At 38.0% G+C, this 60,948-nt stretch overlaps 1 protein-coding gene across 1 annotated transcript; it reads left to right on the top strand.

Moving 5' to 3' along the window:
* Window positions 1-1,493: 1,493 nt before the first annotated feature.
* On the top strand, window positions 1,494-26,691 carry LOC145632944 (uncharacterized). Its single transcript, XM_081685265.1, has 2 exons — window positions 1,494-2,871; window positions 26,573-26,691. The coding sequence occupies exons 1-2, from the start codon at window positions 1,494-1,496 to the stop codon at window positions 26,689-26,691; spliced, it is 1,497 nt and encodes a 498-aa protein (XP_081541391.1).
* The last annotated feature ends 34,257 nt before the right edge of the window (window positions 26,692-60,948 follow it).

The raw sequence follows: 60,948 nt of genomic DNA, 5'->3' as shown, positions 1-60,948 counted from the left end.
CTCTTACAGATATTGGTTACAAATACTTCATAGCTCGATTTAACAATCAAGAGGATTACAACTTTGTTCTTACACAAGGACCTTGGTTGATAGATGATAAATACTTGACCATTCGAAAATGGAATCCAAATTTCATTCCTGAGGAAGCCTCTCTGAAAGTTCTAACAGTCTGGGTTCGTATTCCAAACTTGTCTGTTGAATATTTTGATAAAGAATTCCTTAAAAAAATAGGAGCAAAAATTGGGAAAGTAATTAGAATAGATAAATCTACTGCTTATGCCGAGCGAGGACAATTCACAAGATTGAGTGTTGAAATTGATTTGTCTAAACCTTTACTCTCGAAATTTTGGCTCAAAGGTAAAATTTGGAGGGTACAATACGAAGGGATCAAACTCATTTTCTAAAAGTGTGGTATGTTAGGGCACGTTGAAGATCAGTGTGCTTCGACACATTTAAATGAAGACATGGTTATAGATCAAGTCAATAGAGATATTGATAAACACCATGCTCAAGTCAAGGAAATTGAGAAACATCCAAGGCCGGAGGAGGAGACTGATTTCGGCTCATGGATGTTGGTAAAAAAACCGGCCAGAAAGCGCAACCCCAGGGTTGATAATAAACCACCACCGGAAACAACTAAAGATGGTGTAAAAGTGGCTGAAAAAAGTCAATTGGCTAAAGGAGCGCCAATTCAAAATTCAAAACAAAATCAAAAACAGAATATGTCAAAATCTTTTGGGTCGAGATTTGATGCGCTTAATGAGGAAACTAAGGCACATGATTAGCAACTAGATGATTTGGCTCTTGAGATATACACACAAAAGATATGGAAATATTTTCCTCACAAAATTTAAGTAAGGATAATATTTTTGATACCTCTGTTAATCTTGGGGATAACTCCCAAAATATTCCAAAAGATAATAATTTCCATCTAGGAAATAATAAAGCTGGAAATTCTAATTCCTCAAGAAATAAGAAAAATAATCAGCCTACCAAAACTAAGTCTCAAAAAGATCCTTCACAAAAGCAAACTCCTTTGAAGCCAATTGAAAACGAACTACCAAAAATATTTCCTACTGTAAACAAAAGCCATATCAACCATCCAGGCAAAGAAAATTTAAGCTTTGAAGCTGAAAGCTCATTAGAAGCTACTTTCGCAAAGTCATATCAAGAAGGTACTATAGTGATTGAAACAGAGGAAGCAGAGGACGAAGTTGTGTTAGGTAGCCATGCAATATTACAATCACGAGGTGATTTCCTTATCAATCCCACCAGAGAAAACCATATTTGTGGGGCAAACAATGGACACTCCATACCTGATCATAGCCGACCCTTTGACCCATGTGATGGAAGTTCGGGAGGAGACGTGGATAGAACTGATTCCGGAGCCACCAGAATTAGTGGTGTACCTCCAAATTCCAGTTGAAATTAATCGACTTATTCGATTGATTGAAGAAGCTTATTTAAGTAATCCCAATTATAATATTAATACCATGAGTGCAAACCTAGCCTCGAATTCCTTGCCTATTTCCTGTATGATTTGGAATGTACAGGGGGCCGGAAGTAGAGAATTTATTTTTGCTCTTAAGGAAATAATTAGAGTGCATAAACCGAATGTAATTGCTTTAGTGGAAACCCATATGGGAGGAGCTCAAGCTGACAAAATAGCTACTATTATTGGGTATAATGGCCATTCGAGGGTTGATGCCCAAGGATTTAGTGGAGGTATATGGGTCTTTTGGAGAAGGGAACTAGTCACGGTGGAACCTATCCGAAAGAACAATCAATTTATTACTATGGAGATTAAAAGAGTTGATGGTATTCCATGGTATTTTACAGCCGTGTATGGTAGTCCCGATCCTTCAAAGAGACAAGCTCTTTGGAAAGAGTTAAAAGAGTTTGCTGCCACAAATAATGTTCCGTGGATGCTAGCAGGAGATTTTAATGATACGAGATTTCGTTGGGAAAGAAGTTCTAGTTGTACTGAGACATCTAGAAGATCTACTCGATTTAATGAATGGGTGGAGGATGTAGGCTTACTTGAAATTGTATTTAATGGTGCCTCCCACACGTGGACGAGAGGCAATTCTGTTGAAACTTGGCAAAGCGCTAGACTTGATCGAGCGTTATGTAACGGAGTTTGGAGTTTAAGATTTCCTAATGCCTCGGTGAAACACTTACCTGCGATTCAATCTGATCACTGCCCCATTATTATAGCCCCGAATGGTTTTGCTCCAATTTTAGAAATAAATAGACCATTTCGGTTTAAGGCTGCATGGATGACACATGAGAATTTTCGTGAATTTAATGAGAAAAAATGGAAGCAGGATGTTCCCCTTATGCCAAACCTTCACCAACTTGCAAAGGATTTACAGGAATGGAATAAATCGACATTCCATAATATTTTCAAGAAAAAACGAAACCTTATGGCTCGCATAGCAGGTGTTCAACACGCCCTTGCTCTTCAAAAAGCAAGAGACTTAATTAAGCTTGAATCTAAACTCAGAGTGGAGTTAGATGAGGTTCTTGCCCAAGAAGAATTGCTTTGGTACCAAAAGTCTAGAGTGGAATGGATAAAAGGTGGGGATCGGAACACAACATTCTTCCATCTTAGCAGTATAGCTCGTAGATGGCGTAACAAAGTTACTGCCATAAAGGAGGATTCGAATGGGCAGTGGCTAACTGAGAGAGAAGAGGTCCAAAATAATATTGTTAATTATTTCAAAACCTTGTTCGATAGTGAAGAAAGTCAGCAGCATGAAGACCTCCCTCGTGACATCTTCCCTGAATTCACCACTCAGGATTGGAATTCATTAATAAGGCCGTTTCTCAATTGTGAAATTGACATGGTCATAAAAGAAATGGGTGCCTGTAGGCGTCGTTCGAAGTGCGCCTACGTAAAAGCATGTTGTGAATATGCTTGCCACTCATAGGAAGTGGGATTTGACATAATACGATTAGGGACAAATAAAGTAGGGAGCCGCCAACAAGTTTTTTAAGTAACTTGAAAACCGTTCACGGATCATAAAAAGGCAACCACGATAAGGGACAACGAAAGGCAACAACGATTGACCCGTGAAGGTTACACCCCATTCATAATCCATGAGATTACTAACTCCATATGGTTCGGAACCACAAAAGCAGGATCGGGGATGATGGTACGAAGTGAGTCATGGTGTCACATTCGCCCGTATTGGCCTCTACTCGATTCTTATAGTGAAAAGTGATTCCTGCGATCTCAAAGGAATACAAACAAAAATTCAATTTGCTCCAATCTATTATTAAGCTAAATTGGTTTAATATTAATGCAACACATAATTCTAAAATATCGTGATCACTTGATTTAATAACAAGATTAAAAAGGATCCTAAACCGGTTGTCCAAATTATCTTATTAGGCGTGATTTTCAATTACATATTCCCTTTAAACATGCAATATGGTGATCATACCAATAATAGAATAAACATTAATATTGGAAGCAATTTTACCATAATTCCAACAATATAAAATCGTTAGAAAAATAATAGAAATAAAAGGAACATAATTCTTACTTTGATTCTGTTTGTTTGCAACTACAAAATAATAAACGAGTTAGTAACTTCAAGGAAATAATAAGAAAACAATAATTAAATATTAAATAAAGTAGAGTTAATTTGGGGCCAAACCCTCAAACAGTTCTACCTTTCACGCCTTGGCTTAAGGACAGAACCACAAGTAAAGTATGGACTCCTTGGAGTACTTGAAGAAGGAATTTTGAAATAAGAAGGGTAGGCTAGTGTTTAGGCTAAAGCATAGAAGAGAGAAAAAAACTAGAGAATTAATTGATGCCCTGTACATCAGCAATGAGGGGGTATTTATAGAGAAAATGTGCTGAGGGAACACACGGAACCCTAAAATGATAAAAACCCTAAAAAAGTATCCCGCGACACGGCAAACCGTACCGTGACACGGGAAGTCCCACCGCCAGACGGGAAACATTCCCGTGACACGATGCAATTTTAGTGTGACGCGGGAAATATTTAGCAAACGGGGAAGAAAACGCGTTAAGGGTTTACGCGGAAAGGACACAGAAATTCCCGTGTCACAGCAGGTTTCCCGTGTCACGGGAAATCCCACCGTCAGACGGGAATGATTCCCGTGACACGGTGGATTTCTGCCGTGGCGCGGGAACTTTCAGCCCGCTTTTCCGTCTAAATACATTTTCAACCCTAATTTCGTTCAGCATTTTAAGTGCCGATTGATAATTTCGGGCTTTTTTTTTTCTGATTTATTATTATTTGGGCTAAAATAAGAAAATAAGTAAATAAAATAAATAGAAGGTTTGGGCCAAAAATAAATAATAAAACAATAAAATAAAAAAGGTTTGGGATGAAATTAAATAATAAATTTGGGCTGAAATTAAAACTATGCTTTTACCAAACATCGAGACTAATTCATGGACTGTTCAAAAATACGAATACGATTTTTTAAGCACTCTCGGGATTAAATACTGAACCCGACCAATAGTAGCGGTGAAAGGTTGTTCATCACCGGGTTTGGTTTTGGGGAGACATTTTTAGGTGTCTACAGAAGCCCCCACTTTAACTGAGTTTGTAGAAACGTCAGTTTCGAAAACGATAGTCAAAGTAGTCGATAGGGACGGAGAATGATTTAAGACGTTCTGCAATCCTAAATCACTCTGTATACGTCGATACCTGCAGAAAAATGTTAATTCCACAGATAAAAGAGTAAAAGGATAGAATACGTATCTGACACCAGTTTATCGGTGACAAATGAGTTTGGCAGCTTTTTATGCTTGAAGGAATCCACCGGATAACGTTCGTTGAAACGCTTTCCATGCCTGAGGAAAGTCGACTGAGGAGTTTGGGAGTTTTCTAAGCCTGAAGAAACCTACCGGATGATACTTTCCATGCCTGAGGAAAGTCGACATATGAATTTGGTGTCATTCTATGCTTGAAGAAATCTACCAATGATGCTTTCCATGCTTGTGGAAAGCCGACAAAGGAATTTGGCGGTTTTCTATGCTTTGAAGAAAAATCCACCGATAACGCTTTCCAAGCTTGAGGAAAGCCGACTTGGCGGTTCTCTATACTTGAAGAAAAATCCACCGATAACGTTTTCCATGCTTGAGGAAAGCCGACTTGGTGGTTCTCTATACTTGAAGAAAAATCCACCGATAACGCTTTCCATGCTTGAGGAAAGCCGACTTGGCGGTTTTCTATGCTTGAAGAAAAATCCACCGATAACGCTTTCCAACCTTGAGGAAAGACGACGACTACTGTAATGCTGAAATTTGCAAGTGTATGATGGTTCAATTATCCCCGAATGTGGGCCACAGATGATTCACACCTTCAAGTCGATTATCCGACCATATTAGGCGCTTAAAATATCGACAAAAATTGACTTTAATGCTTCTAGGGGCAAAATAGTAATTTTGGTACCCTCCAACCGTCAGTTAGAATTTTCCGCGTAATTTTACCGAAAAATTAACTGTCTAATTTGCGCGGAAAATCGTGCAGCTTTGGTAAAAAATGCCAGGAATATTCGCTGCCAGCTTCGAAAAATGTGCAAAATAACAGCCTGAACCCCGTGCCACGTGGACCCATCCCGCGACACGGTGGTGTTTTGCCGTCGGACGAGAGTAATTCCCGTGTCGCGGGAATTTTTGGCACAAAAAATTCCACGCGCTTCTTTTCACGCGCCTGAACACCGTTGCTTAATAACGGAAAATGTGGAACGGTAACGGGGTCGTGCAACGGTTATTTGTGACTTTAAATATCAGCCATTTCTCCCATTTGCTCACTCACCATTTCTCTTTCTTGTCTTGTTTTCACTCCATTTTTTTTAACTGCTCGGATTCCCGTGTCTCGGCGGCGACTCACCGGCGCTCGGTTTTTTCTTCCGTCGACCGGGTTTCTCCTCCGTGGCGCGGCAGTGCTGCTGGTTCGTATTTCCATTTCTTTTTTTTTTCTTTTCTTCGCTGAGATTTTGCTGCTGCTCGTTTCTGCGCTTGCTGTCGCCGTTGCCTGAGGTTGCCGCTGCTACTGCCGGAGTTCCGCTACAACCCAGACTCACCGTGACACGGGCTGTTTGTAATCCCTTATATTTTTGAATATATTATAAATGAAATTATATATTATTTATAATATTTATTTGTATTTTTTAGGAATTTAATTTCAAAAGTTTCAATTTTTAATTTGGGTCGAAAATTATTTTGGTACAAATTTTTATACATACCTTCATTTTATAATTCATGTCCAAATAAACAAAGCCAAACTCATCTTACTTACTTAATTGGCCCATTAATTTTATGAGGCCCAATCTTACTATTTACCCTACACCACTCTCTCTCCTATAAATACCCCATACATCCCCAATTTTTTCCCACACTAAAGGTTAGTCTTATTTTCTCTCCTCTTTATTTTATTTTCTTATTTTCCTTTTATTTTTAATTTTCTTTTTCCTTTAATTTTCTTTTCTTTTCCCTTTTTCTTTTCTTTTTCTTTCTTTCTTTTTTTCCTCCTCTTTACGTGAGTTTTGACTCACCACCAACTGCCACCTGCTGCCGCCTGCTGCCCGCCACCACCGCCGGCGACCCACTAGCGGCCCAGCCGTGGCCTACCATGGCTGCCCCTCTCTCTCTCCTTTGTTTTATTTCATTTATGCTTAATGTTTGATTCATTAGTTTTGGGTTTTGATTTTATAGTATTAAGTTTATATTTTTAGTATCAAAATCATGTTTTTGATGTTTTAAACTAATAATTTCAGATTATAATTGTTGTTATAATTTTCAGATTTTATAATTTTAAAACCTAGGGTTTCAATTCATTTAAATTGGGATTTTAGGGTTCTTATGACTAATTAAATTGGGGCTTTTGTTCCTATTGGATTTCTATTGATTAATTAAGCATAAAACATGTTTTTAAGGAAGTTTTAAGAACTTTTAATCAAATTTATATTGCTGGAAATTTGTTTAAGTGTTAATTTGTGATTATTGGTTGTTTTCTAGGAAGTGATTATTTCTAAGGAGACTTTTAATTGATTAAAAGTGGCACAAAGGATTTTTTATACGAGGTACGTACATGTCTACTTCGTTGTAAGTAGTATCATGTTTAGGTACCAAAGAAAATAACTTAGTTTCATGATTAGAGAACACTTGGATGAAAATTGTTTGGTTATACATTTAATTAATTCATGTGCTTATGTTTATGAGACATGTTTTGGTGAAATGATTATGTTTGTATGGAATTATGGATGCAAACATGTTGAATTATATTGGATTAATTGTTTGTATGGAATGTTGATACAAGCATAATTTTATTGGATTGGTTTGTTAACCACATTTGGATTATTAAAGGATTGGAATTGAATGGTTTAAGTGGAATGAATTTATTAATTATTCCACAAGGTTGTTATTTATTTTATTTATTAATCAAGCATGACTTGTTAGTATGTTGAGTAAAAGTGGATTAAGCCGAAATGGCTAGGTGGGTTGACTATGTTCAACAATTTGGATAATTTGGAAGTTTAATGAAATTAAAGGTCAATTTGTGATGTGATCACCATTGTCCTAAATAAGATTAAAAATAAATTGATGTATGATTTTTATGTATGGTCTATTGGATTGAGTCGACTATTAATTAAAATTGTAATCACGTAAAGTGAAACATGGATGAGCAATAAAACTCTGGAAAGCGTGCACTTCTAGAGTATTGACAATTATGGGTTGGGGTACACGGTGGTAGCCCGTGGCTTTCTGAGGCTTGTTTGATCAACATGTCCTCTTCTCTTTTGGTATTTACATTTTTATTTTATAATGAAAGTTAGATGGGATCCTAGACTAACTTTGTGAGAATGGAGTCGCGCCCATTCTTGCATCGCGCTAAACTTTTATTTTAAATGGTCATTTAGGGCCAAAATGATTTGGTGGATTGGACAACCTCGTCTATTGCTTACTCCAAATTAAATTAATTAAATTAAATATAAAGAGTCAAGTGTTTGGAATTGATTAGCAAGTATGTTGAGTCGATTGAATTGTTTAAGTGTGGAGTCTTGATTAATGAATTCGAGTTGTATATTTATTTACTTTAACTAGTTGAGCATGCTAGATTTTGTGCATTGTAGCTTGTATGTACTCAGCTTTGCTGATTGCGTGCTTTTGTGTGTTTTCTTTTGGTCATGGACTTCGCCTTTCAATGACCCTGTGATGATCCAATTATTACACTTGTATTATTGGGGAGCAGTATTGCACAGGTTAGCTTGATGATGTGAAGTTCGGTGATTTGACATACGCATTGTCAAGGGATTGGTGTGATTGAGAGTATTCGTCCTTTGTGTTGAACCTATTTATGTTTCACTACTTTAATTATGTTTTGGAACTTTGATTATTGGTTTGGTTTTAATAAGGGCCTTTATGGTTCCAATTTGTAAGCTTTGACTTATTGGGTTTCTAAATTATATTATTTTAATATTTAAGTTGGATTTCCGCTGCAATACTTTGATAAAGCCATAACGTTTTAACACGTGGCGGTAACATGCCAATGGTTCTCCTCTATTTTTATTTAAAGTAAGTGGTTTGGAAAAGGGAGAATTATTGGGGTGTTACACTGTTCTTACCGAGTCACGACAGTTGCTGACCGTGTCACGGCGGTCGCGCTGCAGTCTTCACGACTGCTCGAGCTTTTGGAGCTCAAATCTTCATCAATTCTGCTATAATTTTGCTACTTTCCTCATTTCCGATTCTCTACAAGGATATATGTAAGTTTCCCTTGATTTTGCCTCGAATTTGCTTCAAATGAGTAATTTCATGAAAAACCCTTAAAAATCAATTTAGGGATTTTTTGATTTTGAGGTTTATGTTGAAATTCTTGCTATGAATTTACTTGCACATGTATGTATGCGTGTTTGTGAGCGATTTGAGACAAAAATTGCATGATTTGGTGAAGAATTGAGCAAATCACCATTTTTGGTACTACTTGTGGTAAATGGTATTCCTTGCTGTTCATGTTGTTCTTTTGCACTTGAAATGATGACATGTTGGTTGTAGATCTTGTAAAATATGCTATGACGCGTCGATCTATTGTTTTTGTGCAATTTTGAGACATGTTTTGTATTGTGTATGTACTACATTGTCATGGAGAACATAGTATCATGCAATTAGGAGAACATAGTATTAGTTCGTCATGGAGAAACTAAATACTATAAATAATTCCATTATTTTGCCAATTTTTAGCCTTGAGGTAAAAATTTAGCGTATAATGCAATAAATAACTAAATAACTTAGGAAGTGATGCTAAGCATTTAGATTTTTTATTAAAATGCAACTCGATATAAATAACTAAATGTCTTAGGAAATGATATTAAGCATTTAGCTTTTTATTTTTATAATAGCATGCCTAGGCGACGGGATCGCGATCTTTCTACCCATGGCCGACGTCAGGCTTTTCGGGAGGACACTCCCACGATTCCCGAGGGTATGGATGACGACGTCTTAGAGTCTGAGCCTCGGGCCTCTACGGGTAGAGGTAGGTGGGTTCCACCTCTGTGGACTTTGGTTTTCTGTCGTGAGAACCACGTTTCTTATCGCCCACTTGCCGGCATAGTTGACGGCACGCTTCGCCACCACGGTTCTTGAGCCGGAGATTTGATTCCTCGACTTCACCAGATTATCACGAGGGATCCTGCTACGAACGCCTTATGGGAATCAGCTGGTTTAGTGGACTTTTATTCGGCGGTCGTAGGGTTCCGCAGCCCCCGAGGTTGCGGTGCGACAGTCGTTCGCGCATTGTTAGAGTATTTTTGGGATACTACCAACACCTTTCACTTTGCTTGGGGGGAGATGACAGTGACCCCTCTGGACTTTAGCATGATTAGCGGTCTACGCTTCACTGACCGGGCTGTAGCACAGATGTCTGATCTTTCTTGGGGAGCGGCTGAGGCAGCCGATTTGTTAGGTCCGATCATTCAGCATATCAAGACCCAGCCGGTGTCTCGAGGTGGTCCTAGGAGCGGGTGATCGGAGCTGGCTTCGGTTCTAGCTCGTGGTTTTGACATGGAGGAGACATCGGCTGAGCAGCGAGTGCGGATCTTCATTCTGATTCTTATTTCCATGACTCTTTCTCCTGATAGGAGTTCACGTGCACTTCTTTGCTACCTCCCTTCTTTAGTCAGGATCAGTGAGATAGGATCCTTTAGCTGGCCAGCCTCGGATATGCGGACCCTCTCTTGTCGTTACGTCATGGTTGTAGGTAGCTGAACGACGAGTCTCTCGTCACTGTCTACGGTCTATGGAGAGTCGTAGAGGTGACGATCGTTTCCTCTTCTTGTTTTATTTTAATTTGTTCGACTCATGTGCTCAAAGATTACTATTTATTGCAGCTATGGTTCTACGAGTACTTCCCAGGATTGGCTCCTCGACGGCGTCGTGGAGCGGTTCATGACTTCCCTGTCGGGGCCAGCTGGCGTGACCGAGGAGAGTCACGGGTGGAGTCTATCTCTGCGCTGCGCGGGCTGCTACGCCGAGGCACCTCTTCTGTTGGCGTAAGAATTAGTTTTGTAGCCTGTTATTTTCTCTCTGACGTTATTTCCGGTGTTTCATGCCAACTTTTTATGGTTTTCAGGTTGCCATTGATGTCTAGTATCGTCCTTGGGCTGGGATGACTAATCTTCCCGAGGCCTTGCATCTTTTAGCGCACCGCACTGTTTTGGTTGGTACCGGACGCTGTGTCTGGTATTTGGGGGAGCGTGTCGTTCGTCAGCACAGTGGTGATCGCTTTGTGGTGCCCTTATCTCCACTGGAGTCGATGCTGGACTCGCGCTTGCTTAGGGAGTTGATAAACAGGGGAGAGCGCTACACTTTTCCTTGGCAGGAGCTTGTGCACATGGAGGGTGATTACGCGTAGGACTTGCTTCCCTCTCTAGCTCCTTCACCCCGCCTTCCTGAGGTATGATTTCTTTTGAGGATTTTTGTCACTAGTCTTTGTTTAAATAGTCGAATAACTTGATTATTCGATCGTATTTTCAGACGACTGTTCGCCCCATGGGGAGGATTGAGATTCCGCCTCAATCCGTCTGCTATCCAGGGCCGATTGGTTTTACCGAGGACAATATTGCTGACGCGCCAGAGGGTTTCAGACAGGCGCAGGAGTCTCTGCCCGAGGTTTTTGAGCCGGTAAGTTTTTGATGCATTATTCATCTTTTTAACACCGCTTGTTACTGATTTTTCTTTGTTTTGTTCTCAGCCTAACTGCCCGGAGATGATGGGACTCATGAAGCTGGTTGACACTCTGAAGTACTGCATCATCAAGCTTCGGCGTGGTGCGAGTTGTCGGAGCAGTTCTGGCGATGTTCTTGAGGTATGCTCATTTTTTTTTCACTTCTACCATTTGTTTTATTTTGCATTGTTGACGCCTTTTGATTTTGTATCTTTCAGGAGCAACGGAGGTCCCGCTCGCGCTCAAGGCATAGAGGCTCGGACGAGGGGGAGCTTAGTCGTGGTAGACGATCTCCTGAGGTTCATCGGCATTCTCAATCTCAACGGGAGCCTCATATTACTCAGCCGTTTCAGGAGGCTCAGTGGCAACAGCCTCAGTCTTCCCAGCGCTTTCAGGGTCAGGGTCAGAGGCAGCGACAATCGTTTTTACAGCCTTCACAGCCTGAGTTTAGGCCTGTTTTGACTCCCGTGGATCCTGGTTTATTTTCAGCTCCATCGTCTGGGATTCCTCCACCGGTGTCGGGCTTGTTTTCAGTTCCAGTGTATGGGACGATGCCTCCACCGACGATTCCCATGTCTTTGAGTCAGTCGACACCGTTTGCCAGTTGGACGGGTCCTGCTTTGAGTTTGACTGCTGCTGGAGTCACAGGGACTAGTAGGGACACTACTCTCCGTACTCGGATGATGGCGGGACTCTTTGGCTCACCGTTCCCGTATTCACAGGCTGGAGATGATACTGATCCTAACTCTTTTAGTTCTGCAGATTTTTGACCGAGGGTCTTTATTTGTACATACTGTGACGACACTTGACGCTGCTTATTTATTATGACTCATTTTGTACATTATTCACAGTTTATGTACTTATTAGTGTGTGTTAGTGTGTGCTTGAGACTCATTGTGTGTGATTGTGTATTTATTAATGACGCGACAAAAAAACGTAAGTGGAGTAAGTGGAGGGTACCGACCTTCCCCAAAAGAAAAAGAAATAAAGAGACAAGAAAAAAAATAAATAGAATAAATAAATAAATATATAAATAATAAAGAAAAAAAAGAAATAAAATGAATAAAATACTAAAAAATAATAAATAAATAAATAAATAAATAAAAATTAAATGATAAAAATAAAATAATAAAAATAATAAAAAGAATAATAAAAAAAAGTTGAGAATTTTATTAGGAATGAAACTCTCAGAAAACTGAAAAATAAATGGTGAAGATAAAATACTAAAAAAAATCCGGATAGATACAGGAAAAGATAAAAAAAGAAAACGCGTGGGCGCCGTGACACGACACTGTACACCGTGTCACGGCAAATATTGCTGTGTCGCGGCACAAATTCTCGTGACACGGTGGAACTCCCCGTGTCACGGTGCGCGTATTCTACAGCGGTGTGTGTAGACACCCATTTGTGTCTCCCCAAAACCAAACCCATTGATGAGTACCTTTCACGTCGAATCATAATCGAATGAAGTGAAAGTGTGGAAAGTTTAGTGTTGCGAATAGTTTTAATTTTCTTTTCTCTTCTCTCTGTTTTTGAAAACTTATTTTAAGAAAACAGCCAATCCAGTTTGGTTGGTCCATGATATGGGTCCAATAGTAGTGTAGTTGGATGGGGCTTGACAAGAGCCTTCCAACGATATATTATAAGCCCAATTCCGATGAATATTGAGGAAGTTATGGCCAATTTATTAAACTGGGCCCGGTTTGAGCCTTATATGCGGCCCAATGATCTTGGGGAGGGCCTAATATGATTTATCATTGCTAATGCAATTAGGAATGGTTTTAGTCTTCTAGATTTTTCTAGAAGGTTCTTTTTCATTCCTAATTCAATTAGCATTGATAAATTGACTTTTGTTGACTTTTCAAAGTTTTAATTAAAAGCAAATAGCATTTTTGAGGAAAATATACGATCTTATCCTCCTGTATGGCAAAACTTATCTGATTTGAGAAAAGCGCGTCAAAAACAAGCTTGGCGCCTGGAGCTAGGCCTGACGCTAGTTAGCCAGGGTTGGCGCCAGCTCTGTTTCAGTTGCGCCAATGCTCTGTTTTGTTAATTTTATCTTTTTGGGCTGATTTTCTCTATAAATAACGACGTAAAAACTCCGTTTTCATTCACCTACAATCAGTTTTCATTCGCAATCATTAATTCTCTCATTCTCTTTTAATTATTCACCAATTCTCATCAAGTTTTCTTGATCATTCATTCATCCATCTCTCTTCTTTTTCTAAAAACTAGTCTTTTACATACAAAATTCCGCATTCGTAAGATCTAGAAACACCTAGCCATATTCGAAGTTGCCTTCGCCCTAGACGTGAAAGGTTTAATTTCTGAGGGTTTGGTCCCAAATCTCTCTTTCAATTATTTAATTTAATTGTTTGTTTATTATTTTCCTTGAAGTTACTAACGTGTGTATTTTGTTATTAGAAAGAGGTACGAGGCATCAAAGTAAGTACTTTAATTGATTTATTGATGTTATGATGTAGAAATCATGTTTAAGTTGCTATTATGATATTCCTAGTACCATGTTTAGGGAAAAGGTTATAATATGAAATATGCTTAATATGATTCCTGCGATGCTTCCTATGTTCTTTCTAATATTTATGATTGTTAGTATCATGTTAGGGTTAAAGATTTGATTTTTATTGCTTAGTGACATGCTAGGGTTTGTTATTAATCTTGTTAGTATCATGCCTAGGATCTTGCTATTATTATGCTTTAATATTAACATGAACACGATTATGATTATAATTGTTTTAATTTATGATAATTATTTTATTTATTATTAATATTATAATTATTATTTATTATGATTATGATTATGATTATTATTACTGTTATGATTATTATCATGTTGCTTGATATTTATTGTATTGCTTGATCACACCTTTTGTGCATGTTTAAAGGGAATTAGTACTTGTAATCACGCTTAATAAGATAATTGTTAATCTTGTTAGGGTTAATTTGATTATAATTTCAAGTGATCGCCAATAATAGATTTGTTTGTGCATTTATATTCAACCAACATAGATAAACAGGTTTAGGTTAATCCTATTGATTGTATGTTGATTAGAAAGCGCACATGAATACGATCAGAATAAAGTAGAGGCCTATTATTAGGGCAGGTTTAATCTCTTTTAGGTTGGATTTGTACCATCATCCTCGAACCCTTATTTGGTTCTAAACCTTATGGAGTTGACGATCTCTTGGATCGTTAAGGGGTGTAACCTTCACCTCGAGAACGGTTTACAAGTTCCTAAAACTTGTTGGCGACTCTTTTACTCTATCTTCTTCCCTTTTGGACGCCACCGTACTTTAGTGTATGATCACATTGGGGTTCAAGCTAGGGTTTAACACTTGAAATTTATTCCCCACAGTGTGGTTTAATCGTATGGAAAGATAATTTCTGAGAAGTTCCGAGCGTTTTTGCTATAAAATAGGACCAGTATATTCGTGATATGCATAATTACGAAACACAAAATAATTAGAATTTCATATTTCAATAATAATGTCTCAGAATTTTGATAATACATTGCGCGACTGGTCTTATTCTTTAACCAATGCTGACAAAAGAGAGTTAGAATTGTTTCATGTCAGGGGTTTACTAGCCCTAAGGCATGTAGCGATTGAACATGATTTTCATAGGGAAGCATTAGACTATTGGAGTCCAGAAACACATTGTTTTAAATTTGATTACGATGAAATATGTCCCTTGCCGGAGGAATTCGGTGCCATCTTTGGATTTCCTGCTAGAAATCTTATTTCCATGCCTACCCTACGTGAATATTATTACCAAGATTTTGAATGCCATCTGAATCTAACAGCTCCAGATTTAAATAGAATTGTGTGTGGTAATGAGGTAGACTTAGAAAAACTTGCAAATTTATATTTTAATCTCCCTATCTCCAAGTCTTATCATGTATATCGTAGAAGGGCATATCTTTTTTTGCATGTTTAGCAAGCTTTTATTTGCAAACGGTAGGGTAGGACATGCTTGTCTAGCGTCTGTGCTTGAACATGTTGAATCTGGGAGATCTCCTATGCCTACGTGCCTTGGAGAAACATTTCGTGGCCTTGACGAAGCAAAAGCTGACCAGAAAGCCATCAGGAATGGCTCTCTGGTACTGCTGCAGGTAAAAATACGCTCCGGATAGCCCCCGTGACACAAAACAGGCACCGTGTCACACGGTGGCTCTTTGCCGTGACACGGTGAAGTCTGCCGTATCACGGGAAATCTGCATTTTTTTTCGCAGATTTGGTTGATGGAGCGTTTAGAACTATTTGAAGCCCCTAATGATATTGAAAAATATGACCCTAACGATCTAGTCCGCAGGAAGAAGAATTACTCTGTGAACATGTCGTATGAAGACTGGAAAAATTTCTTTGCAAAGAGAGAATTTTCCATTTGTTGGGTGGTGCCTTGGTGGAGGCTTACTAGGATGGTTGGTACAAATGATACTCCGTATTGCCGTGTTCCTAGTATCTCAAGACTGACTTTTTATTGTCCTTCTCGACTGATGCGGCAGTATGGACTTGAACAAGTAGTTCCACGCTATAACGATAGTCCTCGTGAAGTATTGTTTCATGAAAGAAACATTCACAAATACGAGACTTATTGGATTGGAAGACCTTTGTGGACCGTTTCTGCAAGAAACCAAGCTCCTCCTCCTTTATCTAGTGCATACAAGGCATGGTTGAATCCTAGAAGTAGGAGGGAACGAGTCGGATCACGCAAATCTGATGTGAAGAGTCGTCTTGGAAATAAGAAAGCACCTCCTAAAGATCGTCTAGGTCCAAGAACACAAGGGATTGAGTTTAAGACTCCTATAATGCCGAAAAGGAAGAATTATGTGAAAGGGAAGGGTAAAGAGAAGATGGTCTATAGAGAGAAACAACCGAAGAATTTTAAGAAAGGTGAAAGGGGTGAAAGTTCGACTAGGGGTGTGACGGTTCGGGCTACAAAAGACACATTAATGTTGAAGGCCGACCTAGTTGAAAAAGAGAATGAGGTTCCTAAAGTGAAGAGGGATTAGATCAGTATTGCTTTGCTTTTATGATTTATATATTTTTTTTAAAATAAGGCGTATGATGCCAATAATTGTAGTCACATTTATCTCAATAATAATAGCATATTTATTTTAGCCTTAAATAAAAAATTACAATGATTTTTTTTTTATTTTTAATATCCGAGTCAAGGAGTCGGATGCAATGGAAGAATGCAAATAAAAAAAACCTCGAGCAAATAATGAATTCGCAAAGACCGTGTCACAAAAATCCGAAATTCTGAAATTCCACCGTGTCACGGTGAAAAATTCCGTGACATGGTTGAAATTCCCGCGTCACGACAAATTTTTATTTTATTTTTTTTTCTCAGGTCCACCGTGCCACGGTGGACTGTGTCGTGACACGGTGGACATTCCCGTGTCGCGGCAAAACTCCTCCTTTTTTTTTGCTCAGGTCCACCGTGCCATGGTGGACTGTGCCGTAACACGGTGGACATTCCCGTGTCGCGGCAAAACCTCCTTTTTTTTTTTTTTTTTTTTTTTTTTGCAGTGACGAATGCTGAACTGACGCGTATACTTGATCGACAGAGGGAGGATTTTATTTTTTTTAAAGTGGCCGGGCCCCCTTGAGGGGTTGCCTACGTATCCTTAAAAAGGAATCAGGCCAAACGTAGCTCTATTAGGTCATGAACCCATGCGACTAGGCATAGAATTTCTTGAGTTGATCCAAGTTGGTTAAATTGTGGAAACCGTTACCGTCCATGTCTACCAATTGTGCCGCTCCGCCAGACAAGATGACTTTAACAATGTACGGGCCTGACCAATTTGGTATGAATTTTCCTCTTGGATCCAACACATTTTTACGAAGTGCCTTAAGCACCAGGTCACCCTCTTTGATGTTCCTAGTCTTGACTTTTTTATTAAAATGTCGCGCCATACGCTGTTGGTAGGTTTGGACATGATGCAAAGCTGCCAAGCGTTTTTCATCGAGTAAGACTAGTTCATCATATCTTGCTCTAATCCAGTCGACTTCATCTAGTTGACTTTCCAACGCGATTCGGAGAGAAGGGATTTTGAGCACTATTGGTTGTAGAACTTCAACTCCATAGACCAAAGAGAAAGGGGTAGCCCCCGTTGATGTACGAACAGAGGTTCGATAACCCCAAAGGGCGAAATGTAGCTTACTTGGACAATCCTTGTAATTTTCTGTCATCTTTTCGATGATAGTTTTCACATTTTAGTTTGCCGATTCGACCGCACCATTTGTTTGTGGCCTGTAAGGTGATGATCTGTTTGATACGATACTTCTGTAATAATTCCGCGCAATTGGCTTGGAAATGTGTTCCATTATCACTAATCATCTCATGAGGTACCCCATAGCGGCATATGATATTTTTCTAAATGAATTGAGCTACGTGTTTCAACGTTAGCTTAGCATATGAGGCAGCTTCGACCCATTTGGTGAAATAGTCGATCGCTACGAGGATGAATTCGTGCCCCCCTTGTCCAGGTGGTGTTATTTTTCCAATGATGTCGATGCCCCAAGTAGAGAAAGGCCATGAAGAAGTATATGTGTAGAGAAGCGAAGGTGGAACATGCTGTAAATTTGCGTAGACTTGACACTTCATACATTTCTTGACATGTTCGTGACAATCTCTCTCCATAGTAGTCCAATAATAACCTTGTCGTTGAATCTTTTGAACTAACATCTTCGCATTCATGTGCGTTCCACATATACCGACATGAAGATTTTCCATGGTTCTGTGTGCTTCTTTCTTGGCTATGCATAAGAGATTTCTCCCCATTGCAGTTCTCTTGTGGAGTTCTCCCCTGATGAGCACATACTGTGAGGTCAGGAGCCTCAAAGCACGGCTTGCCCTTTTATCAGTATTAGGAGGGTATTCTCCTCTTGTCACATAATTAAGGATATCTGTATACCATGGCTCTTCATCTTCTAATTGTGATTCTTGTTCATCGTCGAGTGCGTGAACGTAAGCCGGTTCATATCTTCTTTCTATGGTCAACGACATTCTGATTGTATCCGTTGGAATTTGCACCATTGATGCTAATTTAGCTAGTGCGTCGGCGAATTGGTTTTCTTCTCTTGGCAAATACGTATATTCCACTTCATCTAGTTGCTCCGTGAGAGTTTCTAAATGAGCTTGATACGTAGCGAGACTTTCACTTCTCACCTTCCATCTCTTGGAGATTTGGTTAATGATTAGTGAAGAATCACCGTAGATTCTGAGCTTCTTAATTCCCAAGGCGACAACTGTTTCTAACCCCAAAATACATGCTTCATATTCTGCTGCATTGTTGGTGACATCAAAGTCCAGCTTCATGGAAATTGGGATGTGCTCTTCATTGGGTGATACAAGCAAGACTCCTACACCACATCCTTTTTGGTTTGAAGCTCCATCGAAATAGAGCGTCCAGCTATCATCTTCGGTCATGAGTAAATCTTCGTCAGGGAAATCGTACTCATCTTCTTCTTTCTCAACTTCTTCTAGCGGAAAGTCTGTTAAGAAGTCAGAAACCGCAGAACCTTTGATGGCTTTTTGTGGTACAAATTTCAAGTCAAACTGAGCAAGATTGACTATCCACCTTGATAATATGCCATTGAGTGTTGCTTTTTCGAACAAGTATTTGAGAGGATCCATCTTGGACACGACATGCACTGTATGAGTGAGCATGTAATGTCTTAGTTTCTGTGCGGCCCACACAAATGCGAGACACAACTTTTCAAGTGGTGTGTATCGTGTCTCATATCCTTGAAGCTTCTTACTCAAGTAGTAGATTGCATTCTCCTTGCTTTCAATCTCTTGTGCTAGCATTACCCCCATTGTTTCTCTTGTGACCGTAAGGTAGAGTCAAAGAGGAAAGTCAGGTATTGCTGGCGCTAGCACGGGTGGATTTGCCAGGTACTCTTTGATTTTGTCGAAAGCTTTTTGGCAATCGTCATCCCATGTGACTGGGACATTTTTCTTAAGCTTCTTGAATATAGGTTCACATATTGTTGTGAGTTTTGATATGAACCTACTTATATATTGCAACCTTCCAATGAAACCTCGAATCTCCTTCTCATTCTTGGGCGGTGGCATGACAATGATCGCTTTTACTTTTGTGGGATCTATTTCAATCCCTCGAGAACTGATCACATATCAAAGTAATTTGCTTGACGTGACTTCGAATGCACACTTTGCTGGATTTAATCTCATATTGTACTTGCGGAGTCTTTCAAAGAACTTGCGAAGTGCAATGATGTGGCCCGGGCGATCTTTAGACTAAAGATCATATCATCGACATAGACCTCCACCTCTTTGTGCATCATGTCATGTAACAATGCTGTAGCTGCTCTTTGGTAGGTGGCACCCGCGTTTTTCAACCCGAATGGCATTACCGTATAGCAATATGTACCCCATTGTGTGATGAATGTGGTTTTCTCCATATCTTCTTCAGCCATCAATACTTGATTATATCCGGCGTAGCCGTCCATGAATGATAGGAGTGCATGGTTTGCTGTGTTATCGACCAGAATGTCAATGTGAGGTAGAGGGAACCCATCTTTCGGGCTTGCTTTATTGAGGTCCCTATAATCAACACACATTCTGACCCTTCCATCCTTCTTTGGAACTGGAACCACATTTGCTATCCATTCTAGATACTTGGATACTGTGATGAAACCTATGGCCAACTGCTTTCTGATTTCCTCTTTGATTTTGAGAACCACATCCGGTTTCACACGGCGCAACTTTTGTTTGACAGGCTTCATACCTGGAATGAGTGGTATCGTATGCTGAGCTATATCCCTGTCAATTCCTGGCATATCTTGGTATGACCAAGCAAATACATCAACTAATTCACTAAGCAAGTTAATTAGCTCTTTGCGTTCATCTTGACTTAGTGTTAATCTAATTTTTACTTCTTTAACAGTCGTATCATTGGAAATGTTAACTGTTTCTGTATCTTCGATAACTGCTGTTTTATTTTCATGTTCTTCCATTGCTTTTATTATTTCTTTGTCATTTTTATCATTAGCAAAGCAATATTGATCAGGGCTAGGGGAATGACACGCATCGTAAGCAAAGGTACTCATTTTATTGAATTCATCGGCTAATACATCAAGAGGGGCAAGGTCAGCTGCGACCTCACCGGAAAGAGAAAATTCAACAAGAGACTCAGGATTGGACTCTATAGCAGAAAGAGGGTTGACCTCAGAATCTAAGGACTCGTCTAAAGACTTATACTTAGACTCGGACTCGGACCCAGACGACTCAAACTCATTAAACATAGGACCCTCGCCAGCGGTTATTTCCAACTTCTCTCCGCTTGGTGTAGTGATCCTCAATGTCTTGCGCCACCCCTTTGAAATATTATCAGCTTGGACAATTAACTCGGAGGGGTCAAAATCCTTGTTTGCTATAACAGCTTGAACGAGCTCGGAATTATCATTGCTGACGGGCTTAGACTCATTCTTCTCCATTCCAAAAAGCAGGTTGATGCCTAGATCATCAGAGTTTGGGATAGCTGGTTTCTCAGTTGTGAAGAGCTCTTCGTCTTCATCAACAAAGTCACAATCGAGGAACATCTCGAATCCTAGTTCACGGTTCCCGTCGTGGACGAATGGCTCAGGGAATTCATAGCATGGGAAGTCTTCCCCTTCTTTGATGTACTGGCCATTGAGGGTGAATGGATATGGATCCATGGCCATTTCCGTCTTCGTGATTCGAGCGTTATTGCGAGCCTTCATCTTCAAAAGGGCTTGTCTCACATCTTCTTTTGTCGGCTTGAATCCTAAGCCAAAAGTATCCTTCTTGAGTGCACCAGGATGGTCCCAAAGTTCAGCCATTTTATTTTTGAGTCCGAGGGTCATTCCAGGAAAATGCCCTTGCTTCTTCGGAATGGCATTAATATTGGTGTTTGAATAGGGATTGAAGTCGAGATGGCACTTTTCCTCTTCTTCAATCACGAGTACATCATCGAGTGAAAACCCCCAAAGATCTTCGTCTTCTTCGTCATGTTCGACATGAACGATAGGAGTGTCGATAACTTGAATGCGCATAGGAGAGGCATCAATGGTAATTGGAACCCCTCCAACTATGGCTTTCACTTTCTGGTGCAGCGATGATGGAATCGCCTTTAGCTCATGAAGCCAAGGGCGTCCTAACAACAGATTAAAAGAGGCCTTAATATCTACCACCTGAAACTTGGTGCGACGTTCAATGGCCCCAGTAGTTATATTTAGTGTGATAGTACCCACGGCTTGACGGCGAGTATTATCATAAGCACGAATCCCTTGGGTCGAGGGAGTTAGTTCTTCATTCTTTATGCCCAACTTCTTTGCAGTGCGGAGTGGGAATACATTGATTGCAGAGCCGTTATCAACCAGGCTCATAGAACATTCATCTGCCTACACACCACAGTGAGGTGTAAGGCCTTATTATGTTGATCCCCTTCCGGGGGCAGATCCTTGTCAGAAAACGAAATCAGATTGCTAGTACTTGGCAATTCAGTAGTGAGAAAGTTGACCAGTCCTTGAGGAGTCATGTTATCATCAACTCCTATTTTCACCGGAGCATTCATCACAGCCTTTCGATACTCATGGGAGGTGGCCAAAAGCTTCCATACATTAATCTCCACCTTGGTCTTTTGCAATTGTTTGACCACATCGTTGTTCACAGGGTCAATGGGATAAACTATCGGATGTGATTGTGGTAGAGGTGGAGGTGGACTAGGTTGTTGCAACCGTCCACTTCTGGTGAGAACCTTGACCTCAAGGTCTCCCCAAACATCTTCACCTGTGCCAAGAGATGAACAGGCTTTATCCTTGAGATAGACGTCTTCATCATCACTATCCCAAATTCCATTCACTTCTTCAGAACTCGAGACAAATACAACTCCCGGCAGAGGTTCATTCACAGGTTGAATGAGTATTGACGGATCAAAGGAGACTTCATCTCCCATGATAGCCAAAGCATCGGAAAGAGGACCTGTTTGAATGTTAGGTTTCTTGCCCCCTGGAGGGACAGGAAGTTGATTAGCATTAATTAGGTCTTGGATTGCATCCTTCAACCTCCAACACTTCTTAGTATTATGACCCTTGCCTTAATGAAACTTGCAATAAGCATTGGGGTCATAGCTAGCGGTCCTATTCTCTGGTTGAGGTTTTTGAAATGGTCCAATTGGCATAATCAGTCCTTGACCATGCAAACGGTCAAAAGCAGCATCATAAGTCATTCCCAAAGGCGTGTAAACCCTCCTTTGCCTTTGGAATCTTTGAGGAGGAGCATTAAGGGCCAGCACATCATTGATATTGATATTGATATTGTTGGTAGCGTTATTGGGCTTGGAAGACGAAGAAGGAGTGTCGTTCTTTTTGTTTTTCCAAGTGTTGTTATCATTGTTGCTACCAGAAGTCTTCATTAGTTCGTCCTCGATATTGATTCCAATATCGTATACAGCTTCAAAGGTACTCAGAGGCAGAAACTTCAAGTGTTGCTTGTACTTATGAGTCAGATTGGCAATGAACAAGCGAACCATCTCTTTTTCCTTGGGGGGATCCACCAAGAGCGCGGCTGTTTCCCTCCACCTGCTTAAGTAAGTGGTGAAGCCTTCATTCTCTTTCTGTTTGAGAATGGAGAGTTCACGTTCAGAAGTCTTGACCTGAATGTTACACTTGTAATGATTCATAAAGCTTTCAGCAACATCCTCCCAGGTTGCGACATGTTTGGATTCCAAAGAGTAGAACCCCTGTTGACAGGCATGCTCCAAGGAAAGAGGGAACACTGTAGGGAAGAGTGTCACATCTACTCCCTTAAGAGCCATGGTTGCAGAAAAATCCTTCAAATGGAAAAGCGGATTATCAATAGGCTTGAATTTGGGAATGTCAGCAGTGGAAAACTTCTCAGGAAGCTTGTCTCTTATGGACGAAGAGGTGACAGGCTGTTCCACATAAGTGAATTCTTCAGAATTCTTACTCATCTGTTCCTTAACCTTGTCCATTGCAGCGGTAGTGACATTGTTTTGATTGTCTTGCTCTACCGTGTTGACTCTAGTGGTGAGTGTCTGCATCATGTTAGACAACATTTCAATTGTCTTGTTGATGTTCTCGATGTCTTCCTTAGTAGCCATTGGTTGAAAGTAGACTGGAGATGGATTTTGTGGAGATGATTGTGGTGGTTTCCTTGTAAGCCTCTTTGGTATAAGAGGTTGTTGAGGTATTGACTCGAACCGTAACAATCTACCCCTGCTTCTTGACCAAGTGCTGTGACACCGAAACAAACACACCTTTAATGACCAAACTTAACCTTAACCCATCCGGATAAAAAAAATTGAATTTAAAAAAAATCTATAATTTTGAATTCTATTTGTTTATTTTTTTTGTTTTTTAAAAAATATGAGAGGATACTATCCGACTTACTCCGAAAAAAAAAACGACACAAAAACAAGACTATCCTAAAATACGGTCAAAAAGTGGTGCACAACTAAGGAAAAAAGTGTGTGAACACGATATGTGAGTGATTAAGTGAGGTTATAGACGTGTGTTTTGACCGTACAACTAGACATGACACCAAACTGGACACATAAACCACATACGTACGCACAAAAACCGAAAAAAGACTGACGGGACACTTTTCCTGGGCAACGTGTCATGGTGCCGACTGTCGTGACACGGTGCAGTCTACCGTCAGACGGTAGAAAGCCCCGTGTCACGACACTGTTCACCGTGGCGCGGCAGAACATGCCGTGACACGGTGCACAGTTCCAGGTATGTTTTGTGATTTTTCCAGATTTTAATTGATTTTAGGTCCGTACTAATTATTATGTGAAAATAAAAACCCTCGGTCATGGGTTAAACAAAATAATAAACACATGAAGGTTAGCACCAAACAATCATGTAACATTTAAGCACGATGATGTAAAAAAGTTCGCAACCTAGAGTAAAGATCTATGTTCAACTATTGGTCAAGCTTTGGGTGTCAAAAGGGTACCATGGTTAAGAGTTTGGACGCGTTAGCAAGGCAGCCTCCCTTGAGGGTGTATGCCAACGGGCGGCTCTGCGAGTTCGTGATGAAATCGAACTCGACTCCATGGTTTTGGTGGATTTAATAACTCGGATGAACCCTTATTGCCATGAGCGTTTTTGGGTTGATAGAGCTTAAATCCCTCGGGGCTAAGACGCATGTAGAACACATACGTTTTTTCAGAAAAATCGAAGGAAGTTGACTGTGAGAAGAGAAAATAAGCCACCAGACTGATTTTAGGACTGCCGTGACACGGCAAAAATTCCCGTGCCACGATACTGCACACCGTTAGACGGTGCACTGTACCGTGAAACGGCAGATTTTGCCGTGGCACGGCAGTCAGAAAATCTGACTGGTGCCCTGTTTTCCTTCGTACGCAATCAAGTTATTCAATTTTTCCTACGGGACAGACCTAAATGCGACGTTAAAACGTCTATGCATATGCAAAAATGCCAAATTAATCACAATATTTTTTCAAGAATCTTTCAAGTCTCATCCACTCATCTTAATTAAATACCGATCACTCAAATCGATAAATAACCAAGAATCCTCCCTAGTGGAGTCGCCAAATTGTAGGCGTCGTTCGAAGTGTGCCTACGTAAAAGCATGTTGTGAATATGCTTGGCACTCATAGGAAGTGGGATTTGACATAATTCGATTAGGGACAAATAAAGTAGGGAGCCGCCAACAAGTTTTTTAAGGAACTTGTAAACTGTTCACGGATCATAAAAAGGAAACCACGATAAGGGACAACGAAAGGCAACAACGATTGACCCGTGAAGGTTACACCCCATTCATAATCCATGAGATTACTAACTCCATATGGTTCGGAACCACGAAAGGAGGATCGGGGATGATGGTACGAAGTGAGTCATGGAGTCACATTCGCCCGTATTGGCCTCTACTCGATTCTTATAGTGAAAAGTGATTCATGCGATCTCAAAGGCATACAAACAAAAATTCAATTTGCTCCAATCTATTATTAAGCTAAATTGGTTTAATATTAATGCAACACAGAATTCTAAAATATCGTGATCACTTGATTTAATAACAAGATTAAAAAGGATCCTAAACCGGTTGTCCAAATTATCTTATTAGGCGTGATTTTCAATTACATATTCCCTTTAAACGTGCAATATGGTGATCATAACTATAATAGAATAAACATTAATATTGGAAGCAATTTAACCATAATTCCAACAATATAAAATTATTAGAAAAATAATAGAAATAAAAGGAACATAATTCTTACTTTGATTCTGTTTGTTTGCACCTACAAAATAATAAACGAGTTAGTAACTTCAAGGAAATAATAATAAAACAATAATTAAATATTAAATAAAGTAGAGTTGATTTGGGGCCAAACCCTCAAACAGTTCTACCTTTCACGCCTTGGCTTAAGGACAGAACCACAAGTAAAGTATGGACTCCTTGGAGTACTTGAAGAAGGAATTTTGAAATAAGAAGGGTAGGCTAGTGTTTAGGCTAAAGCATAGAAGAGAGAAAAAAACTAGAGAATTAATTGATGCCCCGTACATCAGAAATGAGGGGGTATTTATAGAGAAAATGTGCTAAGGGAACACACGGAACCCTAAAATGATAAAAACCCTAAAAAAGTATCCCGCGACACGGCAAACCGTACCGTGACACGGGAAGTCCCACCGTCAGACGGGAAACATTTTCGTGACACGGTGCAATTTTAGTGTGACGCGAGAAATATTTAGGAAACGGGGAAGAAAACGCATTAAGGGTTTACGCGGAAAGGACACGGAAATTCCCGTGTCACAGCAGGTTTGCCGTGTCACGGGAAATCCCACCGTCAGACGGGAATGATTCCCGTGACACGGTGGATTCCTGCCGTGGCGCGGGAACTTTCAGCCCGCTTTTCCGTTTAAATACATTTTCAACCCTAATTTCGTTCAGCATTTTAAGTGCCGATTGATAATTTCGGGCTTATTTATTTATTTATTATTATTTAGGCTAAAATAAGAAAATAATTAAATAAAATAAATAGAAGGTTTGGGCCAAAAATAAATAATAAAACAATAAAATATAAAAGGTTTGGGCTGAAATTAAATAATAAATTTGGGCTGAAATTAAAGCTATGCTTTTACCAAACATCGAGACTAATCCCTGGACTGTTCAAAAATACGAATACGATTTTTTAAGCACTCTCGAGATTAAATACTGAACCCGACCAATAGTAGCGGTGAAAGGTTGTTCATCATCGGGTTTGGTTTTGGGGAGACATTTTTAGGTGTCTACAGTGCCCTTAAAGCTCCAGGACCAGATGGCTTTCAAGTTCTGTTTTTTTAGAAAAATTGGGACCTCGTAGCAAAGAATGTGTATGCTTTGGTTTTTGATGTACTTAATGGGAAAGGAATGCCGCCTAATTTGAATGACAACTTCCTAGTCCTCATTCCAAAAGTCGACAACCCTGAGATAGCTTCTTAATTTCGTCCTATTAGCTTATGTAATGTTGCGTATAAAATCATTATGAAAGCTGTAGTTAACAAAATGAAACCCATGATGCCACATCTCACCTTAAGTAAACAAACTAGTTTTGTGCTGGGTCGTCAAATAACAGATAATATAGTCATAGTACAGGAAGTAATTCACACTATGAAAAATAAGAAAGGTGCAACTAGGTTTATGACCATCAAAATCAATTTTGAAAAAGCATTATGGGATTTCATACGAGATACCTTAATGGAAATCCAATTCCCTATTTTATTAGTGGATGTGATTATGGAGTGTATAACTACTTCCTCCATGCGAGTTTTATGGAATGGAAAGCCAACTCAAGCTTTCTCCCCTAAACGTGGTGTTAGACAAGGGGATCCTTTGTCACCCTATATTTTTGTGCTCTGTATGGAAAGGTTAAATCAGATAATTGAAGAATCAATAATCCTCAATCGGTGGAAACCAATAAGGGCTAGTAAAAATGGTCCCCAACTCTCTAATTTAGCATTTGCGGACGACATTATTCTATTTGCTGAGGCTACTTTGGAGCAAGCAGGGTGGATTAAATTATGCCTAGACCGGTTCTTTGCAGCCTCGGGGCAGAAGGACATCCGTCCTAAATCAAGAATTTTCTTCTCAAGTAATACTATGGCAGAACATCGTCAAAGTATAACTGAGTACTTGGGGATTGCACAAACAGAGGATTTGGGTACTTACTTGGGAATGCCTATATTAACAAGCCGAGTAACTAGAGATACCTTTGGCTATCTTTGTGAAAAAATTGATAGAAGATTATCCGGGTGGAAAGCAAAATATATTTCTCTGGCAGGAAGAATCACATTAGCTAAATCAACCATTTCAACTATGGCTTCCTATGCAATGCAAACTGCAAGAATTCCTAGAACTATATGTGATGATATCTACAAGCGCACAAGGAGATTTATATGGGGTGGTGATGAAGAAAGACACAAGATACATCTTATTTCTTGGGATAATATTCAGAAACCAAGAAATATGGGAGGATTGGGTATTCGAAACTCAAGGGAAGCAAATTCAGCTGTTTTGACAAAGCTTGGTTGGAGAGTCCTCACTGAACCTAATGCTCTATGGGCATGTGTTCTTAGAAGTAAATATTGTAAAGGAAGGTGTGACGTAGATATGTTTGAACCAACGACAAACATGTTGAATGTATGGAAGGGGATTACTGAGAATGCAAGCTTTATTTCACAAGGTACTCGAGTGGCTGTTAGTGATGGAATGAGAACTTTGTTTTGAGATCATAGGTGGGCCTGCTAAAAACCTTTGAGAGAGCTAGTAATAGGAAGCATCCCACTTGATATCGAAGGAGCTACGGTGGCTGAGATGTGGGACGATCAATTAGGCTGGAAGTGGGCTGCTTTCGCAGACTTGTTACCACCTGAAATCTTATGTGAGATTGAATCTCATAAGTTGATAAAAAACCCAAAGAAGGTTGATCTTGTCTACTGGAAGAATGGCCCTAAGGGAAGGTTCTCTATCAAATCGGCTTTGCAAATGATAAGAAGTGATAACAATGAGAAAGATGATGGCTCGTGGGAACTTGTGTGGCGCCTTCGAGTTCAACAAAGAATACGAATTTTTCTTTGGCTGGTCCTGCATGATAGAGTGATGACCAATGCCAATAGGTTTAAGAGAACTTTGACAGAGGACCCCTGCTGTAATTTGTGTGAAAATATCGAAGAAAGTACTCTCCATGTACTAAGGGATTGCAAAGCAGCTAGGGAGGTTTGGCGTCAAGTTGGAGGTCCTGCTAATGCCTCTGATTTTCGTAGTGGATCTTTGAAGCAATGGCTAATTTGAAATATAAAGATACAACATCGAAATCATATGTCCCCTGAAATTTGGCCAACTTATTTTGCCATTGTTATTTGGTGGATTTGGAGATGGAGATGTGCTGTTGCTTTTGGAAAAAATAATGAAATTCCAATTGATAAGCAGTTTCTGTTGGATCGTTTCAAAAAGGTATGGAGGGTTATGGGAGATAGCTCGACTGATAACTCCTAGGTGATGGCCAGAAGGGAAGAGTACATTAAATGGGCTGCTCCATCAATAGGATGGCTTGCACTAAATTCAGATGGAGCTGCAAAAAGCACTCTGGGTCCTGCTGGAGGAGGGGGAATTCTTAGAGACTGTACAGGACGTATTACTTATGCCTATTCACTAAGCTAGGTAATTGTAATGCCTTCAAAGCAGAAGTTCTTATTGCAGAATATGGCCTGGAGTTAGCTCGAAAAATGGGAACTAAGAAGCTACAAATGCAAATAGACAATATGGCACTCGTGCAAAATCTTAAACAATGAGCATGATATCTATAGTGGGGAGTGCATTCATGATGTTAACCATTGTAAAAATCTAATCAAGAAGCAAGATTGGGAAGTTCAAGTGAAGCACATCTATAGAGAAGCAAACCAAGCGGCATATTGGCTAGCCAACCAAGGAGTAAATCAGAACAACAAATTCCAGTTGATTCAAGTTCCCCCCTTAGCTTTAGGGCGTATTTTACATAATGATGTAGTAGGTGTGGTTGTGCCACGGTTTATCCCTCCCTAGTTTTCGTTTATTTTTATTTTCTCGAGGCCTTGCCTCTCGTATGCACCAAAATAAAAAAAAATTAAAACACAATAAAAATAATTCTAGTTCTATAAAATTAATTTTAGTTCTAGAAAAATAATACAAGTTTAGCAAAAATAATCTCAATTTATCTTATCAAAAAAAAAAAAAAAAATCTCAATTTAGTAAAAGTAATCTCAATTCAGCAAAAGTAAGATGAGTGAACAAGGTCTAATACTAAATGGTATTTATAATAACTAAATTTCAAAATCTAACTTTTAATATTTGGATTCTAACTCTGTTTTTGTATAAATGTTACACTTTTCTTTTGCATGTTTTTTTTTTCCTTATTACACCTTTTCTTATCTTTATGCATCTACCAACTTTTTACACATGTAACTAACATTATCCTACCACTCATATCATTAAATATGGAGTATTTTCTTAGGAAATAAGTCTTGTATTAGGCAAGCTTATGTTACTTTTATTGTAAGATAGTCTCAACATTGCCGCATTCGTCCAAAATAATACCAATTTTGGATTTTTTTTAATAATCAGATCTTTGATGTGAATTTGCTTCCAAAAGTCTCAACCGGTTGTTATCACAAGTTACTGACACGTGTCAGATGTGACTAGTTCAAAAAATAAAAATAAATTAAACAAATTTACAGAATTGAATATTTAATTAGTTAGTTAACTAAATAAACCCACCACCCATCCCATCACCAGCCAAACCACCATCTGATCCCTATCTCTACCCCTACTGGCGACTGACCACGCCGGCGCCTAGCCTCCCAATCTCCAACACCGGTTGACTTACTCCCTCCCATTCCTTTTTTGCCCTTACCCCGACCCTCCTCCTTCCCCCGCCACTCGACCACCCAGCCAAACTATAAATTAATATTTGTTCTTGTTTGTTGAATTATCAATTATTTGATCCCTTATATATTCTTCTTGAATTATCAATTATTTGCTCCCTTATTTGTTCTTGTTATATCAATTAGCCCCCTTATTTGTCCTTGCTTATTGAATGATCAATTATTTGCTCAACAACTCGTTGGACAATAATGCGGCATTTGCTGTGTCTTTTAGTAGTCCAACTAGTATAAATGAATTTATTTTGGAAATCTTAGGGCTTGTTCTATTCAGCTTAATTTCAATTCAGCTCAGTATAGCTCCAATCAGTTGAGTTCAGTTCTTAATTACCTTCTCTCATAAACAATTCATTTAAACTCTATATTCAGTTTAGTTCAGCCATAATCAGTTTAGTTTGATTCAGTTCAGTAAATTAGAATAGGCCCTTAGTAGTTATAATGGTCTCAATTACTGGGATTTGGTTTGGCTAGGTGGTCGGGCGACGAGGAGAGGGAGGGTCGGGGTGAGGGGGAAAGAGAGGGAGTGGGTTGGCTGACGATGGATCTAGGGAAGCTGGGCGCCCATGTGGCCGATTGTCGGTAGGGGGACTGGAAGTGGGGTGAGAGGCGAGAGCGAGGGGCGGGGGACGGCTGGGGCTTGTGGTGGTGGAGGTACGGTGGAAGTGGTTTTTTTATTTTTTATTTTATAATTTTTTTTAGTTATGTTTAAATTTGTTATGATTTTTTTTATATTAGTTTAAAAATATTTAGTTTTAAAATTGTTAGTTAAATGATAATTAGTAATTAATACTCCCTCCGTTTTTAAATACTTGTTCCATTTCTCCATGCGCGGAGTTTTAGGAGAAATTGAAGAAATTAATAAAATATGGAAATAGTGGGGTTGGTGGGAGAATAAAAAATTGTAAAAAGTCAAAATAGTGGAGAAATTGGAGGTGAGAGAATATGAAATGAATAAAATATGATATTTGTTGGGTCCACTATGTGATAGAAATGAATTGAATATTGTAAAAACTTTCCAAATAAGGAAATGGATCAAGTATTTAAAAACGGCCGAAAAAGGAAAGTGGAGCAAGTATTTATAAACGGAGGGAGTAATCATTTATAAAAAAAATTGTAATTTATTTTGACTAATCACGTTGTTACACGTGTAAATTAAACTTAAAAAAAATTATTCTACAAGTTACAGGTCACTTGGGACCATAGGAAACAAATTCACATCAAAGTTCGGATTGTTAAAAAACAATCCAAAGCTATGATTATTTTGGACGAATGATTCAAAGTTGGGATTATTCTTGTCATTTTGTTTTTCTATTTCTAATGATGAGTTGGATTGTATTTTAAAGTGTAATTTCTAATAGATACATATTATTTTATCTAGATAATATGATTAATATAATACATTATATCTAATTTTTAAGGGTAAAATTTATGTTACGAAAATATAACTATTATACTTCGTAATATATACAGATAAACTTTAAATACTTTTAGGGTAACTTTAACACGTCTTAAGAGAACTTAATTTTAGTCTGCCTTAATTAAAAAGTTGTGTTATCCTTGATTATGTATCTACATTTACCTAACCTGGAAAAAGGGTATATCGAGCATGATATCTGATCTATAAGTTCGGGTTTTAGATATCAGTGTTTTAATGTAGCAAGTCATATAATATGATAATATGGAGCTCCCAATTTGATAACGATAATGGTTTGGGTACCTAACTTAAGGCTTGTTTAGTTCACCTCAGTTTTTCTTATTTGATCTGGTATGATGTAGACACCTAAAAATGTCTCCACAAAACCAAACCCGATGATGAACAACCCTTCACCGCCATTATTGGCCGGGTTGAGTATTTAATCTTTGGAGTGCTTAAATTCATGTTTCCATTCAATACATTTCATAAACCAATCCAATTCATAGCCCATTTCCCCAAATCATAACTTATTTTCCTCTTTTCGTGCCTTTAAACCCAAAATAATTTATTTTGTGTCCTTTAAAATCATTCATTTCGTGTCCAATTTATAAAAACATTTATTCCAGTTTATTTTGGTCCATAATCTAGGTCCAATGATTGAATAGTGGATAGGGTTTGAAAAGAGCTTTTCAACGATATATTATAAGCCCAAATCCGAGTTATAACGAATAAATTGTGGTCAAAATACTAAACTGAGCCCAAACCAAACCTAAGCCCACCTTACCTACGACCCAATGATCATGTGGAGGGTCCAAAGGATTAAATCCCATTCCTAAAACAATTAGGATTAATTGAAAGCTTCTATAATTTTCTAAAAGATCTTAATCATCCTCTTTGAAAAGATAAGATTAAAGAATTTGAAATTGAATAAAACTTTTCTTTTTGAAAGTCCTAATTCTATCCGAATTGAAAGACGTTCAAAGATAGTCAGATATGATTTTTGTGCCTCATAGTTTTTATCAAAATTTTAAATGGTTGGATATCCCTTGAAATTATCTTTCCAATGATATATTATAATATTAATTCCAAGCTATAATGAAAAAGATATGATTGAAATACCAAACTCTATCCAAAACTGACACCGTCACACTATTTCGGCCATATATTTTATTATACATAATATTTTATTCTGATTATAATTTGGTTAGAAAGTAGACTTCAATAGCTTTTTAATGACATATTATTTATCTTATTTCAATTTCTGGATCAAAAGGTATGATAAAAACAAAAACCGCAAAATCTACTGTTTATCGCAAGATTTTATTTTGATTCGAATTCTTATCTTTTCTTAATTCTTCGACCCTTCTTTTTCCTTATAAATAGAGGTCATATGACCCATTTTCAATAATCAACAAGCTTGATCATTAAATAATTCTATTATCCTTCTTTAGCCTAAATACTAGCCACCCTATTCTCTCACAATACTTCCTTTAAGCACTCCAAGGAGTCCATACAATACCCAAAGTTCTATACTTAAACCAAGGCGTGAAAGGCATAATTAACTGAGGGTTCAGACCAAATCAACTCTACTTTTTATTTAATTTAATTTAATTTTAATTTGATTTATATTTTTTTATTGAAGTTACTAACAATTTATTTATGATGTAGCAATTCAAGGAAACACGGAAAGTGAGTAATTAATCACTTACTCTTATTTTTATTCTTGTTGCTAGTATCATGATTAGGTTTATTTATATTTGATTTGACTAACAATTTATTGTTAAATTGCTTCCAATATTAATGTTAATTATATTATTATTATTTATGATCACCATATTGCATGTTAAAAGAGAATATGTAATTGAAAATCACGCCTAATAAAATAATTTGGACGAACGGTTTAGGTTCCTTTTTAATCTTGTTGTTTAATCAAGTGATCACTATTATATTAGAATTATATGATGCATTAATATTCAACCAATTTATCCTAATAATAGTTTGGAGCAAATTGAATATTTTATTTGCATGCCTTTGAGATCGCAGGAATACTTTTCGCTATAAGAATCAAGTAGAGGCCAATACGGGTAAATGTGACTCCATGACTCACTTCGTACCATCTTCCTCGATCCTCCTTTCGTAGTTCCGAAACATATGGAGTTAGTAATCTCATTGATTATGAATGAGGTGTAACCTTCACAGGACAATCGTTGTTGCCTTTCGTTGTCCCTTAATCGTGGTTGCCTTTTATGATCCGTCTTGTTGGCGGCTCCCTACTTTCCTTGTCCCTAATCGTATTATGTCAATTCCCACTTCCTAAGATTTCCAAGTATATTCACAACATGCTTAACGTAGGCGCACTTCGAACGACGCCTACATATGATATGATTGTTTGATTAGACTGAACTTTCAACCTTATGTGTACAATAATCTTTAGGGGCCATTTGGTAACAATAATAGAAATGGAGTGGAAATAAAACAAATAAGATAGAGAGATAGAGAGAGAGAGAGAGAGAGAGAGAGAGAGAGAGAGAGAGAGAGGAAATGAATCATTTAACACTTACATTTTCAATTAATCATACATTTTCAATTAATTAAAAGGAATCACTTAAACTTAACTCCCTTTATTTTTGTTTGAGGAGAGTAAGATCAATTGTTACATTAGATTTTAGAGAGGTAACAAATGGATGGAGACCTTAACCTTTAGGTAATGATAATTGTTAACCAAGTCTTCCAAGTAAATACTTGGTAACAGTTAGAGGCGAAGCCAGGATTTTTAAGTCCCGGGGGCCGGAGTTATTAGACAAAAGATTGATGGAAAAAATTAAAGTGTACTAATATTTTATTGTCACCAAAAAAACATTAGTTAAATCGTACTCGATGATTTTTCATAGTAGCAAAATCATCAATCAAAGATTAAACACTAAAATCTACGACAATCTCTTTTTCTATGTATACAACCAAAACATCTCTAAGAAAATCATCTTCCTTTTTACTCCTTAGTTGAATTTTGATGATATTCATTGCAGAGAAGACCCTCTTCTTGTTGAATATTAACTTTTTGTAAAAAAAAAATTTGCCTTTGAAGTGGAACCCTCCTCTTGTTGATAATTAACTTTTTTTGGATTTAATCTATATCAATACAAATACTACAATTCTCAAATTAAGTAGAATATAACCCTAAAATTTGGTCCTAAATGTCCATTCAATAAATTAAAAAATTACCCAAAATTATTAAGTAAATAAACATATTAAGCAAGTAAACAATTAATCACCCCCCTTCAAAAAAAGTAAACTGATTTGGTTTGCTAGAAACCCACGTTGAATAAGAAGTTTTAATTAAAAAAATATGTAGGAGATGGGATTCGAACCCAGCCCACTTGGAAAAATAAAACATTACCCAACCAACATGACAAGGTATATTTATTGTTATAATTGTGTCTTGAATATTATATATACTAATTTTTAGGGGGGCTATAAACTATAATATATGGGCAGCAAATCTGGGCCGGGGAGGCCGAGCCTCCACCAGCCCCCCTTTCCCTTCGCCCTTGGTAACAGTAATAGTTTAGTTGAATTGATTTCCAACCCAAAAAACAATCTTACCAAACATGCTCTTAAAAGAAAAAAAAAATCAAGTGCGGATGTCTTGGTTGATATATTTTACTTGTTGGCTAATATGTTTGATGTGTTAGATGATATATTTCATTTGTTGGCTGATATGATATTTGTGTTGGCTAATATATTTTTTTTTTGGCTGATATATTTGTTAAAAAAAATTTGACAGGTTTCTTTTGTTGGTTGATATCAAACATAATTTGGCACATATGTTCCTTTAGTTAGTTGATATATTTATTTATTTTGGCTTATATGTATATTTTCATTGTTAATGTTTTATTTTGTTGGATGATGTGTTTATTTTGTTGGCTTACCTGTTGCTTATGTTTGCTGATTTCATCCTTTTATTAGCTGATATGCTTCATTAGTTGGCTGATATGTTCCGTCTCTTGGCTGATACATACCCTTCATTGGCTGATATATTTCTCGCATTGACTGCTATGTATATGTTGTTGGCTGATAGATTCTTTTTGTTGGCTGATACATTTTTATTAATGTCTGATATGTCTCTAATGTTGACTGATATCAGACATCAATTGGCTGATATGTTCATTAAATGGCTAATATGTGTCCTTTTTTTTGGCTAATACAGTATGATTAAAATGTACAATATATTTTTGAAAGGAATGGTGTCCTTCGAACAAGTGTACTATTCCGTTAGTGGGTTCAGAATTATTAGAAAGCTAATATATTTAGTAAGGTCAAGTGATCGGAATGCCTGGGTGGAGGCCGCTTCCGATCAGTAATATTAATGCATAATTAATATTACAGCTTAATCTTGACTGAACCCTTCGGGTCACACCCAAGCAACTAATGAACCGAAATGACGAATTATTTATGAATTAATTAATAAGTCAACCGAGTAATTAATATTTAGACGTCGGGAATTCGATCTTAGAGCGTCGAAACCGAACGTCGGAAGTCGAGTCGAAAAATAGTAAAAGACGAGACATGAAAATAATAATAAATCAACAAAGACCAAAATACCCCTAGCATCGGAATTCCTCGAGCAAATCGAGTTATAGGGGCATATGACCTAGCATGGTAGCTAGCATGCACACCAAGTCGAGCCTAGGCTGGCTGGTGCATGCTAGCACACCAAGGCTAGCTTCGCAAGACTAGGCACTGCCTAGGGCGTGCTAGCACTGCTGGGTGCTGCCTTGTGCGCGCATTGGCTAGCAGCCATGCCGCAACAGCTAGCACGCAAAGCGCGCCAGCCGCAGCAGCATGGCTGGGCCATTGCGCGCTGGCTAGCGCTGCTGGGCAGCCACAGCAAGGCAGCCCACCTTGGGTGCCTTGATGCCCAAGGGTGGGTGCCACGTGGCGCGAAGTGAGAGGAGTGTGAGGTGATGTGTTGGCCGGTTTTGGGTGAGGGAATGGGGAGCAAGTTTGGTCTCCCCCTTCTCCAAATGGTCCTCACCTAACCTCTCACATGAGCTTTCCACTTGTTGATTTATTACTAGTTTGATTATTAATTTTATTTTAGCTTTAAAATAAAATGGGAAAATCAAATTCTCCCACATTGATGGGAGATCTTTTCGCTCTCTAGCTTTTCCCTATAAATACCCAAGTTGGGGTATTGGGAAAATCACTTGAGTGAGAGTTGGAAAAGGCATCACCATTGTGAAAACCTTTGAACTCATTAATCACTCGGGTTTTGGTCGGGCCTTGCTAACCCCAAGGCATTGAACCGTTTTCGGTGGTCGAGTTGTGAGTGGACGACTATCGTTGGAGGCCGTCGTAATTTCGAGGCTTGCTTTTGAAGTAAGAGCCCCTTCCGTTTGGGCAAAGCACGCTCCAAAGGTAATTATCTTATCTTAATCTTGTGATGAATTTATTTATATTTATGAATTTATTTATTGCGAGTGCGATCTTGGTTTTGGGTTTGTTTCCGCGGTGTGTCGGACTCACCAAACCCCAACAGCGGTATCGGAGCCTCGCTCGTTTATTTTTAAAATCATAATATTTTTCAAGGTGTTTTTATGGCTTAGTTTTTCTGGTTTTAAGTTACTAATTAGATTAGTAGCTCGTTTTATTTATTTTAACCTCATATTAAAGCTGTCATCAGCCCCCGAACCCAGATTTCGACCCAAAATAGTGAATTTTGGGTGGAAAAGGCGTTCTGGAAATGACTTTACTCTTTCAGGACTCGGTTTTAGCCAAAAAAACGACCAGAATTGCACTTTTCGAGGAATTTTTTGTTTTGACGAAAATTTTTAAGTCTTTCTAACCTTGAAAATCAATTGCATATTTATGGTGGTTATGTAATTGGTTCAATACATATTTTATATGCAATTTATAACCTCTTTAGGCATGATTACTTGGTGGTAATTTGTGTTTGAAAGCATGATTTTATTTTTCACATAATTGCAAACTAATTGCATTAAGTGTGAAATTGTTGTTCTTTGAGGCTTCCAAGTACTAAAGATTCAATCTTTAATTATGTTAAGTGATTGAAACTTTGAGTTACTAAATTCCATGATTTTTTGCTAAACTTTGTTGATTTAATAATTTTTTAGTTGATTGGAATCATAAAGTTTGAAACTTTGTGATAGAAATTTGTTTATATTCATATTGGAAGATATAATTTTTCAAGGATTCACAAGTATTAAAGTTGGAATCTTTATTGAACTTATAATCATTTTTCCAACTCCCTCTTATTTTGTCAAAAACTCAAGATTAATTTAAATTAATTAAATTAACAGTGAGTAATTGCCCTCTTATTTTTTTTGGTTGCACCAATTTAAACCAATTTAATTAAAGAATGGTTCTTGGGAATTATTTTGGTTAGATGCACTTTGAAAATTTTATTTTAAGTTAGACTTGTTTAAATTTTCATTTTGCTCAATGAACTAATTCTAAAATTAATTTAGAATTGATTAGAAATATCACACAAAATCGGGAATTAATCCCGAGGCACAAGCACGCAAACCAAGGCACAATAGCCATGAGCATCCCTCGGCCACCTGGGCTGATCGCACAGCCCGCATGTGGCTGCCAAGGAATGATGGCTGCTGCGCTTGGTGCGTGTGGTGCTAGGTGTGTGCGAGGAGCTATGTGCTGACTTGCTGCGTGAGGGGCGTGCGAGAAGATGCTAGGCGTAGCAGCAGTGCTAGGCAACTGCAGCTAGACGCGCATCGAGTGCTCGTTGCCAAGTAGTTCCCAGCAACATCTCAGCACGCAAGGCCGAGGCTGCTAGGAAAGCGCCCAGCACTTGCGTGCGTATGAGTGCTCAAGGGTGCTAGCCTTGGGTAGTCGATGCACTTTTCTCTTGGTTTTAATTTTGCTTTTTGGTCGTTTTGTTTATTTTAATTAATTTTAATTATTTTAATTAAAATTTTGGAGGCTAGGCCTCGGGTTTTGAGCGTTATTGGCAAAATTTATTTTGACAAATTTGAGTTTTACCGGCTTAATTAATTGGATTAATTGAGTTGGATGCGGAACTTAGTGGGAGCTTCAAATATTAATTGCGCTTATTTACATAACCGGTTAAAACAACTTTGACTAGTTTTAATTAGGCGTGTTAATTGGATTAACCACCTAGATTAGTTACTAGTTCCCGCGTGTTTATGCATTGTTACTTGTTTATTGTTGTAAAATGCATGGGCCATTCACAGATAGTGAATGGATGAATGGAATGTATATTCTCTCACAGGTTTTGTGAAATGGAAACTAGTGGGGCCCGATTATGATAGAAAATACGGACTGCGATCCGTGATGTATTTTTGTAAATCTAAATACGGTCTGCGTACCGTTAAGTATTTTTGTACCTTAATATTTATATTAGTCCTAATCGTAGATACTAGTATTTGTATAGTTTGGTTAAGTCTTGAAGACGAAGTTTCTTGGAAGACGAAGCCTTGAAATTGCAAGTGAAGACCTTTTGAAGATTTAAAGATCTCAAGGGGTCATGCTAGTTGCCAAATGCATCTCTATTTATTTTTTTTCGACATATATATGTGTTTATGTATATGAATTATATGTTAGATGCATCTTTAGGATTTCGAATGTTGCGATGACTAATTAAGTTCACTTAAATCAACCAACATAGAAACCCTAGGTCCCTAAATATTGAGTAAAACTTGGCATTCCAAAACAACACTTACCAACCGAACGAGGGTAATGGTGGGCTACACCAAAGCGAGGCATCACTACCTCTCCAAGGAACGTAAGGCATACCGGGTATGCAAGTTGGTTTTGGTTGTACTCAACGATATGAGTGATGGAGTCTTAACATGTCGTGGCAAAGTGAATAAATTGTTGAGAGAGCATTAGATGCGACAATTTATTCAACCAAGAGTCGCTTGGAGCCATTAGCAAAGCGTTGCTTACCTTAGGAGATTGAGTGTTAAGACAAGCCAAAGCATGCTTAACCACTCTTTGTTTCTTCGGATCTTGGAATCGACTTATTCTCACCCAAAATGGGGACAACTTTTAAATGTGTGAATAAGACATTTTAAATAAGTTTGATTAAAATTCATGAATTCAACCTTATTTAAGTATCATGAATGGTTTTTCATTTCAAAATTCTTTCACATGTAGAATCATGTCTTCAACTATCGACAACAATCTAATGTTCCCAAAATTTCCCGAGAAGTTATCATTTAGCTTGAATTTGGTAAACTTGAAGGAATGGGAAGAGGAACTCCGTTTGACCCTTCGCAATTGCTACCTAGAGCATATCTTGGATACGCCCATCCCGTGTTTCTACTCAAAAGGGATTATGAGCGATATGACTCATGAGGAGTGGAATTATGATTGCAAGAGAGTCTCTCGACTCTTGGCAAACTCTATTCCGGAACAGTGGAAGAAGAAATTCTCTAACTACCTTCCGGATGTACTTCTCAAGGCTCTAGAAGATGTGGTCAATTTGAGGGTAACAAAGAGCGATAAGGGCAACTATGATGGACTCGTGGAAGAAGTGACTAGGTCATTGTTTAACATGAGGATCAAGCCACCGCAAGATGGGTGTCTCAACAAAGAAAGGCAAGAAGTATGGGCTAGGGTCTATAGTGAAATACTTAGACCCGTGATGCCACTTCAAGCCCATGTGCAAAAGATGACAAGGTTATTTAACCATATGGAGCTGATTGGTAAACCGGTGGAGGATGAGCAAGCGGCTCATATGCTTTTAAGCTCACTCCACTCGGGATACGTTGCAATTAAGATGCGACTTACCAACAATCGAAACAAACTATCCTACAAGGAAGTTGTCCAAGAGCTCCAGAAAACCTATTCTTGCGAGGCGGCTAAGTTTGCTCTAAGGCTCAAGAAAAAGGAGTTCAAAAACAAGGCAAAGATGCACTGCTTCTATTGTAGTAAGCAAGGCCACTACAAAAGAGAATGTAGCGAGTATCTGGAAGATGAGGAAGAGGAAAGAAAGCCTCAATATCAGGTATCATCTAGACACTTGAAAGCAAGCAATTTATAAGGTATTAGATACCGAAAAATTGACTCATTTTATGCTCTTATTTAAGGAACGAAATGAGCGGTGTTTTTCAAGTGGTCATGACTACACAAGTGGAAGATGAAGAAAATCTATCCAAAGAAAGCTTGTAATCTCATGTATTTTGTCTAAATTCTAAAACTTGCTAAGTTTTATCTACCATACTTTCATCTTGCGACGTTGGACGTCATTTTAACCTTGATCACAAGACCTTTTGTTTAAATGACTTGTTTACATTTATGGAAATTACACCTTTTGTGTGTTTAGACAAAATTGTTTATGATGATAACAAAAGAGCTAAGACCATGGAGTTAAATCAAACTTACTTGTGGCATTGTCGTCTTGGCCACATTAACATCAAACGCATCAAGAGACTTCTACAGGAAGATGTTCTTGACTCTTTCGATTTAGATCGTTTGAGAATTGTGAGGGATGTTTATTAGGCAAGATGATTAAACAACCTTTCTCCAAGCTGGGAGAAAGGGCAGGAGACTTATTAGGTCTAATACACACTGATGTATGTGGACCAATGAGCTCTACCATAAGAAATGGACACCAATATTTTATCACCTTCACAGATGACTATAGTAGATATGGTTGTCTACCTAATGTCGCATAAATCTGAATCGTTTGAAAAGTTCAAAGAATTTCAGAGTGAAGTTGAAATCAACTTGGCAAGAAAATCAAAGCCCTTCGATCGGATCGAGGTGGTGAATACTTGAGCCAAGAATTCGATGACCATTTGAAAGAAAAGGGTATACTTTCAGAATTGACACCTTTAGGAACTCCACAATGGAACAGAGTATCCAAAAGGAGAAATCGAACCTTGTTAGACATGGTACGGTCAACAATGGGTCTTAATGATCTTCTTATCTCTTTCTAGGGACACACATTTCTAACTGCGGCACTAACACTGAACCGTGCACCATCAAAAGCTGTAGAAAAGACTTCATATGAATTATGGACGAAGAACCCTCCTATGTTGTCTTTTCTAAAGATATGGGGATGCGAAGCATATGTCAAGAAATTGATTTCTGATAAGGTTTACTTTGTGGGTTACCCAAAAGAAACCAAAGGGTATTACTTCTACAACAAATCGGAGAACAAAGTGTTTGTTGCTCGCGATGGTGTCTTTTTAGAGAAGGAACACCTTTCCAAAATGACAAGTGGGAGGAAAATCGAACTCGACGAAGTTCGTGAGGATGAGCAACAAAATCAGAATGACAGTCAAAGTGCTCAAACAACATCTGTTGACGTAGGTCAAAATGATCAAAATGTGCAAAGTCAAATCAACAATGAAAATGCTCAATCCATTACCCTACGTAGGTTTTAGAGGCCGAGATCTCAACCTGATTGATATCTTGGTTTAGTATTAACCGAGAATCAGGACATCCTGATTATGGATGGAAATGAACCGGCAACCTACAAGCAAGCGATGGCAAGCACCGACTCTGCTAAATGGCAAGAGGCCATGAGATCTAAAATAATTCCATGTTTGAAAAATAAATCTGGGACTTGGTTGACTTACCCGTATCGGATGTAAGTGGATTTTTAAGATGAAAACCGACAAAGATAGAAATGTATTCATTTACAAAGCTAGATTGGTGGCAAAAGGTTACAGACAAGTTCATGGTATTGATTACGATGAAACCTTTTCACCAATCGCATTGTTGAAATCCGTTCGGGTCCTTCTAGCGATTGTTGTATATTACAATTATGAAATATGGCAGATGGACGTCAAAACCGCCTTACTTAATGGTATTTTGGAAGAAACTGTGTATATGACACAACCTGAAGGTTTTGTCGACCAAAACAATGCTGGGAAGGTTTGTAAGCTTAAGAAGTCCATTTATGGACTAAAGCAAGCAAGCAGAAGTTGGAATCTGCGATTCGATGAAGCCATTGGTAAGTTTGGTTTTATCAAGAATCCAGATGAATCTTGTGTTTACAAGAAGGTCAGTGGGAGTGACATCGCCTTCCTAGTCTTATATGTCGATGACATATTGCTCATTGGAAACAGCATTCCGTTGTTAGAGTCTGTAAAGGCCTGGCTTGGAAAATGCTTCTCAATGAAAGACTTAGGAGAGGCTCGGTACACACTAGGCATCAAGATCTATAGGAATAGATCAAAAAGGATGATTGGATTGAGTCAAAGTACTTATATTGATAAGTTACTTGCTCAATTTTGCATGGAGGAGGCCAAGAGAGGTCACCTGCCAATGTCACATGGCATAACCCTAAGCAAGAAGCAGTGTCCACAGACACCTGATGAGCGGGAAAGAATGAATCAGATTCCATATGCTTCACTTATTGGATCAATCATGTATGCTATGATATGTACTAGGCCAGATGTATCGTATCCGATCCCTTGAGTGCTACGAGCCGTTACCAATCAGATCTAGGATAGGCCCATTGGACTACGGCCAAGAATATCCTAAAGTACCTGAAAAGGAACAAGGATAAAATCCTGGTGTATGGTGGTTCGGAGGAATTAGTTATGGAAGGTTATACCGACGCAAGCTTCCAGTCAGAAAGAGACGATTTCAAATCACAATCTGGATATGTGTTCTGTCTAAATGGAGGGGCGTTTAGTTGGAAGAGTGCCAAGTAGAGTACGACTGCAGATTCTACAACTGAAGCCGAATACTTAGCAGCTGCTGAAGCAGCTAAGGAGGCTGTTTGGATTCGTAAGTTCATTGGTGAACTTGATGTTGTACCCCCCATAAAGGGTCCAATAGCCCTCTATTGTGACAACAATGGATCTATTGCTTAGGCCAGAGAGCCAAGGGAACATTAGAAAGTTAAACATGTCAAACGGCGGTTTCACATGATTCGAGAATGGAAATCAGAAGGTGAAATCAGAATTTGCAAAGTTGGAACGAATGACAATGTAGCCGATCCACTTACTAAACCTTTGCCTCAAGTGAAGCACAACAAGCACGTTGAGGCAATGGGAATCAAGCATGTAGGAGACTGGCTTTGATTTCCTTGTTTAGTGTTTCAGTTAAATTTTGAACATTTAATAGAAGACACTAAGAAAAACCATTCAAGTTTTGGAGTAATATAAATTTTATGCAATATTTTATCACTCCGTTTGCTATTTAATTGTGGTTTAGGATTAAATAATGAGTCCATTCGATTTTGAGAATATTCAAAATAGGGTATCAAGACCAGTCTTGGTAAGGAAACACCTATTAAGTGAACATTGAATATTATAATCGAAAATTATCCCTAATCAAGGTTATTTAAACTATGGACGATTAATGGCCAATGGAGGTTAGTGTGTAGTCTGATTTATAGCACCATTTCTTGTGCTACGAGGACATGATTGTCATAAATCATTTGCATAAGTATTGGTTTAGAACAATATTGGATCGACCTATGAGAATACTTTAAGAGATTAAAAATATTAATAAGTATACTTCTCATTATGGCTATCAGATGCTATTTCCTCGACCATGAGTTTTGTGAGTTCTCTTGTTTAAGTACTAGTCCGCTTTGATGTTGTCAAACGTCTGCCGTAATAGGGGATTATAACAACAACACTCGGGCGGCTAGGTCCTCTCAGTTTGAGGAGCTACATTACAAGATTGGGAATGTCCCACTACTAAAATAGAGAAGATGTCTTTGTTGTATACAAGGCCTCTCGTAGAGCGAGATTGTGAAAATGCATGGCCGTGCTCGGATGGATTTTAGAAATCATTTGTTTATTGACAGTCGAACTTGGAATCAAGAAACACTTCTGGACATAATAAGGATGACGAAATAATCTTACCTTATAGTTCATGAAGAGACATTAAGCGACATAGGAAAAAGGTTGTACACTAAATGCGCACTTGTCCGGAAGGACAAGTGGGAGATTGAAAGGAATGGTGTCCTTCGAACAAGTGTACTATTCCGTTAGTGGGTTCAAAATTATTAGAAAGCTAATATATTGAGTAAGGTGAAGTGATCGGAATGCCTGGGTGGAGGTCGCTTCCGATCAGTAATATTAATGCATAATTAATATTACAGCTTAATCTTGACTGAACCCTTCGGGTCACACTCAAGCAACTAAAGAACCGAAACGACAAATTATTTATGAATTAATTAATAAGTCAACCGAGTAATTAATATTTAGACGCCGAGAATTCGAGCTTAGAGCATCAAAACCGAACGTCAGAAGTTGAGTAGAAAAATAGTAAAAGACGAGACATGAAAATAATAATAAATCAACAAAGACCAAAATACCCCTATCATCGGAATTCCCCGAGCAAATCGAGTGCTAGGGGCATATGACCTAGCATGGTGGCTAGCATGCGCACCAAGCTGAGCCTTGGCTGGCTGGTGCGTGCTAGCACACCAAGGCTAGCATCGCAAGACTAGGCACTTCCTAGTGCGTGCTAGCACTGCTGGGCGCTGCCTTGTGCACGTATTGGCTTGCAGCCATGCCGCAACAAGCCGCAGCAGCTAGCACGCAAAGCATGCCAACCGCAGCAGCATGGCTGGGCCATTGCCCGCTGGCTAGCGCCGCTGGGCTTGCTGGGCAGCCACGGCAAGGCAGCCCACCTTGAGTGCCTTGATGCCCAAGGGTGGGTGCCACGTGGCGCGAAGTGAGAAGAGTGTGAGGTGATGTGTTGGCCGGTTTTGGGAGAGGGAGTGGGGAACAAGTTTGGTCCCCCCCCCCCTTCTCTAAATGGTCCTCACCTAACCTTTCACATGAGCACGCCACTTGTTGATTTATTACTAGTTTGATTATTAATTTTATTTTAGCTTTAAAATAAAATGGGAAAATAAAATTCTCCCACATTGATGGGAGAGCTTTTCACTCTCTAGCTTTTCCCTATAAATACCCAAGTTGGTGTATTGGGAAAATCACTTAAGTGAGAGTTGGAAAAGGCATCACCTTTGTGAAAACCTTTGAACTCATTAACCACTCGGGTTTTGGTCGGGCCTTGCTAACCCCAAGGCATTGGACCGTTTTCGATGGTCGAGTTGTGGGTGGACTATCGTTGGAGGCCGTCGTAATTTCGAGGCTTGCGTTCGAAGTAAGAGCCCCTTCCGTTTGGGCGAAGCACGCTCCAAAGGTAATTATCTTATCTTAATCTTGTGATTAATTTATTTATGTTTATGGTTTTATTTATTGCGAGTGCGGTCTTGGTTTTGGATTTGTTTCCGCGGTGAGTCGGACTCACCAAACCCCAACAATTTTTATTTCCTTCTCACTTTTTCTTCACAAAATCATGGGCAAAATCATATCAGCCAACTAGCACAAAATTACAAAATTATATCAGCCTAAATATTAAATAGTTTCCCCATTTTCCTTTTTTTTCTCTCTCCTTCAAACCTTCCTACTTCTTCAATGGCAATTCCCCTGCCAACTCCTTCTCATCTTCCCTCTCATCCACCACACCCACCAACCCACAGCATCACCAACCTCCGTTCACTAAACCCACCGCAACCACCAAGCACCGCACCACCAACCACAGCATCACCGGTCGCCGTTCGCCGAACCCACCCACCACAACCTCTACCTTAAGCCGAACCCACCGTAAAACACCAACCACCGAACCCATCAAAGCAGTCCCAACCACCCTCACCCAGCCACCAGCAGCGAAAACAGCAACCGACTCCCTGAAAACAACCATAGCTCCCACCAGGCCACCTCAATTGAGCTACCACCGAAATCAGTCACAACCAACAAATCGCGGCCACTTCTCCGAGGAAACAATACTCCTTGGTGAAGTACAACAGTGATGCTTTTAAAATCATTCATTTTTTAAAACGAATTGAAAATCATTCAATTAGGGTTGATGATTGATTGGTTTTGCGGGTGTTAATCAAAATTATGAAAAGAAAAAAAAATCAAACGAGTACAATGAAAAGGAGAGCAGAGTAGAGAAAAATAAAATGGAAGAGATAATTAAGATAGCCGCACAAACACTTGGGTGCGGGTGCTCGCACCCAATAGTTTGTGTTTTTTTTTTTATTAATATGCAATTTCAATAATTTTTAATTAAAGATATTTAGTGATAAAAAAAACCACATATAAGATGATAAAGTGTGTCAAAACTTTTTTTTTTTATCAGATCTGGTCTTAACTTTCTTATATTAACTTTTTTTTTTAAATAAGTAGAAATAAGGTTACGAAGTATCAAGGCACACCCAGTTTATATCCCAGATAGACAAGCATTGTTATCTAGCTAGGGTTATAAATTGAGAAATGACATTCCAATACTGCTCACCATTAACGAACCCAAGGAAGCCCACAACCATGGAAGCATTCCAGTGACCAATCATGGAAGCCACCAACCGACGACGACAATTGGCGTTAGGATCGAAGGTAGTCTCAACTTGTTCTTGAGAAAGAGAGATGGGCAACGTGGTGGTGCATGAGTTGAGTTCCAACGAAGTTCTTTCTCTCTCCTTCTTCCCATGGCCTATGTTAACAAATATTTTGAACTTTCAAAAACATTGAGTGTAACAACCCTAAATTACTCTCCAATAATAATTATTATATAATAAGATTTAGAGAGTAACTTAGGGATATTACCGCCACGTGATTACGTAAGGCTTAACAGAGATTTGCAGCGGAAGAAAAGTACTTGTCATTTAATAATAATAATAATAATAATAATAATAATAATAATAATAATAATAATAATAATAATAATAATAATAATAATAATAATAATAATAATAATAATAATAATAATAATAATAATAATAATAATAATAATAATAATAATAATAATAATAATAATAATAATAATAATAATAATAATAATAATAATAATAGTTTTGAAACACTTCCAAAGTAATTACAACACTAGTACTATGTTTACTAAATTAAATTAGGTGATCACCGATTCACCGCCCATCATTCCCAATGCAGCATATAATTCACGTTTTATGATCGCTATCACCTATCTACTCATCATTAATGATAAGTAGGGCCAAGCCAAAACAAAAAGAGAATTACGTATTAGCTTAAATGCTAAGTACATACAAATGCTAAACATGTAAAATCAATTTAATTAATTAAACATGCTTTCGAAAGATTTTATTTTAATAAATCATAATTTATTCAAACCACTCATGAATAGAAATTCCACAATCGACATCTTTCAAAGGTAGTTCCGAATGAAATAGAATATGGGTTCAATCCTTTTCGTAAATCATTTTTCCATCTAAGTGTGCACCCCCCAAGCTAGTAACTCCTTTACATAGTGTTATCAAAGGGAAAGACTAGGTTATACACAACCCATAGTCTTCAATTTTATCTCCACATAGTGGGAGTCATAAATCCAAATATCCAATAAATAAATCCAATCCAATATCCCATACTCGGGATAATTTAAACAATAAAAATTTCTTTTTAAACATCTTGAATATCAATACAAGTTTATAATCAACCATCTAAAATATTTAAACATTTAAGATCAAACAATTAAAACATGTTTCACCAAAATATATATTTCATAATCATTCGAACATGGTTCAAAATCACTTAACATGTAAATCAAGTTGTATATATAAGTCACTTTATAAAAGTTCTAGCTACGTGTACGTACCTTGATCTTTGAACACAAGTACGAAACTCCTACTTACGAACTCCAAATTCTTCCTAACACAAACCAATAATCCTAATCAAATACTTTTTAACCCATAGACACGAGGACTTAGAATACCGACTTTAACTAGTTGTGCATGAACAATTTATTATTAAACCCCTTTATAAATTTAGTATTTGCTTTTACTAATGATCTATTAAACATAATAATAATTAAAGGTAGTAGTAATAGTACGTAGGTAGGATTAGTTGTAGGAGTTTATAGGTACTAATTACGGAAAACACGAATCATATTCATGAAGCACCTAATCCCAAGATCTAATTCATAACACATAAAGAACATATAATTGTACCTTTGAAGCGTGATTCCACGTGCGATCGAGCAAGAACAATGGGAGATAAAGAACCCTAAGTGTGATTCCTCTACTTGGTCCACAAGCACAAGTTAAACCTTCACTAATGCTAGTTAGTCTTGATTGAACGCTTCAATCAACCTTCAACGGAGAAGAGAGATACAAACTTCACAAACCACCACTAACAAGCACAACACACACCACTAAGGTGACCGGCCGTATAGACGTGAAAGGGAGGAGAGAGCGCCGTGTATGTGAAGAGAGAGAGATGGATTAGGGTTTGGAATACTGGTTGCCTTGTTTCATAATTGACTGACTGTTAATTGAAACTTATGTCAACCCTAGGCATATATCTTATTTATAGATCATATCTCTAAATAAAAGCCCATGTGTAGACACCCATTTGTGTCTCCCCAAAACCAAACCCAGTGATGAGTACCTTTCGCGTCGAATCATAATCGAATGAAGTGAAAGTGTGGAAAGTCTAGTGTTGCGGCTAGTTTTATTTCTTTTCTTTCTCTCTGTTTTTGAAAACCTATTTTAAGAAAACAACCGATCCAATTTGGTTTAGTCCATGGAAAGGGTCCAACAATAGTGTATTTGGGTCGGGTTTGAAAAGAGCTTTTCAACGATATATTATAAGCCCAATTCCGATGAATAATGAGGAAGTTATGGCCAAATTACTAAACTAGGCCCGGTTTGATCTTTATATGCGGCCCAATGATCTAGAGGAGGGCCTATTATTGATTTATCATTCCTAATGTGATTAGAATTGATTATAGTCTTCTAGAATCTTCTAGAAAGTTCTTTTCATTCCTAATTTAATTAGCATTGATAAATTGGCTTTAGTTGACTTTTAAGAGTTTTAATCAGAATAAAAGAAGTGTTTTTAAGGAAGATACAGTTTTTCCCTCTCGTACGGTTAAATTTTATCAAAATAAGAAAACGCGTGGAAAATTATTTCTAGCGCCATACGACAACTCTATCGTCTGGCGACAGACACGTGTTTGGCGCTGCATTCGTGTTTTATTCTTTTCGAAACTCTGATTTGTTTTTTTATCATATCCGGCTGATTTTCTTTATAAATATCCTCCTAAAACCTCTGTTTTCAATCACCAATTCTCATCAAGAATCTCTTGATTACTCTCTTTCTTTCTTCTCTAAACTAGCCTTTTGCATACAAAAATACCGCATTCACAAGATCTTGACACACCTAGCCAAATTCGAAGTTGCCTTTGCCCTAGACGTGAAAGTTTTTAATTTCTAAATGTTTGGTCACAAATCTCTATTTTAGTTATTTGATTTAATTGTTTGTTTATTATTTTCCTTGAAGTTACTAACGCGTGTATTTTGTTATTAGAAAGAGATACGAGGCATCTAAGTATGTGCTTTAATTGTTTACATTGATATTATGATATAGAAATCATGTCTATGGTGTTTTGATCTTCCTAGTATCATGTTTAGGGTAACAACTAAAATTTCTAATATCAAATATGCTTATTATGATTCCTGCAATGCTTCCTATTCTCTTCCTAATATTCATGTTAGGGCTAAAGCTTTGATTTTTATTGTTTAGTGACATGCTAGGGTTTGTTATTAATCTCGTTAGTATCATGCCTAGGATCTTGCTATTATTATGCTTTAATATGATTATGATCATTATTTTTATTTGTTTATGATGATGATCATGTTGCTTGATATTTATTGTTATTGCTTGATTACGCTTTTTATGCATGTTTAAAGGGAATTTGTACTTGTAATCACGATTAATAAGATTATTAATAATCTTGTTTAGGGTTAATTTGATTATAATTCAAGTGATCGCCAATAATAGATTTATTTGTGCATTAATATTCAACCAACATAGATAAACCTGTTTAAGGTAAACCTAATGATTGCAAGTTAGTCAGAAAGCGCACATGAATACGAGAAGAATAAAGTAGAGGCCTATTATTAGGGTAGGTTCAATCTCTTTTAGGTTGGATTTGTACCCTCATCCCCGAACTACGAGTCATGGTTCCAGACCTATTGGAGTTGACAATCTCCTAGATCGTTAAGGGGTGTAACCTTCACCCTGTGAACGGTTTACAAGTTCCCAAAACTTGTTGGCGACTCTTTTGCTCTATCTTCCTTCCCTTTGAACACCACCATGCTTAAGTGTATGATCACAGTGGGCTTCAAGTTTGGGTTAATGCTTGAAATATTCCCTACACCATGTCAAGCCCAAACTCCTAAGCCTAGTCAAAATCCTCTAGCCCAACACTCCATGTGGTATGTCATAATCTCATGAGGCCCATTAATGGGCCTCTTACTTGTTTAACCCAATACCCTTGTTGTGTGACCTTATATAATCCATTCTATTGGGATCTGGACTATTTAACTAGCCCAAAGATCATTTGTCATATCTAGCACCAAACAATGATGACCTAAAAGAACGAACTTATTATCTCCATAATAGTGATCCTTGATATATCTTGTAATTGCACTTATCGAAGACATAATTCCTTCAATCTCCCGCTTGTTTGAGCAATATTCAAATTCCTTAAGTCAATGTATGTCAATTTGATAATATGATTGCATCTCATGTCATGATCATATTAATCTACAAATCTTTTCTTGAAATCTGAGTTAGAATTACAAAACAAATGATTACTATGTAATCCATTTGAGCACAGCCATGCATTTTCTGAATTCTCCTTCTTCAAGGGGCCAAGACACATTCCTAATTAAATAGGTAGACTCAATCCAATATTGTGGCAACCAAAGCTCCCACTCAACTCATGAAGTAACCGGGAAACACACTTTATAATCTCCAGTTACGGGTAGACGTTTGAGTGTACCACAGTTAAATTAATCATTGAATGGAATCAATGTTCCACTCATGTCAAGGGAATCCACTAATATATCCAAAAGCTCTATACTTGAACTTCAAAGTAGGTCTATAGTTCGATCATGAATCATTCATGCATATCCATGTGGTTGACCGAGCTTCACTACGCTCCTATAGCCCATGAAACTGCGCTATCCAATCAATCTTACATGCTAGTCCATTTATAGAAATAATTTATGTCCACTTTAATGATTTCGAACTTGGAACTTAAATAATATATGGATTTTGTTCACTTGTGGGGTTTCATTCACTTGGTCATCAACCTGATGAGCTCATCAATCCATAATTATTTTGGACATTTTATTTAATATTAAAAACCCTAATTAAATAAGATTAAAACTTTGTTTCAATTGATAAATATAATTCTGCAAGTTAATGTATTACTTATGTGATATGTTTTCTCAAAACATATACAACTTAAATTACATAACTTGCTTCAATCTAAGAACCTTGGTATGAATCTCATACCTTGGTCATAAAAGGGCTTTAGTAAGTAGAGTTCACGAGACATTCTCATAACCATGAATTTTGCAACTTCTAAATTTTATAATAATCTTAATCTCTATACACTAATAATTTTCCTTCGCTCCTTTTGCAAGGAACTTAGAAATTTCTAATTTGTATTCCAACGTTACATTGGATTTCGATTGAAATCTATCATCACTTGTTCTTAAAACACGCGAACCAAATAGACGAGTATAGTCCATGACATGTATGATGTATCCTTTGCTAACTATGTAAGGAGCATCACTCAAAACATTAATTATTTCATCAACATTTTTCAAAGCATTGAATCTTTAAGAAATGTGCCATGGGATTGAAACTCCTTTCAATATAATGTTGAACCTTATAAGAATCTTATCAATATAAGTTTCTTAACCAAGCTCAATCAAACTTTAAGACCTATCTCTATAGATCTTGAATCCCAACTGTACTCATCTTCCTCTTCTAGGTTTTCATACAAAATGCATTACCCACCACTTGACTCTTCAAGCAATGAATAATGGCTCTTTATACTAGACCAAGAAGACTGTATAGCTCACACTAAACATCTTGTATACACAAGACCTTTTCTTCATTTTACAAGAACATCAAACGATTTGATTAACTCATAAAATTAAGAACATTAACTCCATGATGCTTACTTCAATCCATTAATGGATCATTTATGCATCATTAGGATTATTAGGTTTTCAAAACTTTTGATTGTATCATATACAAATCTTATTTCATGAACCATTTCACAAAAGCGATTTGAAATCCATCTACCAAATCTCATAAGGTAGAAATCACTAAAATATCTTTAATAGATCTTTGTAACATTACTAATGTAAAGGTTTCATCGTAGTCATAGTGTAGACACATACTTTTGGCCTCCTGTCCCGACAGGATGTGCAGTGACGATAAATAAAACCATCTTCGTGTTGGATCGAAGTGAAGAATGCTTATGGATAACTGGTTGAATCACAAAACACAAAAGACTAACCCAAACCAAGAAACAAAGCCAAATAAAGTCCAATTAATTATCCGATCATAATAGGCTTAAGCCCGTACTTAAAACCCAATAATAAAATATTTAGGAGCGCCTAGGTCAAAATAAGCGTTGCCGCAGAAAATAACGTGCGCATCTCAAGGAGTCGTGCTGGGCTGGCGCGCGCAACTTATTCAGTTGCGCGTCACACTCAGCGCAACTCCAGAGTTGCGCTCGTTAAAGACTCAGAATTTTAGAAAATTGGAAAATCGAATCTTGCCATAAAGCCGCGCGCAAGACAATTAGTTGCTCTGCCTATAGCAGCGCAGCTCAATAAATTGCACTGGGTGGTCGTGCGCAACTAATCCAGTTGCGCGTGACATCTGCTGCGGCAGAATGTTCAAAACCCTAAACCTACTCATTTCCTATAAATAGAGGCTTAATCCGAGGCTTAAATTGACAGAAATTAACACTAAACTCTGGCAAAAAACTTGTGAACTTGTGCTACCTAACCCCTCTTGTCCTAAACACTCACCCCTTTGATATTTTGTTACTACGGTGGAGGTTCCCCAACAAGGAGTCCATAAGTGTTCTAAAAGGAGACCTAGCAAAGAGAAGTGGTAAATTCCCGAGCACTTAGATAAATCATTTTTATTTTCTTGTTTAAAAGAACTTTGATTAATTAATTAGTGTTGCTTTATCACTTTAAAAGGTTCAATTAATCAATTCCATCTAGTTTCTTGCGTTAAATAAGATTAGAATTGAATAACTAATTGTTGGTTGATCACTTAAGCCAAGGCGAATATTGTTTATTTCTTGTCATATTCACGAATTTGATTAGATAAAGAATAACGACGTTGCAATGTAATTCCTACGTGAATTAATGTGTGTAAATAAAATCAACTAACTTAGTTCTAGGTATCGTGTTGTATATTTTTGTTTGGTGATGAAAATGTAAAAAAAGAAAGAGCTAGTAGAGGCCGTACTAGGGTTAAAATAGCGATTCCTCCTTAAAAGGAACGTTATTTTAGTACCCTTGCTCCCGAACTCATTTCTGGTTTATGTAGACCAATTTGGGCATGCGTAAACTTACGATTCGTGCTAATTATTCCATGAACTCCACATGGAAGAAAGGCATGAACGAGGTTTATGAGTTTTCCCAAAACTTATTGGCGACTCCTACTTGTTTCTTATAAAAAAGCGTGATGACAAGATCAATTCTAATTCAAGGTCCCCCAAATAGTCAGGAATTCAAATCCTACTACACCTTAACAAGTGTAAAGTCCTAGGCTTTTAAATGGACATGGGCATTTAAGGAAGGACACCCTTACGATGGGATCACCCTCCTTACACATAGTCATACTGTAATGTAATCAACAAAATCACCCTCCTTACACATAGCAATTAGACGCAGGTTTCATTCGCGTATTTAATTATCCAGAATAGGTAGCGAACATCATCCCAGTCCCTAAAAAGGATGGACAAGTTTGCATGTGTGTCGAATTTAGGGACCTTAATAAGGCTAGCCCTAAAGACGATTTTCCTCTACCACATATTGATATATTTGTAGATAACACGGCTGAACATGCGATGTTATCCTTTATGGATGAATACGCAGGTTACAACCAAATTTTAATGGAAAAAGAAGATGAAGAAAAGACATGCTTTATCACCCCTTGGGGTACATATTGCTACACAGTCATGCCATTTGGTTTAAAAAATGCAGGAGCTACGTACCAAAGAATGGCTACGACTCTCTTGCATGATATGATGCATAAAGAAATAGAAGTGTATGTGGATGATATGATCGTAAAGTAAGATAGAATGGGACATATAAAAGATTTACGCAAATTTTTCACTCGCATAAACGAATACAAAATGCGATTGAATCCACAAAAATGCGCCTTCGGAGTAACTTCTGGCAAGTTACTCGAATACGTAGTAAGCGCATGTGGTATTGAGATCGATCCCTCTAAAATAAAGGCAATCGTTGATATGCCTCCCCCTAAAACAGAAAAAGAAATTAAGGGGTTCGTGGGAAAACTACAGTACATTAGTCGGTTTATCAACTAATTGACTATGACTTGTGAGGCAATATTTAAAAAGTTGAAAAAAGAAGAAAAACATGAATGGGACGATCAATGCCAAAAGGCCTTTGAGAAAATCAAAGATTATCTCAAAGTCCACCAATTTAGCACCACCAGTACCCAAACTACCTCTTAGGCTATACATCACAGTTACAGACACGGCCACAGGAGCCACGTTAGCACAAGAGGTAGAAAAAGTTGAGCGTGAAATATATTACATAAGTAAAAAAATTCATTCAATATGAAACAAAATACATCACCTTTGAGAAAACAAGTTTAGCATTAGTGTGGGCAATTAAAAAACTACGACATTATATGCTACCACACACTACTCATGTGATTTCTCAACAAAATCCGATTAAGTATTTGTTTGAACAACCACCGATACAAGGAAGAATATCCAAGTGGTTGGTAATGTTGGCAGAATTTGAGCTAAAATATATTCCTGAAAAATCAATAAAAGAGAAAGTAATTTCCAACTTTCTAGCACAACATCCAATTCAAACAAGTCACGCAGAAACTACTCATCTTCCGGATGAAGAGATTCTCAGACACAAGATGACAAATGGGTAATTTACTTCGACGGTGTGTCCAATCAAAAAGGATATGGCATAGGAGTGTTACTCATAAGTCCAGAGGGAGCACATACTCTAATCTCTGTCAAACTAGACTTTGAGGTTACTAATAATGTCGCGAAATGTGAAGCGTGCATTATTTGATTAGAAGCAGCAGCTAGCATAGGTGTGGAAAAATTAGAGAAATATGGAGATTCAAGTTTGATTATAAATCATATAGTGAAAAAATGGAAAATTAAGAACTCCACAATGATATTATACCAAGCACACCTAGAGCAACTCATCGAGCATTTTGAACATATTGATTTTAAATATCTCCCAAGGGATGATAATCCATTTGCCGATGCGCTAGCAAAATTATCCTCAATGATCAACATTCCAAATCACTTAAATATGATGCCATTATGCGTTTATAGAAGAGAAGAACAAGCAGATTGCAACGCAATAGAGGAAATAAATGACATTGAAGGAGACAATCCTTGGTATGATCATATCCTCCAATATATTACCCATGGCACATATCCTGAAAATACATCATCGAAAGACCAACGAGCCTTGAGAACACTTGCGGCCCAATACGGTCTATTAAATGGTCAATTATGCAAAAAAGGACTTAATGGTCAAAGTATATAGTGTATAGACCAACCTGAAACCACCGGCCTTATGGAGAATACTCACAAAGGTGTTTGTGGACCTCACGTGAATGGTAAAATGCTTGCAAAAATAATTTCACGACAAGGGTACTATTGGTCCAGTATGAAACATGATTGCATACAATATGTTAAAAAATGTCTAGAGTGCCAAATGTTCGCTAATTTACAACACCTTCCACCATCCGAACTATACAATCTCACTTCCCCTTGGCCTTTTTCAACTTAGGGAAATGACATAATTGGTAAAATTTCTCCAAAAGGAGCAGGAGGACACGAGTACGTATAAGTAGCTATCGATTACTTTACCAAGTGGATTGAGGCTGCTTCTTACGTGAATATCACTTCTAAACATGTCGCAAAGTTTCTCGAACGAAACATATTTTGTAGATATGGAGTTCCACATGAACTAATTAGTGATCAGAGATCTCAATTCAAAGCTGAAGTCGAGACCCTCTTAACTTGTTATAAGGTAAAACATCATCACTCATCTCCACATAGACCTCAAATGAATGGAGCTATAGAATTGGAAAATAAAAACATAACAGTCGTCATTAAGAAAATGGCTGAAAATTATAAAGACTGGTCGAATAAACTACACTTCGCACTAATGCGGCAGATAAGGGCGAATTGAACAAGGCTCGATCACAACATCAAGCGGCCACGACTTGCAATCCACCTAAGCCTTTGATGGATTCGACCACCACTACTCCTCCTAGTGGTCAAAACAAAAGAGTGAGAAGAAAATTGGACTTCTCATCTCCTAAGGCTCGTTCGAAGGAATCAAAGAGAAAGGCTCCTCCTAAACATGCGCAACAAGGGGTGAAAATTAAAGAATCTTCACCAAATACTCGCAAGAAGGCTCCAATTGTTAAAGGAAAAGGAAAACAGGTTGCAAAGGCCCCAATCCCTAAATTGAAGAACAATGTTTGGGTGAAAAGGAAGAATGTAGGGGAAAGCTCTAAGGTTTATGAAAATACTGCGATGGAAACTACTCCTCCATCATCCGTGACAATCGAGGACATAGTAAAACCTTAGAGTGTTACACAATTTTATCATTTGTTTAATTTGAATAAAGTGTAATCACTACTATGTTTATTTTTTATTATTTATCATCTAGTTCAATAATGTCTCATATTTTGAATTTTAAATGAAATAAAATGAGCTTTTTATTTTTTTATATATATATATTTTTTTTTTATTTTGATATGAGCGAATCATAAAGATTGCCTACGTATTCGTATTACGAAATCAGGTCTTTGCGTAGTTCTTTGCAATTATTATACATTATTTATTTATTTTTTCTTTAATCTCTAATGTAGAAATTAAATGAAAAAATTAATCAAACTTTGTTTAGACAAAGCTTAAAATTTAATTTTTACTTTCCGAGTATATGTTATTTTCGAGAAACACCCTCTTTTTATCGCAAGTAAAAGTCGTAACTTTAATCGAGCGTAAAAATTCTAAGTTCACAGTTCGTCATCAGGTGGCGCGCACAACATCAGAGGTGCCGCGCGCAACATCAGAGGTGGCGCGCGCAACATTAGAGGTTGCGCGAGCCTGTCGCGCGCAACTAGATTTGTTGTGCGTGACATCTGCGCGCAACCGTTCTGGTTGCGCGTGACACCTGTACTACGAGTAAAAATTTTTATTTTCTGCCTTATTACCCCCCCCCCCCAAGTGTGAAGAGTTTTTCGTGATGTTCGAAAAAATCTGAACACTTTAAATGGTTTATTATTTTTAAATTATCCCCCCAAGTGTTAAGTATTTTACCGTGTTATTTGGTAAAGTGCGTAACACTTAGAATCTTTCAATTGAATGATACGCCTTGTAAAAGGGAGATAATACCATACTCACAGTAGGATTTTGTACTACCCATCTAGGGAGATTTGACCAATATTCCATCCAACGAGCAATTTGTTCGGGTTTAAATATCATATCTTTAGGGGCATCACAATCTTGCGGGGGAATAATTTGTTTCATCCCGTACTGTCTCATTACCCTGCAAGGAAAGATAAAGATAGTACTAGATAGGCCTATAAGCCTAATATAAGTGAAATTAAAACTATTTCCAACCATACTACTTATGTTCCACCAAGGAATCACAAAGCGTATGTTAGGAACCCCGTGACAGAAAAACGACGTCCATTCTTCTTCATTCTTGTGCTTGTAGAGAATTCGACGTCCAGGGAATGTCCTTACTCCATTAGCCTCAAGGTTTTGTGACTGATCAACAATTCGCAAATACTTCATGAGCCCAAATCTGAAAAAAAAAAGAGAACAATTAATTGCGGTTTTACATAAGCAGCTGGCGCGCGCATTAAAATCAGTTGCGCGCACCATCCGCGCGCATCTCAGAAGATTGTGCTGGTCAAGGCAGCGCAACTTCAGAGCTTGCGCTGCTATAAGACGAAAAAAACGTACGTGTAATAGGAGTGGACTTCCCGTGAAACCGTTTTCGTTAGGGTCTCCTCTAAGGCGATTCAAGCATAGAACGATTTCTGCCAAAGCCAACGGAGCGGGTGAATGACATCCCTCTATTTGCTCTACTATGGACACCATGGAATAATCTCCATACTCTTTACATGTCCTAAGAAAAAATTAACAACAAGACAATAACATAAAGCACGAATTTTAAAGCATTGTTTAGTCATGTTGTCATGAGGGGCGTCGAAGTGTTCAATAAATTGGATCAAATTCACGCCTTCTTCAGTTCCAATGTTAGTCATATCATTGTTAGACAAACCAAAAAATCTTTAGAATATAGGTTTAAGATCCGACAAGGTAGGGCATAGGTCACAGGGAGAGTATTTGCAGGGAAGCCTAGCAAGGCCTCAAACTCACCAGGAAGTGGGACAATTTCGTCCCCTTTAAACAAGAAAAGATGGTGGTTGGAGTCCCAATGATTGACGGCGGCATGAAAAAAATCAAAATTAATCACGAGTTGCATGTAATTCAATAGAGGGTCTAGGTGGTAAATTTTGAAAGCTAGATTGTCCTCAGTTGAGAGGGTTTGTGACCCATTGCTTCAAACGTTGTTCAAAGGTTTTCACCATTGTTCAAATTCAAAAAAAAAAAAAAAAAAGAAGAGCGAATTTAGAGAGATTAATTCTTTTTAGTTTCTTATGATATCACTAAGTGAATAAATGCGAGATGATCAAAGCCTAAACGAAACCACGTTTAAATAGACCCAAGAAGGGCAAAATATCGGCAATTTTTGCTCAAATAAAATTTCACCAGTAGGTGGCGTGCGCAACTCATGTGTTGCGCGCGCCATCCGAACGCAACCAATTTACATGCGCGCGACAGCCGCGCGCAATTCATCCAGTTGCGCGCGTCCAGTCTGTCGTGGCATGAAAATTAAATTTATTTCCGTATTTTGGACTACATAATGACGGAATCTTGACGAAATCTTAAGACTTGTTATACGCTTGCCTTTTGGTAACTCTTGTGTCTCTTTTTTCATTTATTATTTGTTTCTTTCTTATTTTCCTTTTTTTTATTTATTTTTATTTTTATTCTCTTCTTTCCTTTTTTTCTTTCCTCTTCGCTTTCTTTTTTTGTGTATCTGTTTTTGTTATTTTTCGAGGGGGGGTAAGTCGGGAACTCTTCCCTCCCTCGGATTTTTTTTAAAAAAAAATTATATAAAAAAAATGTACGCATGGAAACAAAAGAAAATAATAATGACATATATATACAAAAAATGTGTCATATGTACAACAAAAATAATAAAAGTGTACATATGTTTCCTAATAAAAAAAATGTGTACAAAGAAGGTCAGGATGCTCGGCGACTCCCAGACGGCTGCTGCACAGCTTGCAAAATCCAAACGAAAATCAGTACATAAAATGTGTGATAACTTCGTCAAAAGAAAAAAATATATATAATAAACTTACCGTGACTATCCGATGATCACGGCATGACAAAGTCATGAGAGCTCTCCGATAAACAGCTCGGAAAGCGCACAAAGTCCTCACCATGTCGTTTACGGTCTCTCGTAAAACCTGTTCAAAAATACAAGGACAGTTAGCAAACAAATGTATATGAAAAAAAATATATAGAAATACATATGCATAAGGAATATACCGACTCAACCGTCTCAGGAACAAACGGTATCCCCTCCTCATCCTCTGTTGCTGGAAGGATCTTACGAATTACCGACCCGACAGCATCGGTATACGTGATCTCCGCCGTAGGAGGCACCCAATCACCTAGCTCGACCCGCTAAAAATACAATAAAAGAGTCAAGGTTCCAAAAAAATAAATATAAATAACAAGAGAGAGTTAAATTACTAACCGGAACAAAAGTTGGGAAAGGAGTCAGCCTGGATGCAATGAAAGTCGGATAAGATGCATCCGGCAGCACCAGCTACTCTGCTAAATAACCAAGGATCGCCTGAGCTCGATCCTCGGTATACAGCAAATCAGGACGTAACATCCGGATCGGAGGATCCGCAGGAACCCTGGGCTCCTCGAATGCAGACTGTCAGAGAACACGCTCACATAAAAACCAAGCGTTTGTCCTCTGGAAGACTGAAAGCCCCTGATAAAGGGCCCGTAAACGGCAACGAATCATGCCAGACCGGACAGCTTCAGGGACTCCGACGATCAAACTCCAAGGAAGGAGGTCAATCTATAAACACTGCCACGTGAAAAATCATCAAAAAATAAACAAAAAAATCAAAAGACGCACATGTGGTCGAAATACTCACCGACGCACGAGTCGCCGAA

Source organism: Chenopodium album, chromosome 5 (assembly GCF_948465745.1).
Source record: "Chenopodium album chromosome 5, dcCheAlbu1.1, whole genome shotgun sequence".
Classification (NCBI taxonomy): domain Eukaryota; kingdom Viridiplantae; phylum Streptophyta; class Magnoliopsida; order Caryophyllales; family Amaranthaceae; genus Chenopodium; species Chenopodium album.
This window is presented reverse-complemented; position numbering and strand designations above follow the sequence as displayed.

Coding starts and splice junctions, on each gene's coding strand:
- LOC145632944 (XM_081685265.1), top strand. CDS start 1,494: ATGAGTGCAAACCTAGCCTCGAATTCCTTGCCTATTTCCTGTATGATT. Junction 2,872..26,572: donor CATAAAAGAAATGGGTGCCT/GTAGGCGTCGTT, acceptor GGGACCTCGTAG/CAAAGAATGTGTATGCTTTG.